Source organism: Cupressus sempervirens, chromosome 5 (assembly GCF_028749045.1).
Source record: "Cupressus sempervirens isolate cs-2001-9-10 chromosome 5, ASM2874904v1, whole genome shotgun sequence".
Taxonomy (NCBI): Eukaryota; Viridiplantae; Streptophyta; class Pinopsida; order Cupressales; family Cupressaceae; genus Cupressus; species Cupressus sempervirens.
In genome coordinates, this window is record NC_143122.1 from 621,532,225 (window position 1) to 621,604,313 (window position 72,089).

Below are 72,089 nucleotides of genomic sequence, written 5' to 3' on the forward strand. Positions count from 1 at the left end.
ATATATATATATATATATATATATATATGCTAAGCTAAATAGGCAATGGCAAGAAGTGGTGCATCATGTAGATCCCAACTAGCAGGTGACTACAACTCCCTTAACCACATCAGAAATGCCATACATAAGAACAAACACACACACCATACACATGCCAATATGGGGTAAGTATCCATAATAAAACACATGTTATAATAAACCATCTAACTACTCATTATCAATAACTGGAAACAATATAATAATCATCATGCATACATGAAATGTAGAGTCTAAATAATCTCATCATATATCAACTGAATCCATAACACAATATTTGATAGTCTCGAAACAATGCTACGAACCATCAACATAAAACTAGTCTAACATAGTCTGACAGTAATAGCAACAATATGTCCAGAAAAATGTAAACGAGGGTAGACACTACATTTAGTGTAGTAGATTGAAGAAGTAGAAGATATTAGATTTCTATAATTTGGTTAGGTAATGATAATAGGTAAGAGTTGAGTGGAAAAAATAAAGTGTATTTAGAATTAATTAATAATAATTGACTATTATTAATTATTAATTAATTTTTTCATTTAGTAATTACTTCATAGATTAGTTATTGTTATTGTTATTTTAATTCATTGATAAATTTATAGCAGACTAATTATTCACATTAAATTTTTTTCTTTAGTCAATACATACACACAATTATTATTTATTTTATAATCAAATAGTCATTCAATTTATTTATTATTTTTAAATTTATTAAAATTAGAATTATTAGTATTTGTGGTAGGCTAAATACTATTGCAATCATTTTCTAGGTGTTGATTGGTTGAAATTGTTGCAGGATCTTATTAGTGAATTCGTAGAAAACATTATGCCTCAATGCTATTTTTTGAGATATCACATCATAATGATTAAATTTAAATTAAAGTAATTAAAAAATATTTTATTTTTTAATTCATTACAATGATTTATCTTTAATTTTACTTAAAAAAATAAAACGTAAATACAAAATGTTACTTAGATATATGATTTTATGTCATTATTAAATTTACTAATAACATTTTGTTTTGAAATTAATTATAATGTATACTTCCCATTTTAAAAAGTAAATATTGAAAACAATAAATTAACACTAATTCTCATAATTATAAATTTTATCAATACAAAAATATTGTATGAGGCTGATTTCATTAGTATATTTCCTATCCTATGCCCTATCACTATATACTTTTATTAATTTAACTTTAAATAAAAAAAAAAAAATTAATTATATATAAAAAGAATATAAGGAACACATTCATTTTAAATACACTAATAGAGATAGCAAACATATTCTCATTGTAATTTTAGTCCTCTTATTGCACATTTAACCCACTTAACCTAGAAAATGTTAGGTCTAGTCTAGATTGTGGATCTAAATAAATTTGGCTTGCTCTGGGATGATGAAGTCTCTTTTCCCATTATTTAATTTAACATAGTTTAATTCAAAAAATTATGCACTAACATCTTTTTTCTGTAATTATCTATTTTGTACAAGTTTGTCATCCACACTTCACTCTACAATTGCTTATGGAAAGATGCCATTCAATAAATTTAATAAAATAATTAACTATAGTTAATATGTATAAATATAGAATTTAAATGTATGTTATACTTATAAACATACAAGTTTTATATTAAGTAATTATACTTTATAAATATAATATTTTGGAAAACTAATACACAAATTAATTATTTAAATTTAAATTTATTATAAGATTTTTAGTAAATTATTTTATGATTAATAAAATTATATTAAATGTTAGAAATACAACCACTCTGTAGCACTTGCCACATCTTGCTAGTTATTACACTCTCTTGAAAACTTTCCAATCGATTTTAACTAGCATACTGAACATAATTTTAAAGCATCTCTTGTAAAAAGATAAATGATATAGTCTTACAAAAGTATTACATTACAAACACAAATACCCATATACTTACTGATTATTCTTGTTGAGTTGGTAGTTAGAGATAAAGAAATGCTACAACGGGATTTTTTCCTCTGCTCAATCTTTCTCATGAAGGTAGAAGGAAAAACTTAAGCTGATTCTACCTTTTTAGAATCATGAAATGCCTTCCATCCCAAATCTATAAGAGATACAATTCAAAATTGAAGAACCAAAATATTTTTAACATCTAGGAATTGATGATCAATGAATATATATGCAACCTCTCCATAGATTTCATGTGATCCTTGAGGTAACAATAACAGGCCTGATCTAGGGAAAGCTATCCTTAGCATGTACAAATGACAAAAGGCCATAACTTGGGTAGATCAGATTTCACTTACCATGTGCTTTTCCTACAATTTCTTGGTTACACTTTGTTGTGGTTTCACAATGCATACCTCATTTCTCCTAGAAATGGGGAACCTCTAGTAATTTTTTTATTTTCCTAGATCGCTAGTTTATGGTCTGAGTTATTTTTAGGGCTTTATATGTTGTCTAAGTCTAGCTTAGCCCTCTACCCGAAAAAACCCATGTGCGAGGAATTGGAGTTTTAAGATGGAAATGTGAATTTTGTATGTAGAGGAGCGCACTAGTGCACCTAGTGCACCCCTCAAGGTGTACTAGTGTGCTAGATGCACTAAGCGAGGGAGTACCTCCCTTTGAAAGTGTGCACCTATGCACATGTAGAGGTGCACACCTCCAAAAGGTGCACTCCATCTTGGGCCTATAAAAGCCCACGATCCCCCCTTATCCCTATTCATTCTTTTCCTCCAATCAACTATGAGTGCACCTCCACACCCTTTGAGGTGTGCTAGTTTCTTTAACCTGCACACACATAAACACAAAACAACATGTTAGGAGGTGCACACTTGCGCACCGGTTCCTTGTGCAGAGTTAGTGTGCACACATGCACGCCCCACAAAGTGTGCAGGTGTGCACCCTTTTTCCAACATTTAGAACTTATTGCATAATATGAGTTTGCACATGCACACCCTTTAGTTTTAAGCTTGCTTTGTGTAAGAGCAAACCTAGTCCAACCTCATGGTGTGCAAGGTGCACTAAAATATTGCATTTCAGAGGCTAAAATAGGGTTTTTTTGGTGTTTTTGCTAGGTTTTGCATTTTGGGTTAAGGTTTCTAGTAATTAGGGCTTGTTTAGGGTTTAAATTTCTAGCTTCTAGACTAGTTTTTTTTCTATTTTAAGAAGACAAAATGGCTTCCTCCTCATCCTTCCTCATAGAAAAGATTGCTACAAAACTAGTTGTCTTTAAGTTTTAAGGTGTACAAATGAAATCACGCTTCCAGGATGCACATTTAGAGATTTGGGACACTGAGTTAGGTGATATTGATTGGAATTCATTATTAGCACTCTATAATAAGCCAAATGAGAGACCCCAATGATTTCTACACTTATCTGATCCTCATTAGTTAATGCAGCCTCACATTCTACTTTAGTGTAGTCTTCAAAACTTGTAATGACATTGGCATAAAAGTATGTGTTAGAAGAAAGAGTGGTGAATAGCATAACATGAGAGATCATCTTAGATCTAAGGCCTAAGAACATAGAGAAAGGCATCCATCTCTGAACGGAAAATGAATACATTAGGTTGACTTATCATCAAGCAGAAAGGTGGTATAGGGACAATGAGCAGAACTTTACTCAAATCATTCAATCATCATATCTAATTGATAAAACACCTATGCGGCAAAGAGAAGGAAAAGTTGACATGACAAGAGATTATATGAAGGATGATATTAGATACTCAATAGTGCTTCTAAGAAAGATCATGGGTTACCAGCAATAGGGCAATTGAATATTTGGATGGTACATTTCATCAAGACCATCAAAAAAGCTAAAAAGCCAATTGATTGGACCACAATTCTCAATGAGAATTTTGATGAATAGTTGGTAGCATTCAAAGCCTATCCAAGGTTTTATGTGACATCTTATTTGGTATAACTGTTAGCAGCAAGGACCATAGATTATCTTGGATTGTTCAAGAGGGGAAGCATGCAAGATGCTAATGTGTGGCCTTATGTAGTATACCCCTAGCTAGTAAAGAAGAAGCTCTCTGATCAGAACAAAGAATACATAATAGTGAATGATGATTTTTTTTTGAAAATCATATGGTTCATTGAGGGAGATTATGCAAAAAGAATGTCAGAAGAGGCAACAACCAGAATTGTAGAAATAAGCACCTACTACATCTAGTTTAAGGCATTCTCCTACTTAAGTGTGGTAGGTACAACTATGAATCCAAATAAACTCTTGGGATATATGTTAGATAGGCTCATTCTACTAGGGACTGTGAGACAATTCTCATATGCATATGATAGAGTGAGGAAACAATATAAGAAGACCTAGGTATGGCCCATCATCATAGGTCTGTTTGGAGTTAAGAAGAAGTAGGATATCATGAATTTTGATTTAGAATAGGATCAATATCCCTAGGAGGACTATAACTCCCCTCGTCCATGTTTTGACAATATTGGTAGAGTTCAATATTTGGCAAGAAAACAATTTCAACATGAACATGCCATAGAGGATCATTGAATGAATGCAATAGATGACTACGATATCTAGATAAGGGATTATTGTAGCATGACTCTTTATTTTGTAGGTAGTGCCTTGAAAATAAAGGTCTCATTAAAGGGTTTTCAACAAGATACTTCAAATGTCTTGGATTCCCTATATAATTGTGATAAGATATGTGATAGACAAATCATGAATGCATAAATTGATAGAGAAGAAAATGCAGATATCAAATATAAGGTGAGGTATATTATCTAGTTGACCAAGGAACGGATTAAGAGGCCATTCAAGTTGGACTTGATTCATCAAACAATAATCTTCTAGGCCATAGCTCACCTAGTAAGAGGAAGAGGGGCGAAAGTTACAATACCAACATTCCTTGCTTAGTCTCCAATTAGACTGGAAAAGATGTATCAACATAATAGAAAAGTTTGATACTTTAAAGAAAAAAAGGGAAAGAAAAAAAGAAAAAGAAATTCTAATCAGCAAGATAAGCCCAAAGTTAAAGGGACTCAAGCATAGGAAGCAAATCAAGCACCTAAGAACCAAGAGCCCAAAAATGTAGAAGCTGCTCAAACTCACAATAATCTACAAGTGCCACTGCCAGAATAGGGACAAGGACTTAAAAGAAGAAGTACAAGAGGTATTCCCACATGTTCAAGAGGAAGAAGCCTCTCCATCAGCTCCTAAGAGAACTAAGACTAAAACTCCAATCAAAAGGACTAGAAGATAGAAAGTACAAATAAAGGTTATATCTATTCCTTTAGTCCCAAAAACTATTCCTAAAGAGGATGAAGAAGATGAAGAGGATGGCCTTCCCTTGAGTTAGAGGACTCATCTAGCTAGGGCTACTAAGGTAGAATTAAAAAGGAGTTCCACTTTAACACCACCATCTATTCCCACACAATCTATTTAGGTTACACCTAAGGAGGATGAGCAAAAATAGTGGATTGATGAACAAGAGAGTCAAAGCGCTGATGTCTTTAGCATGTCAAATTTTGATTTCATGCCTATGGGTACTAAAATAATAGGTGACAAGATAAGGGATACACCAAAAAATCAGCCTTTACAATAAGATTGGAGTCAATTGTCACCTTTTCCACAAGGACCTCTAGGTGCCTCATCATTAGCAAGTCAATATTTATCTTTCTTGGATAAAGGTTCAACCACTACTCTCCCTTCTATTAATAAAGAGCAAGTACAAGCTAGGAAGGAAGAAGAGCCACAAAAAAGACCCATTGATGAAGTATTAGAAGAGGGGGAAATATATGAAGAACCTTAGCACCTTCTCAAGATATAGAGTTGAGGAGGTTGGGCTTAGCAAAAACATGGATGCTTGATGTAGATCTTTCATAGAACGAGAAGACTTTGGAGAGGAGTGATAAGGGAAAGGGTCTAGTAGTACAAACCCCCTCTTCAACTAAGTATATTTCTTCGATGGGAAGTACTCCAAGCTGGTTGAAGAGGGAGGTGATGCTTAGGTAGAAAAAGAAATTGTATTTTAGTGTAGATGAGGGAACAAGAGAATGGGTTGAAGCCCTCGACAAACCTAAAACACCTATAGGTGATGTGCAAACATTAGAATTCATTATGAAGAATCAAAATAAGGACTTTTTTTCTCATATTTTCATCCCTCATCTACATGTAGATATTGAAGATCTGACCTTAAAAGATTGTCAGGTTAAAGAGGTCTTGCTGGGAAAGCCCACTATGGACATTGCTAAATTGTTGGTTACTGTAAGAATTAAAGAAGTGTTTAAACACTTGGAACAAGATGAGTCTGAATTCCTAAGGCTCTAAAAAAAAATGAGCTTCTATGAGGCTATTTTAATGAAGTTTTTGGTCCTTTAGACCTTGATAACCTTGAGATGACTCTAGGTGCGACACTTGATAGGAAGGAGAATGCAGGTGTACAATTGGATCCATTTTTTAATGCATGTCAGTAATAGTGGAAAAGTTTTGAGTAAAAAGGTTTGCAAATAATATAGGTAAACCTTAAACTATTGCTATAAGCTAGTTGCTATACTAAATAAAGATTTTGGATTAATGGAAGAGGTACATTCCTAAGGTAAAGACCTTCAAACATTACAATCAATAAAGGGTTAGAGGTATCATATGCTCATGGATGTATATACAGGGGAATAATTGGATAAGATAGATGATTGCATGGAGAAGATTTCTTTTGGTAATAAAGTAATGGAGACATTACATGTGGATATTTATAAGCTCAAGGATCAAACCCAAGAGCATATTTTGAAAGCTAAGAAGTATTACAGCGATGCTTTCCTTGACATTTTTGAAGATAAGTCAAAGGATAAACTCCTATCTATGCAAATAATTTTTGAACAATTTTGGAAGACCTTTAAAGAAGCTTCAACTGATGAAGACATTACACAAGCATTTAAGATAGAGGAGGCATTGCTAGAATTGAAAATAAAACTGGAAGACTTTGCAAAGACTCGCATAGAAGTGGACAACTACCAAAAAATAGTAAAGGATAAGTATCATGCTTTGAATTTTCTAGATGTAAGCCAAGTGATGGAGATCATAGAAAAATTCAAGAGAAAACATCCAGACATAGCTCTAGTATAAAGGGGAAGAAAACCCAGAAGCTAGAATGAAAGTTTTGACACTTGGAAAATTTTGGATTTTTGGATTTGTCACTAAGGTATGCTTCTCCAAAGGTGCAATAGAATTTTTTGAAGAAGTCAGAGGTGCACTGATAATTAACTATTAGTTCAAAATTTAGATCTTTCCATGCACCAAAAATACATTTTGATGGCAATTTAACTCCTACAAATATCTAGAGAAGGCTAAGCTTCTATTTTAGGCATCTCCAAAGACTCCTACACCATCTTATAGCTTCCTTCTTCTTATCTACTTATTCTTTCATTATTTTTAAGTAATATTAAGACTCATGCACCCATTAATTAATATAAACAAGGGTGGAGTGCTACTTAGCACCTTTTAGAGAGTCACTTTGTACATAATTAGATTTGTTTTATTAGTTTTAAACATATATTTCCATAAAGGAATCTCTCACTCTCAACCCAAATTGAGGAGACAACTGCCTATAAATTGAGGAATTAAATATGTATTTTAGGCCATTATTTTGATGCAATAATATATGTTATTGGTGCTCTCATTATAAGTATAGTTATTCTTACCAGAGTGTGTTATATTTTTTGGATGTATATTCATAGAGTGTAATTGAGCCAATGGTTTTGTTGTGTTATTTTGATTGACCGATCTTTTAATTCTGGTGTTTTTCATGTGTTTACAAATTCCACTAATGTACTTAGTTTGAGAAGAGTTCATCTACTATGCATACATAAATTTTTGTCTCACATGAACTCACTTGTGGCTTTGCGATCTGATGAGAAGTGAAACATCTTATGGTTACTACATTCTCATTGACAATTGCATGAGTGGAATTAAGGAAGCACTGCTCCTATTTTCATTGGTTACTTGTTGATCTTTTCAAAGGCTTAACTCATAAACATGTTGTTCTCATGGCTTATGTTAGTTAGTGATTTATTTTTCAAGTTATTTTCTTTAAACTTCTCGTTACTTTATCTTTGTTATTTTCTTTAAAAAACACTTGGTTAATTTAGAAATTCATATAGTTACATTGTTAAACTACATTTATCATAAACCAAATAATACAAAAAATATATTTCTTTTTGTGATTACTTTTTATAGATAACAAGAAGATTCAACATCTTATTTGAAAATGGTCAAAACCAGAAAAGGTCTCCTTGTGAACACTCACATTTAGCTTCTATTGAGAAGATTCTAATAGGTCACAAGATCACACAAAACCTTGGAGTTGATCCCACAACAACTTTTGAAGAGAGGATTTTGAAAGGGTTCCTCCTATTAAGAATCATGTAAAACAACAACTCAACACATTCCACCAATGAACAAATCCTACAAATATAGGTAGCAAGACTAAATTGCTACACTACTTGATGAAGAAAATACAATTTAATTGAATATTTACTTCATTATGACTATTGAACTTATTACTATGATATTTTTTATTTATTGTTTTTTTCTATTTGAACCTTTTAAAACATTATCAAAGACAATTGAAATATCTAAATATTGGTTTCCAATTGGATTGAGATACTCAAGTTTGGTAGTCAAAGTGTTTTGTATAACTCCTACCCAAGAAAGAAATAAAGAAAAGAAAACATGGTGCAATGAAAGTGACATATAAAAGGGACTGATTTGATATTATCTTTAGTGAAATCCATGCCCAAAGTCTAATTCTTCCACATCAAGAAGCACATTTAAAATATCCATACCCCACTCCAACATCTCTAATTTTAGCAACACAAATTTAATAAGCACATGAGGGACTCCTGTTGCAACTCTTGTTAAGGTTTTGATTTTGAACAATTTTGTGGGGATCTTTTTTAGGAGGTTTACATTTTATTTTTAAGAGCTTAAGCCAATGTAATAAGTAAATGTAATAAAACATATTGGAAAGGCTTTTTTTCTTCTTGTTATAATGAAGACATTTTTTTGAATTCTATCCTCCCCTTTTCAAGGATGTAAAATTCTATCCTCCCCCTTTTCAAGGATGTAACACAAAAGAGAAAGTTTTGATACTAGTTAAGCCTATCATTTTCTATCTACAAGAAGAAATGAATTCAATTTCTAGATTCATAGTACATTAATTTTTCAAATCACTAGAAGACAACTAAGTAAATGAATATCATAATGTGGTAAATGAACTTTATTTTGTAGATGCCAGTTTTATTTTTTGCAAAGCTCAGCTTGAAACCTAAATGTAATTTCATTGTTTGTCCTTTTCTTTAGAAATAGTTGTGATTTGAGTTTCACCAATAACAAGGCACGTGTCAAGGCAATGGATTGTTGTTGGATTTTTCTCACATGTTTGGAATTTGCATTTTCTATTAGTTTTCTATAGAATTTTTCCTTCTTTCTTTTTTATAGATCTCCCATCTTTAATAGGAGAGATAAAGGGAGAAGTGGTAGAGCATCCCATTAGATTAAGGAAATAGATTTGGTTTATTCTAGTAAAGTTAGTAGGCAAACATATTTGAGAAAAATGAGTGTGAATAGAAAATTGAAAGCTATAAAATGATTAGATTATCTATTTTGCACAAAATGGGTGTGAATAGAAAATTGTTAGCTATTAAATGACTATATATCCACTTAACTTTAACCCTATCTTGAACTCTAGAGATGGATATAAAAAGTGAGATAGAAAGGAAAAATAATAAGATATATCACTAAAGTAACCCTATTTACAATACTTATCCCAAACATAACTTTAACTATAACTCTAATTGTCATCTTCAACCTTAGCTCTAACCATGATTGCAACTATAATCATAATCTTAAATTTGATTTCTAACTTTAATCCAAATAAACTCTATCTCTAACTATGATAGTAAACATCATGTAAAAGATATTCTCTCTAAACACAAATCCTAAGCCCTATACTTATACAAACTATTGTTATAGATTAATAGCATGATAAAGCACCATGAATGAGTCATGTCAAAGGATGTACCCATATGAAAAACTAAGCTATGTGTCCCTTACTCGATGACATAAACCTAAACAATAATTCTAACTCTAACTCTAACTCTAATAAAAACTCTAAGTTTACTATAAAACTACATGTATTGTACCTTAACCCTATCCTTATTTCAAAATAAAATATTTAGATCACTACAATCATATACTTCCTCCAATAAATCAAACTAGTGATCTAGAAAGTCACTTATTTGGGACAAAATTTAATAGTATTATGCTTAAAATAAATTCATTTAGCATAATTTATATAATAACATAATATTTATCATATCACATTATTTTGCAATGGGTGGTCGCATCTAGCTTACTTGTCTTTTGTAATGACTACCCCTAGTTTAATTTTTATATTACATTGCTAAATTCTTTTAGGATAGCTTTATGGTTATGTTTAATGATTAGTGCAACTTGATTTCTTGATTTTATTTAGATGTTATTTCATACTCAATTGATTTATGTGATGAGTTACTTGATACTCAATTATTTCATGTATGCATGATTATTCTTTCGATGATGATGCTTGTCTGCAGTGATTTCAATTATTTCATGATGATAGTTAGATGGATGAGTTATATGTAGTTTCTATGGATACTTACCCCATACTTGCCTGTGTATGGTGTACATATATGTTTTACTTTATGTTTGACGTTTCTGATGTGGTTAAGGGAGGGAGTTGTAGTCATTTGCTAGTTAAGACCTACATGATGCATCACTCTCTACCATTTCATGTTTAGTTTAGATTTATATTTATATGTACATGCTCAACTTTTATGTAGATTGTAGGCATGGGCATTGACTTCCCTGAATTGCCAATATAAACATGCCCTATCGTAGTATTTCAATGGTAAAAGAGGGGACATAATTCTTGAGTCTAAATCCTAACCCTAAGCCAATTGTCCTAGAAAGTAGGACAAGTATCTAAGTTATTTACCCTTTCAAATTCATCAAGTGACATGAATTCGTGATTTTGACCCTTTAGTTTGATTTAGTACTTTGTCCTTTATTATGGAATTTCGTATTTAGTTTTGTGGGTCTTTTGTGATTTTTAGTTATAATTAAATCCAATTAAAAGATTATTAAATGATTTAATTCAACAAAAAAATTATTAAATGATTTAATTCAACAAAAAATTTAAATGATTTAAAAGATTATTAAATGATTTAGGAGTTTCATTTTAGTAATAAACTCTAAATATTATTATTAGTTGAATTAATAAATATATTATTAAAGACATCTTGTGATTTAATAGGAGAGAGAGAGAGAGAGAGAGAGAGAGAGAGAGAGAGAGAGAGAGAGAGAGAGAGAGAGAGAGGATTAATTTCATAAATATTATTTTAATTAAAATGTAAAAGAATTGCACATGAAATACAATAAAAATAAAATAAAATATTAAAGAAAAAGGTTTTGCGTGATTGCAAAACTGAAACCCTAAAGGGAGAAGGATATTTATTAAGAAATGAGAGCTTATTTGTCCACACATAGGCTTGGATTAGCCAATTTTTGAGAAAGAGGGTTTTCAAAAGGACAAGAATTTCTTGCGAGCTCTGAGCATCCAATTGGTTAGTATCAAATCAAGGTAGGATCTTGTGAGTTTTGCATAGTAATCTCCTCTTTGAAATTTCTTTGTCTTCTCTATGTTTGAATGGATCTATTTTAAGAACTTAATTTGAATTGAAACCCTTGTGTTGAAATTTACCATTCTTGAAAATATTTGTGAAAGAATTTGAGGTCTGAAACCCTTGTTTGATAAATTTGGGGATTCATAATTTGATTGTTTAGATTCAAGATGGGGTTTAGAAAATAATATTAGAAATAAATTTACAAATTTGATAGTTTCTAATTATCTTCCTTTCAAATTTATTATGTAAAAATTAATATTATATATATATATATATATATATATATATATATATATATATATATATATATATATATATATATATATATATATATATATATATATATATATATATATATATATATATATATATATATATATATATATATATAGAAGATAGTTTAAAGGGCGTTGGACCACCAATTTCCCACTTGCCCTACAGTTGCTCTTAGCAAGCCACATGGTAGCCTGCTACTACTATAGCAGTAGAACTATCATCACAATATCATGTTGGTTAGTGGACCTTAAATGCTTAAAAATGATGCCTTTTTAATTTTTTAATTTTAAAAAAAATAGTTTTTAATTTAATAATTAATATTATTACTAATATTAAATAATGCCTATTAGACTATTAATTTTAGTAGTTATAAATCATTAATAAATAAACAAATATTATTTATTAATAATTAAAAAGTTTTATTATTATAATTTGGTAGTTATTATTTAAATTTAATAATATTTATTAAGATGATTGACTATATATTTTTGAATCAATTTTCATTAGAAGAATTTATTTTAGTAAAGTTTAGAATTTTTTTTGTAATAGTTCATTTTTATATTTAAAAGAAATGGGTTTTATATTTAGATGATTTTAAGGAATTTGTTGAGTCTTTTGAGATTCTTGTGGGCTTGAAATCCTTAGCAATTATAACACTTGAAAACCAAAACTAGAACTCTGATTTTAAATCAAGATCATATGTTTTCAAAACCAAACAAATTATGGTTCTACACTTGCTATGATATATGTTTCACTTTATGTTGGGTTTGGGGTTGACTTACTATGTTGACCAATATTGGATGTTTGCCAGAGGTCTGCAAGTGATTGTTTTATGATGTCATTTAATGTCATGGTTTTGTGATGTGATCTTTCAGTTATTGATAAGTAGTTATATGGTGATTTTATTGTTGAAATCTATGATTTTTAATAAATTATCTTTTGGTGCATTAAGAACTAATCTATGGATTATGATCTTATTGGACTTTCTATTATATTGAGCTTTAGGGTAGGTAGTCTTTATATTTGTTGGGTGTAATGAACCGTACTAATAGGCCACTCAACAAAACCCTAAATTTAATACACTGCTAAAATATATTGCTAAAATAAAAGAAATAATAGTGCCAATGTATTCATTCAATGGAAACCAAATGTTTTTACAAATGATATGGAAAATTTTAGCACCAAAACATTATGACATAGCACATTATAGAGAAACCCTAATTGGAGGTATACAATTGAGAACTTGTTGCAACTATAGATTGAAATGAAGAACCTGGATTGATCAAATGGTGGAGAATGAATGTTGAAGATGATATGGTGAAAGTGTAACTCCGCTAGAAACTCCAAACCAGAAATTAAGCACAAGTGAAAGGACTAAAATATCCTTCCCACAGTTGCAATAATTCAAGTGATCTTTCACACCCTGAAAATTGCGTACCAATTGAGAGTTTTCATTCTCAATGGCCAATTGTGACTACTTGCAGAAACCCTAGGCTCCACAATGCACATTAGAAAAAATTCAATAATAAAACTTGATGATAGGCAATGAGCCCTCAATGCCTATTTATTCTCTTTTCCTTGATAGGTCGGCCTCCTTTTTTTTTTTTTCTCCGCTTCTTCCAGTAACCTCTAGAAGATTTCTTTTTTTAAAATTTATAAAGGTACCTTGTAATATTTTTTTTTTTTTAATTGATAACTTTATAATTAACTCCTCCAAAAAAAGGGACATTATAGGTCCGCCCCTCCTAAAATTGCTTGGCCTCAAGAAATCTTAATGCTAGATGCTGCAAAATCACTTCTCCCTCCTAAGTAGCATCTTCGATAGGTAAATCTTTCCACTTAACTAGACACTCTCTGATTACTCTCCTGCGAAGCTTCTTCTCTCTGCTATCTAGAATGGATTCTGGCACTAAGATCAATTTCCCCTCATCATCCAAGGGAGGTAATACTGCAGAAGGCATTACATTATGAACCAACACCTTTTTGAGGCATGGTACATGAAACACATTGTGCACTCTACTATATGTGGGAAGCTCCAATTCATAAGCCACCTCACCAACTCATTTGATGATCTTGAATGGTCCATAATAACATGACTTGAGTTTCTTTGCACCACTCTTCTTGAGAGTGGACTGCTTATATGGCTGGAACATGAGGTAAACCATATCATTTACCTCAAAAGTATGCTCAGACCTCTTCTTGTCTACATACTATTTTTGCTAGTTTTGAGCTCTAGCAATGTTGTCTTTGAGAGTAGCAACTATATCCTTACTTTCCTATAATAGTTCACTTGCACGAGGTACTCGACTGTCTCCCAACAACAAATCTAAGAAAATAGGTGCCTCATAACCATAAAGTGCCATGAAGGGTGTCATTTGTATAGTCATATGATATGTAGTATTATAAAAATACTCACAGAGATATATCCATCTGACCAAAGCTCACTGTTAATCTATCACATAATTTCTCAAATACCCTTCTACCCATTTGTTTACAATCTCTATTTGACCATCAGTCTATGGGTGATAACTGGTACTAGGTGTAAGCTCAATGCCACACAACTGAAATATCTCCTGCCAAAAGTGACTCATGAAGCGGTTGTCCCTGTCACTCACAATGCTCTGAGGCAAACTGTGTAATCTAAAAATCTCCCTGAAGAAGACCTCTACCACCTGAGTTGTTGAGTATGTAGTAGCGATAGGGAAGAAGTGAGCATATTTTGTCAGCCTATCCACCACCACATAGATACAATCGCGCCCCTGGGCCCTGGGCAAGCCTGTAATAAAATCCATAGAGATGCACTCCCACTTCCTATCAGGAATATGAAGTGGCTGTAGGAGCCCTATTGGATAAGTGTGCTCTTGTTTGTTCTGATGGCAAGCATGACACTCACACACATACTGCAAAACATCAGCCTTAAGTCCCTTCCAAGTGAACCGTTTCCATACTAACCTATAAGTCTTGAAATACCCAGGATGGCCTACTATAGGTGAATTATGGAATGCTCTCAAAATTAATTGCTTCACTTTCGATCCTGGGACTAAGTAAATCTTGTTCTTGTAAATGATCAAATCATCTATGAGAGTGTATCTAGTGTCGATTATTGTCCCCTCCACTATAGCAAAGGCCCACGTGTCTTTGGCATATATTACTACAATCAAGTGTTGTCAATCCTCTGATATCTGAATCATAGAAGTGAGGTGTGGCCTACAGGATAAAGCATCTGCAAGAATATTTTGTGTCCCCTTAACATATGTGATATCAAAATCATATGCACGTAACTTACTCACCCACTTCTACTGACGATCATTCAAGTCTCGCTATCCCAAAAAGTACTTCAAACTATTATGATTAGTTTTAATATAAAATTTTCTGCCCACAAGATACTGTCTAAATTTGGCCAAGGCATGCATGATGGCCAACATCTCCTTATCATATATGCTGAATGATCTTTCAACCCCTCTGAGTTTCCTACTCTCATAAGCTATAGGATGCTTGTCCTGCATGAGTACAAACCAACTCCCTCTCTAGGGGCATCACATTGAAGCTCAAATGGCTTTGTGAAATTGGGTAATGCTAGTACTAGGCATGTAGTCATTATTTCCTTGAACTGCATAAAACACTCCTGTGCCTCCCAAGTCCACACAAATGCCCCTTTCTTCAGCAAATCTATCATGGGAGCTGCATGTCGTGAGTATCCACTAACAAACCTGTGATAGAATCCACATAGACCAAGGAACTCTCTTAACTATGTAAGGTTCTCTAGTGGTGGCCAATCAACAATAGCACATTTTCAGGATCCATTCGCACTCCTTCTGCACTAATGATGTCCAAGATACAACAATTATGTCATCCACAAATCACATTTGGACTCCTTGGCATACAAGGACTCACTCTATAAAATGCTTAATACCGTCTCCAAGTGCTCTAAATGTTCCTGCCATGTCCTACTGTAGATCAAAATATCATCAAAGAACATTAGCACAAATTTTCTAAACTAGTGGTGAAAGACCTTGTTCATAGTGGATTGAAAAGTGGCAGGTGCATTAGTCAAACCAAAAGGCATGACTACAAACTCGAAATGCTCGTAATGACATCTAAAAGTGGTTTTTTCAATATCCTACTCTCGAACTCTAATCTGGTGATAGCCTGATCTCAAATCAATTTTTGTGAAATAACAAGCCCCATGCAATTTGTCTATCAGCTCATCGACACATGGGATGGGATACTTGTTCTTTATAGTTCTCTTATTCAACACCTTGTAATCAATACATATTAGTAGAGTACCATCCTTCTTTTTTACCAAAACAATAGAAGATGCAGAGGGTGACTTACTTGGTCTGATGTGTCCCATTGCTAGTAACTCATTGATGGTCCTCTTGATCTCATCTTTGAGTCATTTTGGGTGCCAGTATGGGGTGATCATGATAGACTTAGCACCTTCCTCCAACTCGATAATGTGCTCAATACCTCTGTCTGGTGGCCTGCCTGGTGGAATCTCACTGAATACCTTCCCATACTTGATTCTCAATTTCTGAATATCTGGATGATATTTAGTCTTATGTTTCCCCTCTTGGGTAGGCATCAAAGCACATATTTCCACCTACTCTATATTATTATGTTTGGCTAATCTCTCCAACTGCCTAAATGAGATAGTCCTGAAATCACCATTATGGATAGCCTTCAGCACATGAGTGTTACCATCCACCATGAATCGTATCTCCATATCCTCCAATCTTAGGGTAACCTCCTTCAAATAATTTATCCATTTCATCCCAAGTACTATGTCCACGTCACCCATGTTGACCACATGATAGTCCACCTTAAACTCATAGTTGTTCAGGTGCAAAGGTAGATCTCGCACCATCCTATCACAATGAAGAGTATATCCATCAACTAATTTAACTCTCAATCCCTCAAACTCCTTAGTAATGAGTCCACGCCTCTCCACAAATTGTGTATCAATGAAATTATGTGTGGCACCTGTATCCAACAGAGTAATAATCTTTTGTCCTGCCAGGACTTCCCAAAATCTAAAAGATCACTCTCTTTGAATACTAGACAGATGTGCCTCTTGTAAATGTATCTCTGGAGCCTCTTTTTTCCCAACACTATCTACCTCTTGTTCACCCTCTGCCTCATCAAGATCCTCATCATGGTGCTCTGAGATGTCTGAATCTAAACCTTCGTAATAAGCCCAAATCACTCGATTAGCCTTCCCCTTAGGCTTCATAGGACAATCATGACCAAAATCATATGGACCTTTGCAAAAGAAGCATAGCTTCTTCCTACGCAAGTCATTAAGTGTTTCCTTATCCCAAGGTGCAACTAGCTTGTCTTTTGAGTCACTAACCTTCTCTTTACCCTTGCTGAATTCCCCTTTGTTATCTCTAAATGATGAAGAATTCTTTGAACCAAACCGGTTTGCTAGAGCTACAAGTTCCATACTACAGGCTTTCTTCATGTCTTCCTGTAATGTAGGAGGATCAAAAGCCTTTACCCACCCCTTGAGTGGTTCAGTTAATCCCTCTATGAATAAAATAACTAGCCTCCTTTCTGAAATGTCAAGCACCATCACTGCAAGCTTCTGGAAGTCATTGATAAATTGTTCTAAGCCTCCTGACTATCAAAACTAGGCTAACTCCCAGAAATAAATTTCAAGATTTTTTTCATCAAACCTTTCTATCAATATATCCACAAACTCTTGATAAGTGGTTACCTGATTGTGTTGCAATGTGATCATGCCATGTGTCCACCAATCATGTGTTGCCCCATCTAAGTGTAAAGTGGCATACTTGAGTGCTTCAATTTCTATCATCCTTTTCAAAGATAGCAAAGTATCCACCTTATGAATCCAAGCACGAGCAGTCATTTTTCCACTACCATCAAATGTGGGTAATACCAACTTGTTGTTGACGTGTTACAACTCACTGTGTTTATCTACTTGCTTCTACTTGGTGGCTCTATAGTTCAGGTACCTATCAAATGTCCATCCATCCTGTACATATTCTGGTAATGAATCCAACTCATTCCTCACTTGTCGAAGTCCATCTACAATATCTGTTACCATAGCATCAGGTGTGCATGTTGGAGTTTCTTCTCTGAATGTAGGATGTGTGGGTCTTTCAACTATTCTAGACCATGTCCTATGTTGTGATCCTGCTATGCTCCTATCATCCTGGTCATTATTATGATTATTCCTCCTATTTTCCCCAATCAAATGTTGCATCATAACCATCATAGCCTGTGTACTTGCCTCTATTGACTGTAGAAGCCTCTCCTATTGCTATAAAGTCTCATCATATCACACACTTTTGGATGGGCTTTGAGAATGTCTCTCAGCCATATTCTCAGTTATGTTGGTTCTTTTGTAAACTAAATTAAATGGTGGCTGGGTAACCCTATCAGGCTGGCAGGAAATCGCTTTGATACCACTGTAATGACCCATACCAATAGGCCACTAAACAAAACCCTAAATTTAATACATTGCTAAAATATATTGCTGAAATAAAAGAAATAATAGTGCCAATGTCTTCATTCAATGAAAACCAAATGTTTTTAGAAATGATATGGAAAATTTCAGCACCAAAACATTATGAAATAGCACATTATAGAGAAATCCTAACTAGTTGTATACAATTGAGAACTTGTTGCAACTATAGATTGAAATGAAGAACCTGGATTGATCAAATGGTGGAAACTGAATGTTGGAGATGATATGGTGAAAGTGAAACTCCACTGGAAACTCCAAACCAGCAAATAAGCACAAGTGAAAGGACTGAAATATCCTTCCCATAGTTGCAATAATTCAGGTGATCTTTCACACCCTCAAAATTGCGTACCAATTGAGAGTTTTCATTCTCAATGGCCAATTGTGACTACTTGCAGAAACCCTAGGCTCCACAATTCACATTAGCAAAAATTCAATAATAAAACTTGATGATAGGAAATGAGTCCTCAATGCCTATTTATTCCTTTTTCCTTGATAGGTCGGCCTCCTTTTTAATTTTTTCTCCGCTTCCTCCAATAACCTCTAGAAGATTTTTTAAAATTTTTTTATAAAGTTACCTTGTAATAAATATATTTTTTAATTGATAACTTTATAATTAACTCCTCCAAAAAAATGGGACATTACATTGGGAAGTGGCTTACAATGGTGGTTGTTACTCTAAAGAGACTGCCTAGGTAACCCATTGTAGGTTATCTTAATAAGTGATAACATTTCATTAAATGGGTTTAAAATTAATTAAAAATTGTTAGTGGATTTTCCTTGCCCATGCCTCAAGTGCTAGTATAGGATAGAATGGGAGTAGAGAGAACACTTGGTTGCAACCTTGCTTTGTTAGTATGTCATGTCTCTACAAAAGGATACTAATGTCACATAGATTCACTAGGGGGCTAGAGTCCAAAGAGGTTGCTACGGTAACATTAGAGTTGAGTCATGCAATTACACTTGCCCACTTATCTATTAGATTCCCTATGTGTCTTTATTGCCTCTTGGTTTAGATGTCATTTGTGTCTTAGTACCTTTGAGATAGACTGCTATCAGGTTTTCCTTGACCTAGGTGTTGGTTATGACTTTTGGGATTGATATTTGTAAGGTACTTAATAGTATCTCCTCAGCATAGTAGGAGTGGGCCATTTAGGTTCCATGAGGTTGGGTCATAGTATTTCTTATAGTATTGAGATCTGATAGCTAGATGTCATTGTTGGATATACTCCTTTCATTCTGATCTTGTATTTTTGATGGATGGTTATATTCTGTTATACTGTACTTGATTATAAAAAATCTTATTAGATGATGTATTTTATTGATGATGTATATTCTTGGATTTTTTTTTATACCCTATGACTTGTATAGAAAATGATTATGCATTCTAGTTATGCCAAAAGGCATTTTATGTAATTTTATATTATTGAATTGGATTCCTACTTGTGATTATTCTACGATGTGGGTTTATTATTGATAGGATTAAACCACAAATAGAAATAAAAATTACATGAAAATATAATCAATAACAAAAAATAATAGAACACATAGAAAAGAACACAAGACACCAAGATTTAATGTGATTCACGTAATCCCTAGGCTACATCCACCAAATAGCAAGTCTGATATTATTATGATCTAGTGATTACAACATGATTACAATCCATAATCCCTTATAGCTCAATACCACCACAAGAACCATTTTTTTATCACCACAATGAAATGGTCCCTAACCCTAAGACCTTTTACACAAGTATTTTTATGCTACTTTAGAGATACAACATGCCAGCCATTTGTTGGCCATACATCAGCCACAACGTCAACCATGGCCCAAATTTTTTTTTACCCCAAAGAATTTATGAAGTATTTACAATACTTCCCTAATCAGTCACCACAAACTAACAATCTCTCACTTGGAGACTGGTCAAACTCCACATTAGACAAGAATCTCCCACTTTATGACTAATCTTGTAACAATACTACTACCACATGGGGCTCCCACTAGATCAAACCACCTTGGACTTTGTTGTTTTTTTATTCATGTTCGGTCTAGAAGACCAACCAAAGTTAAAGAGGAATTCAACTTCTTCCTTATCACAACCTTTTTAAACATACCTACTAGATTGTCATCTATATGCATCTTGTCTAGCTTTAACTGTCCATCCTCCAAAACTAACCAAATGAAATGGTAGCGCAATTGTATGTGTTTTGTCTTGGAATGCAGAGCTGAATTATTTGCAAGATGAATGGAACTCTAACTATCTATAAAAAAATAATTATCCCTCTAAGGGTTTCCCAATTCTTCCAAGAAGAACTAAAACCATATCATCTCCTTTGCTACCTCTATAGTAGCAACATACTCTGCTTCTGTAGTGGATAAATCATTGATCTTCTGTAATCTAGAAACCTAGCTCATGGCTGCCCCACCAAGAGTAAAGACATAACCTATAGTACTTCACCCGGTATCAATATCTCCATCTAAGTCAATATAGCCTTGTAAATTAGTAGTAGAGCCCCCAAAGTGTAAACACTTATTGGATGTTCCTCTCAAACATCTGAGAATCAATTTGACTGCATTACAATGCTCAATTCCTAGATAACTCATATACTTGCTAACAACTCCAACTGTATGGCCAATATCTGGCCTAGTACATACCATAGTATACATCAAGCTTCTTATAGCTAAAGCATAGTGTAGCTTGGACATCTTATCCTCCACTTCTTGTGTCTTGGGACATATCTCCTTAGTCAACTTCAAATGACTAGGTAAAGGTGTGCTGACAGCTTTAGCATTCTACATAGAGAAATGTTGCAACACCTTCTCAACATAATCAACCTGAGATAGCATCAATTTATTGTTCTTCCTATCTCTACAAAACTTCATACCAAGGATTTTTTTTTCTGCCCCTAAATCCTTCATAGAAAATGCATGTGCTAATTGACATTTTAGCCCCTTAATGTGATCCATGTTAGACCCAGCTACAAGCATATCATCAACATATAAACATAAAATAATGTAGCTATCATCATCCAACCTCTTAAAGTAGACATAATGATTTGAATGAAACCTACTGTAACTATGCTCATGCATAAAACTATCAAATTTTAGATACCATTGCCGAGGTGCTTGCTTCAAGCCATATAAACCTTTCTTCAATTTGCGAACTAAGTTCTCCTTACCTTTGACCTCAAATCCATGTGACTGGGCCATCTATATCTCTTCATCCAAATCACCATGAAGGAAGGTTGTTTTAACAACAAGCTGCTCTAAATGCAAATCTTCAATAGCTACAACACTTAAAATAGTATGAATAGAAGTCATTTTAACAAAAAGAGAAAATATCTCATCAAAATTAATACCTTTTTTTTGTGAAAATCCTTTTACAACTAACTTGGCTTTAAATCTTTTCGTACTTCCCTCTTCATTCAACCTGTAAACCCACTTATTTTATAAAGCCCATTTACCTATAGGTAGCTTGCATAAATATCATGTCTTATTTTTTAGCAAAGAGTCCATTTCATCTTTCATTGTAGACTCCCACTGAATCTTAGTATCCACCTCCACAATTTCATCATAACATTTAGGTTCACAAGCATTTGTTAATAAAATAAAATACAAAGATGGAGAAAATCTTTCTACAGGTCTAATTTTCCTTGTTGATTGTCTAACATTCATTGGTGTGTGTGGTATTTGTTGTTGTAGTTGTTGCACATCATGAGGAATGATTGGAACATTATCTTTTGGAGTATCATCCAACACTACATAATCATCTTCTTTCTTCTCATGTTGCCGCAATAGATCTTTGAACAACACTTTCTCATTGAATATGACATCCCTGCTTCTTACAATTTTATAATTTTTAAAATCCCAAAACCTATAAGAAAATTCATTAATTCCATATCCAACAAATACACATTTTTTTGACTTAGCTTCTACCTTGGTTTTATTTTTAGAATCTATGTGAGCAAATGCTTCACAACCCAATTTTTTTAGAGAAGAATAATTAACCTTCTTACGAGTCCATGCTTCCTTTGGAATACCACAACCCAAAGGAGTAGAGGGACCTCTATTAATCAAATATATGGCAGTATTAACAGCCTCCACCCACATCTATAAGGGCAACCCAACATGCAACCTCATGCTCTTTGCACACTCCATTATAGTCTGGTTCATACATTCAACCACTCCATTTTCTTGTGGAGTCCTTGGAACAATTATTTGTCTACAAATACCATTAGTGGATCAATTATCTACAAATTCATGACTACAATACTCACCACCATTATCAGATCTAAGACATTTTAATTTCTTACCAGTCTCATTTTCAACTAAGCATTTCTATTTCTTTAAAGTTTGAAATAGATCAGATTTATATCTAAGGAAATAAATCCATACTTTTCTAGTTGCATCATCAATAAATGTAACATAATAATGAGAACCTCCAAGTGAAGATACCTACGCTAGTCCCCATACATCGATATGCACAAGCTCTAATTTCTTCCTTTTGTTTTCCTTCCTAGTCTTTACAAAACTCACTCTCTTTTGTTTTCCATACACAAAAATTTCATGGAAATCCATATGAACACATTTCAGACACGGTAGAACTTTCTTTGAAAGAAGTACTTTCATACCTTTCTCACTCATGTGCCCAAGTTTGTTGTAACACAGTGCTATATCAAAATTTACAGTAGCTATTTTTTTTCTCTGCTCAACTGCAGCAATTGTTTCTAAACATTCATTTTTCTCTAAAACAATTAAAGTAGAAGGAATAATATAACTTGTACAAATATATAAGGTACCTACTTTCACACCTTGTGCTACTACAAGGGAACCTTTAGTAACCTTCCAATTTTTATCATTAAAAGTAATTACACAACCCTCATCATTGAGTTGCCCTACTAAAATTAAATTCCTACTTAGCCTTGGAACATGTCTTACCTCATCTAGTAGCCAATGATTCTCATTCTGCAACTTAATCTTAACTTTTCCCTTTCCAACAATCTGACAAGGTTCATTATCCCCCAAATAAACAAGCCCAAAATCCCCTTGGACATGATCAATGAAATATCCTCTATGAGGTATAGCATGTAATGAAGCACTAAATCTAAAACCTATGAATCATCAACACTTTCTAAAGACAAAAGAAAAGCATCATCTTTTGATTTTTTACTTACCACATTCACCTCCCTGTCTCCATCTCTTTTATCTCCTTCATTTTTCTTTCAAGTCTAATAATCTTTATTTTTATACCTAGTTTCCTACAGTACCTACAGTCATTCAGTCCTCTCAATTGAGACCTCCTCCCCTTTAACTTTCCTCTTGATTTCCCATGATTTCTATAATTATTTCCTCTCTGATTTTTTTTGTCTTGACTTTGAGTGTTTAAAGCACTTCCTGATGTGGATCCACCTAATGATTTCTTATGAGTTTCCTCACTCAAAATAACATCGATCACATCATCATATTCTAGCTTTCAAGCAAAGAACACAAAATCAAGAGAGCCCTAATTTCTTCATCAAAATTGATACCCATAAAAGATTACTGACTAGTAATAGTATTAAACTCATTTAATTGATTTGCAATAGATCTACCTTCAACCATTTTTATATTAAATAAACTCTCCATGAGAAATACCTTGTTTGAAGCGAAGGGCTTTTCATATAGTGTAACTAAGGTTTTCATCAACTCTTTTGTTATCCTTGCTTTTAATATTAAATTCCACCAATAGTGTCAAGCATACTTGAATGATTCCAAGTGCCTTTCTATCTAAAAGATCCCATTTTTCATTTGACATAGATCCTTGATTCTTAGTTTTTCCTTCCAACAGCTTCCATAAATCCTTTTGATAAAGATACTCTTCCACTTGCATCTTCCATAACTCAAAGTTCTACCCATTAAACTTGTAAACCCTCAACTTACCCTCATCTATCATCACTCCCACTTGACAATGAAACTCTAACTCAACCGTGAGACTTTCCTATAGAGGATAACTGGAAAAACACAACCTTTCTCTGATACCACTTGATAGGATTAAACTATGGATAGATATAAAAATTACGTGCAAATATAACCAATAACATAAAATGATAGAACACACAGAAAAAATTACAAGACACCAAGATTTAATGTGTTTCACCTAATCCTTGGGCTACGTCCACCAAATGGAAAGTTTGATATTATTATGATCCAATGATTACAACCTTATTACAATGTGTAATGCCTTACAGCTCAATACTATCACAAGAACCAATTTCGCATCACCATAATGAAACAATCCCTAAACCTAATTATTTTTATGCAATTATTTTTATGTCACTTTATGGTTACAACATCTCAGCCATACGTCAACCATGGACAAAAAAATTTTTACCCCAAAGAATTTATGAAGTATGTACAATACTTCTTTGATCAATCACCACAAACTAATAGATATGTTTTAGATTTAGTATTAAAAAAATTTATATATATGTGATTCAATGTAATGAGACCATTAGGATGTGTAATCTATTGATGGATGATTGGTATGTATGTGAGTTATTGCTTCCACTATGTTATATGTTGTTTATTATCTTTCAAACAAAAAAATTTGTTTAGAAAAGTAAGTGAAACTTTAGGTTAATTTCTTTTGGGTTCCCTAGTGGAGTGTTACATCTGGTATCAGAGCTAGGTTTCTATAGTGGGAGCTCTAGATATATTGGAATGTCACTAGATAACAACTAGTTAAATTGAAATGAAACTTAAATATTTTAAGTATCTATTAAAACTTGAACACTTTGAACCTCAAACTCAATTAATTGAGACATAGGAGAAGACAACTTAAATAACTCTTGACTTGGATTTCAAACATATTTTCTTGTGATTGTGCTTTATAGTGGTATTCCTTTGTTGAAGTTGTGAGCATTTATGTTGTTCTTGCTTTCATGTTTGTAGTTGAGTCTTATCCTCCTACAATGGGAAAAGGGTCTAATGGGACCCACACATCGAATGCTTGAGTTTTATCTTGTTTGTAGGCTTCCAAGAGTAAACCTAAGTCTAAGAGGGGTGGATGTAATGCCTACCCCTAGTTTACTTCTCATATTATATTTCCAAATTCTTTTAGGCAAACTTTATGGTTATGTTTGATGATTAGTGGTACTTGATTTCTCGATTTGATTTCATGTTATTTCATACTTAGTTGATTTATGCAATGAGCTACTTGATACTCAGTTATTTCATGTGTGCATCACTATTCTTTTGATGATGATGTTTGTATACAATGATTTTGATTATTTCATGATGATAGTTAGGTGGATGAGTTATATGCAGTTTCTATGAATACTTAGCCCATACTTGCATGTGCATGGTGTACATGTATGTTTTACCTTATGTTTGACATTTCTCATGTGGTTGAGGGAGGCAGTCGTAGTCAATTACTAGTTGAGATCTACATGATGCACCACTCCTTGTGATTGCTTATTTAGTTTAGATTTATATGTATATGTAGATGCTCAACTTTTATGCATATTGCAGATATCAAACATTGACTTCCTTCAATTTTCAAGATGAGCATGCCTTGTCACAACTTATCTCAATGGAAAAAGAGGGGAGATAGTTATTGATTCCAAATCTTAACCCTAAGCCAATTGTCCTAGAAAGTAGGACAAGTATCTGAGTTATTTACTCTTTTGAATTTGTCAAGTAATTTGAATTCATGATTTTGACCCTTAAGTTTGATTTAGTACCCTATCCTTTATTATGGATTTTCATATTTAGTTTTGTGGGTCTATTGTGATTTTTTACTATAATTAAATCAAATTAAATGATTATTAAATGATTCAATTTAACAAAATTTTATAAAGAAAAATCAAATTTTAATTATATTTAATTAATGGAAAAATTAATTAAAGAAAATAATCAGTTTAAATTTTTTTAATAAATGTTCTCACTTTGGCGTAATTATATTTATTTAATTTAATAATAATGTATGTAGAAGTTTCATTTTAGTAATAAAGTCTAAATATTATTAGTAGATGGATTAATAAATATATCATTAAAGATGTCTTGTGATTTAATAAAAGAGAGAGAAAATTAGTTTAATAAAGATCAATTAAAATGCTAAAAGTTTTCACATCAAATTAAAATAAAATAAAATATTAAAGAAAAAGGTTTCTCATGATTGCAAAAACAAAACCTTAAAGGAAGAAGAATCTTTAGTAAGAAATGAGAGTTCATTTCTCCACACACAAGTTTGGAGGGGCCACTTTTCAAGGAAGAGGGTTTTCGAAGGGATGGGAATTTCTTATAAGCTCTGAGCATCCAAGCATTTAGCATCACATCAAGGTAAGATCTTATGTGTTTTGCATAGAAATTTTCTCTTTGAAATGTCTATGTCTTCTCTGTGTTTGAGTGGATCTGTATTCATAACTTAATTCATGTTGAAACCCTTGTGTTGAAAGATACCATTCTTGAAAACATCTATGAAAGAATTTGAAATTTGAAACCCTTGTTTGATAGATTTGGGGACTCATAATTTGATTGTGTGGATTCAAGATGGGGTTTGGAAAAGAATATCAGAGAATAAATTTACAAATTTGATAGTTTCTAATTGTCTTCCTATTGTAATCACGTAAAAATGGTTGTCTAGACCATTAGCCCCCTTCTTAGCATTCTGGCTAAATTAATTAATCATTTGCCTAGGCTAAATTGCTAAATATCAATTAAAATGATTATAACCTATAGTTTTGACTATACTATCCTATGTTCATTATTTGATTAAAAGAACATGTCCCCTTTTAATTAAATAAAAGCCCTATTACTTCTAACCCACTTAATGTGCACACATAAAATATTATTTCTATTTTTCAAATTAAAGGAAAAGACTCTTTTTGTCTCACATGCAAAGTCAACTTTTTATTTATTGGTTGACTTGAGTGTGCACATGGATCAATCTCATTTTCAAACTCCACCCTTGATATTCAGGCATCTTGATTTTGATCTCCACTGTCTATATGACTTTAAAAGAAAGAGCTTTCCCCCTCTCAAAGGATCCACACTCTTGAGTACTATTATAGGTTTATTATTCAAATTCTTGAGAGCTTTTGTGGAGAACTTCCATTTTCTTGTCTACATTCTCTCATATCATGGCATTTTAGTGTAATTTCATGTAGCTTAGTTTCTCTTTTGCTATATTCTAGATCACATAGCATAAGTAAGCTGATTTTGTAATACTCTCATCTTGATTACTATAGCTGCATTTTGCATTTCATATTAGGTTCATATTTGCATCACATATTTGAGGAACAAAATGTAGACACTTGCATTATTGCTCTTGTCTCAAAGAACCTCCCATTGGATGATTTACTAGCAAGAAAAGTATCTCTAAAGCTTCGTTGAGAGTCCTCATATACTTGAAACATACTTTTTTGCACTCCATGGATAGGGAGATCTAAGCTGACATCCAAGCATTTTGATTCATGGAATCACTTGGATATAAGGTTTTAGAGAGTGACAACTTTTGAGTGTACACCTATCAGATCTATTATGGAAATTTATCGAAAAAATATATAAAAATATAATTACCATAGTAATTGGTAATTATTATGATAACTATATATATATATATATATATATATATATATATATATATATATATATATATATATATATATATATATATATATATATATATATATATATATATATATATATATATATATATATATATATATGGTAAATTATATTGGAGGAGCATCATATATATACATAAAAAGATGGTTTGAAGAGGGGAGGGGCCACCAATTCCCCACCTACTTATGACTACTCTCAGCAAGCCACATTGTAGCCTACTATTGTTGTAGTAGCAGTTACTTTCATAAGGCAATATGTTATTGTTGTTGTAGCAAAGACACTCCCACGAGAATATCATGTCAGTAGACAACCCTTAAATGTTAAAAAAATGTGTGTCGATTTTTTTCAATTTATTAAAATTTTTAAGTTAATAATTATTTTTAAATATAGTTTTTAATTTAATAATTAATGTTATTAATATTAAAAATTATTTATTAGATTGTTATTTTTAGTAAGTATAAATTATTAATAAATAAATAAATATTATTAATAATTAAATCATCATTATTATTATTTAATAATATTTATTATATAGTTTTAGTAAATATGCAATATGAATCACTTTTAATTAAAGAATTTATTTTAGTAAAGTTTGTAATTTTTTTTTTTGTAATAGTTCATTTTTATATTAAAAAAAATGGATTTTATATTTAGATGATTTTAAGCAAGTTGTTGAGTTATTTGAGATTCTTGTGGGCTAGAAAACCTTAGCAAATCTGACACTTGAAAATGGAAACTAGAAGTTTGTTTCTAAATAAAAATCATATGTTTTCAAAACTAAACTAATTATGAAACTACACTTTATGTGATGTACATTTTACTTTGTGGTGGATATGGGGTTGACTTAGTGTATTGACTAGTTTTGGATGTTTGTTAGAGTTCTAGGAGTTATTGTTTTATGATGTCAAATGATGTCATGATTTTGTGATCTAATCATTGAGTTATGGATCAATAGTTATATGGTGATTTTATTGGTGAAATCTATGATTTTCAATCAGTTATCTTTTGATTCTTTCTAGTTGATTGTATAAGAAATGATATGCATATTGTGATCTTATGAGACTTTCTATTATTTTGACTTAGGGTAGGTTGTTTGTATGTTTGTTAGGAAATTTCTTACAATGAATGTCGGACTTGTAAGGAGGCTGCCTCGGTAACCTATTGTAGGTTATTTTAATAAGTGATAAAATTTAATTAAATGGGTTTAAAATAAATTTAAAAGAGTTAGTTGATTTTCCTCACCCATGTCTTGAGTGCTAGTATAGGCTAGGATGAGAGTAAAGAGGATGCTCGGTTGTGACCTTGCCTCATTAGTATGTCTTGTCTATATGAAATGATACTAATGTCACATAGATTCACTAGGGGGATAGAGTCTAGAGAGGCTTCTAGAGTAACCTTAGAGTTGACTCTGCAATGACACTTGCCCACTTACATTGTAGATTTCTTCTGTCTTTGTTGCCTCTAGGTTTGGATGTTATTTGTGTCTTGGTGCCTTTGAGATAGATTGCTATCTAGTTTTCCTTGACCCAGATGTTGGTTATGATTTTTGGGATTGATATCCATATGGGACTTGAGAGTATCTCCTCAGCATGGTGGGAGTGGGCCATTTAGATTCCACAAGGTCAAGTTGTTATGTTTTTTGTACCATTGAGATCTGACAACTAGATGTCATTACTAGATGTACTTGTGCAACTATTCCTTTCATTCTGATCTTGTGTTTCTAATGGATGGTTATACTCTGTTATATGGTACTTGATTATCAGAGATCTTATGAGATGATGTATTTTATTCATTAGGTATATTCATGGAGCTTTTCATACCCTATGACTTGTATAGTGGATGATTATGCATTCTGGTTATACTAAGTGGCATCTTATGTAATTGTATATTATTGAATTGGATTCGTACTTGTGATTATTTTATGATGTGGGTTTGTTATTTTTCAGATTTAGTAATAAGATTTAACTTCTATGTGTGTGATTCCACATCATGGGACCCTTGGGAGATGTAATATGTTTATGGATGATTAGTATTTGTGAGTTATTGCTTCTGCTATGTTATCTCTTGTTTACTATCTTTCAAAAAAAAAATTGTTTGACAAACTTAGTGAAACTTTAGGTTAATTTCCTTTGGGTTCCCTTGCAGGGCATTACATCTTCATCTTCTTTTTCTAATTTGTGTTTTCCTTCTCAATCTCCTCCCCCACGCCCCTCCCCCTCCTCCTCCTTCTCCTCCTACTCTAACTCCAATTTCTTTTCTTTTTTTGTTTGAACTCCATATGCTTCTCCTTTGTAATCTTCTTCCTCCACTCTATTTTTCCCTTCTTCTCAGTCTCCTCCTTCTATTGATGTATCTTATTATTCTCCTCCTCTTCCTATAGCCACCACCACCACATTCTCCTACTTCTCCTCATCATATATCTTCTTCTCTTTCTTCTTCTTTTTATTCTCTTCCTTTTTTGCCTCCTCCTCCTCTTTGTTCTTCTCATTTTAGTTTTCCTTCTCCTTCTCTCCATCCTCCTTGCCCCACTTCTGCATGTTCTTCTTCCTCTCAACCCCTCCTCCTCATGTTCTTCTTTCACTTCTTCTTCTTCTTGCTTCCTCCCTTTTAGTTTGACAACCTTCATGAGAAAGAAAGTTCATATTATGTCTATGTGTCCATTAGTCTAAGTTCTCAATTTTCCACATGTCCATTAGTCTAAAGTTCTCTATTTGGTATTAGAGTGAGGTTAGCTCTTTGTAAAGCCATTTTCATAATATCAATCTCTTGTTCATTCATGTTGCCCAATTTCTCATCTTGTTATATTAGTTATGAATGTCCTAAGAATATCCTTACATGCTATTAATTCTATTGTAAGTCCTATATGAGTAGGGACATGCATTAGTAAGGTAGATTTGTGAATTTAAGCATATTGGATCACTATCATGGACATACTATCAGCTGTTGGACAAGTTGAGGGGAATTTCAGCAATGAGCAAAATGAATAAGTGAGTTTTACAGATTACCTTGCTCAAATTGATATTACTTTTGCTATTGCATGCTCTTTAGATGGTTCATCTTCTATTTCTTCAATGCATGATGTAGATAGAAATCCATATAGTTGATTTAAAGTTGAAATAGAGAACTTTCGACTTATGGACAAATGGCAAATAGAGAACTTTAGACTAATGGACACATGGACATAATATAAACATAAATAACATGAACAACATGATGGACTTAAATTTTTTTGTTTTGATTTGTAGTGATGCTCACACGTGTCTGCAGAATATACACAAAGTTTAAGTATTTTCAAGAGTTTCACTTGTATGAGCATCACTTAGATCGAATGAATGTTAAGTATTCAATTCATTCTCATAAAAAAATAGGTTCAGTGATAAAATATTATTGTCTTCCAATTCATACATTTTATATTTTAGTACATTACGCACTAAATCAAATGTAAGATTTATTTGTCTTGCCAAAATAGATCATGCATCTGACTTTTGTCAGTGAAACTTGCTGCTCAATGCAATAGATGTTTGAGTTTTGGCATACTATTTTTTGTTGCATCAGTTTCGTTGCTCATAAGGGGAGTACAACACCGGAATGTACCCGTGAAAGGGAAGGTTTGCGGTTACACCAAAACCTACATGTAATAGCAAAATTTCAAGCCTGGCTTCCAATTGTCAAGATCCTATGTGGCAATTAGTCTACTACTGCAGGCATTTTGTTAAAGAAATTGTAGAATGTTGAAAATTCAGAGACAAATACACGCCCGGTGGGACTCGAACCCACAATCGCCTGATTAGAAGTCAGACGCCTTATCCATTAGGCCACGGGCGCAGTAAAAGTCCCTTTCCATGGTACTCTGTGAAAGCCGACAATTCATCGCATCCAGACAACATTTAGCTCAACAAATTTCACTTGGTATTAAAATTGTAATTATATTTAATGTCAAATGCAGCTTTTCCATTTCTTAAATTGTGAACAGCTGCAGACCATTTTACAGAGGTAAAGACATAATAAATGAATGAATTTGTTGAAAAAACTTATCAGAGTACAATAAACTGGTATATTTAGTTGCAGTAAATGAACCTTAGTAAGCTCTTGTTTGAGCGAAGAAGTTTTTGAAAAAATTTCAATTTTGGGACTATTTGAAAAAAAATTCAATTTGGGACCTATGAATGAACTGCTAATGAAGCCCTTGAAGAAGCTTCAAATGAAGTCTCTCCGGTTATGTGGGTGGAAAATGTGGAAATTTTATTTATAAGAGGCTTTGAATGAAGGCTTATCTTTTAATAAGGCTTCATTCAAAGTCGTTAGTGAAGCGTGACCTTCAAATGAAGTCCCATTCGAAGCCCCTTAAACATAAAATTCCCACTTTTCATCTAATTCCTTCATGATGAAAAGTGGGAACCATTATTATGACCTCACTTGTCATTGCATTTAATCCATCTCTATTTTTAGCATCTTACAAGCATAACTTTCGTTTCAGTCTTTCCATATATATTTGAATTCCTTATTTTATGTTCAGGAGCCATTATGACCTTTATACTAGTTCATTGGGGTTCATCCTTTAAAGTGATTATAATGTGGTTAAGTTCTTCCCAAGGTATACACTAATATTTAGCTTAAATTCTTATATAATAGTTCATAATTAAAGGAAGTTATGTGAAGAAAATATCTTTGTTATTTTTTTCAATGTCTTGGTGCATTTTTGGTTACATGAGTTGCATTGATTGCAATACTATTTTGAATTTTAAAAAGGTACTGAGGTTGTGTCATCTTATATACCATTCTTATTGTTAGGGCACTCAAGATGGACCAACAATAATATTACCTCTTTTTTGTTAGTGTATCGAAAATAGGCCAACACTTCTACCAATTTTTCACTGTGAGGATATTAGATTTATTTGAAGTTTAATGTCATACATGTTTTAGTTAGGGTATCAAATTGGGTCAACTTTGATAGTAAATCTTTTCTATTCATGGTATCATGATTGAGCCAATTCTATTTTTTATTGCTGATATCTTAGATATCAAAATTTGACTAACTATAGTACAATATTTTTTGGATATTGAAGTTGGGTGAATATTAAAGCTAGGCCAAATTTGAATATGGTGTGCATAATAATGTATAGTGTGTTATGCATTTGACTTGATTATGTTGTTAGTATAATTATTGTTTAAACAACATTCCCTTGTATAATGCTCTAGGCATTTTACCTGGGTATAAAAATAATACTTACTATGCTACTAAAAGTTACCAATGTGAAACACTAAATTTTATGTTTGTCAAGTCTACATTGTGCAAGATTGAACTAGAGCTTCATAGAATTTATCTAAGGTGTTGACTGTTGGATACAATCATTCAATTGTATGTTGTCTTTGATGTTACACAAATGTCAAGTATATACTGAGCAATAAAAGTGTGCCTTGTTAGAGGACTTAAACTTACATTAAAAAAAGAACTTAGTTAAGAGAATTACACAAGCCTATTAAGACTACTCTGTCAAGAGATTCACTCGGCATCACTTGTTAGAGTGATTCAACACCATGATCCTTTAGTTAGCACTTTGTTGCTGGATGTCAAATCTTCTCTTTTTTGGTGTGTACTTGATCCTTCTAATCAGATATGTCTCCTTTGTCCTCTCTCTTCTTTTCCCATGTTCTCTCTAACTGATTATGCGATTCATAACATTATCACTCCATAGCCACTGTGAATGCTCTTTGACTTAGCATTTGACTCTCTTGCATCTTCTTCTCTTCCTTCACATACTTGCAAACTATTTAGGGTTTGTCTCCTTAAGTAAACACAAGTTGGTTAGGGTTAGGTTAGAATCAACAGCTTAGGTTGATCCTTTTTTCCACTTAGAACATCCCTCAATTTAATTGGTTGCATGTAATACACAGGGATTCATAATATACATATGTATACATCTTCTAAAATCATAAAATAATTGTTAAGTCCACCAAAAAATGTTCACATAGAAGTTTGTACCATTACAAACAACTATGTTCAAAAATGTTCACTCGACAATTGAAGTCTCTGATGCTTAGCATTTACTATATCTTCAATGTTGTAACTTGGTTCCTAAATTACTTGACATACTCTCTTAAATACTCGAATCATGAGTGACTCAACACTAACTATCTGCTTGGCACATACTAGTGCTCGACACTAGTTCTACGTATATTACTTGACATGTATTGTCTAGCAACTTATGCTTGACATGCTTTGATCACTCAGCTCACACTAATTTCTTAGCTTTCTCTGATCACTCAATTTGCACTATATAATTGTGCTAAATAATGACTAAGTTTTTTGTCACTACCTTGTCAAAACTAATCTAAGATTAATAATCTCCCCCTTTGACATGAGTGACACAAACACGTTGTCATGCATATACAATCCTTATTATGAGCATAACTCAAACAATATATATTTATGAATTGGTTCTCATACAAAATTTCAAAACTTCAATATTTTGGAAAATGGATGACTAACAATCATACCTCATTTCTCCATTACTCCCCTTTAGTAAATGTTTCCTTTCTGCATCTGAATTTGACACAACTATTGAGTATATTTGTTGTACCCTATTGCTACATTACTCACCTTCACTTCACTATATCCCCTTATAATCATTATCCCCCTTTTTTGACACTTATGTCATGGGTGGTATACTAATATTGTGTTTATCCAAAAATGATTTATGGATCTCCATTATGATTTTCAATGCTACATCCCAATTGTTGCACACTACTTCTAGAGATTGATATTGAATTTCTAGCTCAGCAACAAGGTTAACACACCATCATGAGTGGAAAGATGAGAATCTTTCTTCATCAATGTCTCAGCATAGGCTAGTTCCTTGTGCAAGACTTTCATATGTGGGATCAACATAGATTGGATGTTGATCAAAGTAGCTTGAATGTTAGCATCTTGTGCTTTCAGCTCGGCAAGCCTACCTTGAGTGAATAACAGTTATTGAAAATGTGACTGGTATTAACCAGGAGATAGCTTTAAGGTATTACCTATAGTCTTTAGATCTCCCTCCAGTTGGTCAACATGCTTTTGAATCTCATGTGTGAAAATATTCACATCACATAACTTGGTGTAAAGAGAGAAAATGTTCTCCAACACCTTCTTCACACTCTCCATCTTGGTTGCTAGATCAACCTATCATAGTGCAAGGGTAAAAGATATCTTTTCATGTACCTAAGTGTGAAATTTTCTTTTAGACCATTCTAATAGTTTAGTATTTGCATCTAGTTCTTCATCACCAATCTTATCCATAGTATGTACTAGTTTCTCAATAATTGGTTTGTCTTCATTAGTAGTTGGAAGACCGAAAGCATCAAGAAATATATCTTTGATGTCATGAAGCACTTGCTACTACTTATGTTCCCTTCTTAGAAACTCTTGTTTCTTTCTTTGTAGAGATTTCCTCTAGAATGCTCATCTTCTTAGTGGTGATTGTATTAAGATCAAACTTGGGTAGTTATATCACATCATCTAGGCTCACATCTCCATAAGATATTTCTTCTAAACTCCTTGATATTTATGCACTAGGTCTTGATATCTACAATTGTGTGGCATGAGTGATTCGCCTTTGAAGAACTTGACTACTAATAGGAGTCATAGAAACTAGTAAGGTAACTAGAGTTCGGATGGTAATTTGTATCTCTGGAGTAGTAGTCACCTTAAATTCTTCAAACTTGTCATCTTGTCTCACTTTTTTTTGTACTTCACCTTGAATTAGTGAAGTAGGTACATGATTGGATTCTTGACCTAGTTTGACTTATGTTCCATCTTTCTCGACTATAACTAAGGCTTTCTTAGTTGAAATGAGTGGCACTAGAGACAATGCTACTTGTGTTGTATTAATAACACTTAGATGTTTAGTGCTCACACTTTGGTATTCTATCTCTGTAGTTGTAAGGGGCACAGTGGATGTATCAATTTTTTTTTCCCCTATTGTTGCCACTTCTTCCTTTTCAATTTCATTTGTTCTCACCAATACAGGGTTTGTGCATAACTATTCTACCATGGTAGAATCCTTCAATATCTTCTTCAAGTCATCATTAGTCAAAGGATTGATGTTTTGAGTAGAATTGTCAAGAACATCCTTGATTTGTATTGAGTCTTATTGACTCACTTGGTCTACATGTGTGGGACTGTCATTTGGCACTTTTACATCTTGTGCATTCTGTTTGAACATCTTGTCACTCTTCTTGAGTTGTAGCCTCTTTTGTTGTTGTTTTTTCCTCAATTCCTTGCACAATACCATCCTTTACTAATAACGATTGTGTTGCATATATTTTCTCTTTTCCAACTTTCTTAGGATCTTGCATTTCTTGCTCACTTTGTCTTTTACTATAGGAGAGGATCACCAATAGATTGTTTTCTAGATTTTTGTACTCTTGATCACCATATCCTCAATATTCTTATTTAATATATAGAAAGCTCTATATTTTGGGGAAAATTTAAACTTGTTCTTTTCCATAGCCTTGGTAATCTTCCTCTTATCCAATACTAGTATTACTTGGGCTAGAGTGGATTCCCTAATTTGTCTCTCTGTTTGTAAACCCTATTTCAGTTTCTACTCAACTCGATCATAGAGACTCTTAGGTAGGGAGTTGGAAATCTCAATAGGATTTGATATGAATATAGCTATCATCACATATATATGGCTCCCTTAACAATACTTTGTTCAACCTTTCCTAAGTTATCAAAATCTATGTGTGCAAAAGTAGATAAATCTACATTTGATTTAATATTGTCACACAAATTATCTAAGTTAGAGGAGAGACTATGGCTTACCACCTTTAATTGACTCATGTCATCAAATTATTTTTTCTCCTCAGATATGTGTTCTTTATTGGTTAGCTTGGCTCTGCTAGGGTAATTGTCATCTTTCCTTTTGGTTTCTCAACAACCTTCACTTGTTTGGTGACTTCCCTTGTGCTCAACCTGGTAGCAAGTACTATTGGCTTCTATTGTGAAATTTTCACATGCTTCTTCTTTGGTTTCTCCATTTTAGGCTTCTTATCATTTCACTTCTTTTTCTTAGTAGGTTTAGATACTTCCTCATCTTCTTCTCCCTTGGTAGCTTCTTCATTTACTTCCTCATCTTCTCATGTTCCTTAAGTGAGGGCCAAATGGGCTTGGACTTATTACCACAAAAGAAATTTTCAAGTCAATTTTATTTCTGGACTTGGCTTCATCATAGTTCCCAAATGAGGTGGCACTTTTATCTATTTCTTGTACCATAGAGTTGTGATAGCTATAGATGCCTCATGTACATTGATCTCATATGAAAAGGGCTTAAGCCATCTACCCCTAGGAACAACTACCTACACATACGTATAATTTGCATAAACTAAGAAGAAAACATCATTGTAATGTTTCTCCACTAGTGTCACAAGAATCCTTAGTCTCTATTTCATGGATTTCTTAAAATCCTCAAAATAACTAGTCATTATTGACTCAAAGTTATCTCCAAGTTGCTCTATGAATTCAACAATCTGAATTGTAATAGACCTATTGGTCTTCCAAGCAACATTTTCAGATATAGGAAATTATGTGTTCTACACATAAAAGAATATACATACTAGTAAAGAGCCAAATTTACAAGATGCACTCTTTGTTTTGCTTATGACCTCCAAGTTTTCATATAGTTGTTGAAGTTGTAGCTCAGTAAGGTTATAGGTTTGGTCTCTCTTCACTATTTTGTATCTCAAATCTACAACCATGCAAGACACACTATTTGGTTAGCTAGATTGAAAGAACTTGTGAGCTATTAATCTCACAACAAAGGCAATAAGGAGGTCTAAGGTAGAATCTATAGACATTCCCCTCTTGTTCCATACTGCACCTGTGTTCTCAATAATCTCCTTGGAATCACTCTACATGCTCTTAGGTCTATGTAGGGTATGATACCCTACCACTTAGTTGATGATCCTTTTACTGATATTAATTGGTCCATTTTACAACCATATAAAGTCATCATGTATTCTATTAAGCACAATCTTTATCCATTCAATCTTGAATACATTAGGGAAATCTAGGGCACAGGTTAACCCTTTCTTTTCTATTTTTTTATTCTCTTCCATTAAGACTCCATCATCACAAAGTTGACTATACAAATCCCTTATTTCCAAAACTCCTATACTTCCAACTTTGCATGTAAAACAACACATAATATCCTAAACCATAAGAACTTTTGGTGGTATCATCAATAATGCACCAAACAGGTCTCCTTTATATATAGTTTTAGGTATTGCTTGAAAATGTGGCTATCTTACATAATTACTAATTAATTGCACATTAAATACTTCCTCCTTCTCTCCTAACACATGCAGAAGACTTAGCTACCATACTTGATGCTTAGGGTTCACAAAAATTAAAACAAAAAAACTCAAAACTAGTAAAATATGTTTCCATTCTTATGAATATGTTGAGTTATAGTTGAATTCAGCTCACAAATGCAAGAATCTCTTGTTGCAATTTGCCTTCATTCTCTTCATGCTCTCTTTGATCATTGATGAATGCAAATGAGTTGAGAAACAACTATATAACCCTTAAAATTATGCAATAAATACTTAATGCTCACACAACTATAAGCTTGGTCATCATAGGGTTTCCAACTCACTCAACATACACATTATTTTCACTATACTTGGATCACATAGAAAACTTGGCCAATACTACCATACCTTTATATCTCGATAACAACTGAAATTCCATTTATGATTGGTAGTAATTGTGAAACCTTTCATGCTCAAAAAAAACATGAAAACTAATAAAACTATAGATTTATTCCAAGTTCTAACCAACACATTGCATCTTAATTCATGCATATATAATATTTTTCAAAACTTAGGTTCTTGGAACTAATGTAAAATATAACTTTGAAATATTAGTCCGACACATATCTTTTGATTGCCTAGTTGGAGGTGATGTGATCACCTGATCCATTGGATGAAGTGGCCTCATCTAAGCTTGATGTGATACAATCTTCATTTTTCTTCCATGTCTTGTTCATTTTCACTTTGATCTTTTCAACATTGACCTTTTCTTTACCTTTATTATTTTAATTGGTTAGTGTTAGTGATCTAGTTGGACAATTTCTACTAATATAACTAGACTTCAACCAACTAAAGCATGTAGTCTCACTCAACCACCTGTTGTAGTTTCCTCTAAAATGCGTTCTAATGCAATTCTTACGAACATTTCCATATTCTTGACAATATTGACAACTTTACCTTGTATTGTAATCCCAATTGTAGGATTTTCTATTTTGTTGTACTATTGTCTACTTGTTTGATGTCCACTTGGCATTAGATCTACATTCATATGCTTTATGTCCATACTTTTGATGATTATGGAAATATCCTTCAAATATATGTGTGCTTATGGTCTTGGTTCTTCATTCATGTGCTTGATGTCCTTTTTTGTTGCACTTATGATAGTAACCTTTGAATTTTTGCTTAGGGTTCTAATTTACATTGTTTCTCCTGCAAACATTTACTATATGAACTCATTAGTGTATCCCAATCTAGTAGTATCATTTTTAGATCTAGGATATCTCATTAGTTTTTCATAGTATTTGATGGCTTCACTATGTTTGTTGAAACTTTCAGAAAATTCCTTTTATTTTCATAGTTCACTTCGTAGTTTTTCACTCTACAATTTTAGGGTTGTAATCTCAATGTCTTTTCCATTAAATTCACAATTTGCAATCATCAATTGATTCATTGTATCCATTGCATGTTGGCAATCTTCTAATTCTCAATAGTCTTTCCCAACTTGTAGACTTCCATCTTTAAGATCTTTCCTCAAAGCTGTAAAGCTTTCCTTTCTAGAGAACAAGGCTCTGATAGCAATTTTTGGAAATAACAATGAGAAATTAAACTCTAAGAGTCAGGGGGTGTGAATAAGTTCTTCAAAAATTTAAAAATAAAACATTCACCACACATCCATCTCAAAATATTACATGTAAAATGAAATAGCTAACTACACATTTCATCCATAGCATAAAACAAATTACACATAACACAATAAAATTGTTGACCAGAAACCCTCCAATGAGACGGTAAAATTGGGGTGGGGACAACACCTGTAAATCTTCACTACTGTAGCTGTAAATTGTAGCCAATTAAAGTTATAAGAAGTTTCACTATAAACTATGATCTATCCATGAAAGCTCTACCATGTAAAAGGCTTAAAAAGACTATTAAGTCTCACCCTTTTAAAGGATTTAAGCACCCTGCTAAAAGTGTACCTTGTTAGAGGACTTAAACTTGCAACAAAATAAGCATTTGGTTAAGAGATTTACACAAGCCTATTGAGACTACTCTATTAGGAGATTTTCTCTACATCACTTGTTAGAATGATTCAACACCATGATCTTTCAGTTAGCACTCTATCGCTAGATGTTAGATCTTCTCTTTCCTTGTGTGTACTTGATCATTTTGATCAAATATGTCTCCTCCATCCTCTCTCTATTTTTCTCTATTCTCTCTAATCGATTGTGTGATTCATAACATTATCACAACCTCCATAGCCACTATGAATGATATATGCACTTAGCATTCAACTCTCTTGTGTCTCCTTCTCTTCCTTCACACACTTGCAAACTATTTAGGGTTTTTCTCCTTAAGTAAGCACAAGTTAGATAGTGTTAGGTTGAAATCAATGACTTAGGTTGATCCATTTTTCTACTTAGAATATCCCTCAATTTGATTGGTTGCATATACTACATATGGATTCATAATATACATCTTCTATAATCATAAAACCATCGTTAAGTTAGCCCAAAAATGTTTTACATTGAAGTTTGTCCCATTATAAAACAATATGTCCAAAGTGTTCACTCAAGAGTTGAAGTCTCTGATGCTCATCATTCACTATATCTTCAATTTAGTAACTTGGTTCCTGAATGACCTAACATACTCTATTTACTCAACTCATAAGTGACTTGACACTAACTATCTACTCAACACATATTGGTGCTCGGTACTAACTATGTATATTATTTGACATGTATTGTCTGGAAATTTATACTCGACATGATTTGATCACTTGGCTTGTACTAATTGCTTGACTTTCTTTGATCACTTGGCTTTCACTATAATCCTATTGAATAATGACTAAGTCTTTTTTCACTACCTTGTCAAAACCAATCTAAGATTAGCATTGGAGGCTCAGGCCTGAAATATATGAGCACCAAGTATGTGGCATCTACTAGAACTATGACTTTGGAAGAAATTACAAAAAATAAGAATCATAACATTATGATGATTGACATTTCTTCCACTCTCAATTATGTTGAATTTGATGAAGGCAAAGATTGTACTACTTCTTATGAGATGTGGATCAAGTTGAAAACTATTTATGGAGGAGATGAAAATGTGATCAGAGCTATAGAAAAAAATTTTTGATGTCCATTTGATCAAAGAAAGATGAGAGAAGATGAGAACATTGCATAGTGTAGTGAAAGAATCAAAGCTAGTAGTTGTGCAATCATAGCCTCGGGTGGGGAAATTGATGATGTAATAGTGGTAAGAAAGGTACTTAGAACTCTTCTTCCTATCCTTGCAATTAGAGTGTTAGTTATTCAATAAATAAGATGTGATCATAAGAATGGTATAACCTTGGATGCACTAGTGGGAATGTTGAGAGGATTTGAGTTAGATAATTTTGATAATTATGTTCATAACTCTAGTAACCTTGAGTCTGCATTCCAAGCCAAGCTATCACTCAAGAAGAAAGCTATAAAGTCTAAAAGAAAGAAGTTTGATGTTAAAGATGAAGATGGTTTTGATGATATTCTTGAAGTCATTGAAATATTTCTTGCAAGAAGATTTACCAAAGGAAAAGGAAATTACAAAGGCAAGATTCCTTTGATCTACTTTTCTTGTGAAGAAGTTGGTAACATTACTGCAAGGTGTCCAAATACAGAAGACAAAGAAGAAAATAAGCATGACAAGTACAAAGGCAAGGATTTTGAAAGCTACAAAGACTACAAGTACAAAGGTAAGAAATCTTGTTACATGACTAATGATTTCAATAGTAGTGAAGAAGATGAAATGGTTTACATTGCTATTAAGGATAAATCAAATGATGAGAATGATAAGATGGCCCTTATTTCTCATGTTAGTAAAAATGATACATGAATTGTTGAGAGTGATTGTTCTCACCACATGACTAGTGATAAATCTAAATTTGAGCACTTGGAACACTATGATGGTGAGAGTGTCAGATCTAGAAATGATGAACCTTGTTATATGAAGGGACAATGTTGTATTGTACTACCAATGAACTCAAATGTGACAATTCTTAGTGGGTTGAAGGACTGAAGCATAATCTTCTCAGTGTGGCACAATTTAATAAAATTGCATTCAAGGTAGAATTCATGAATAGGAAAGTCAAGTTGTTAGATGGAAATGGAGATCTAATTGGGACTGGTAATCAAACAAGAGATAATCTATTCTACCTAGATCTAACTGTAAATTCATGTTTCATAGCTCAACTAGAATAAAGTTGGTTATGGCATAAAATGTTGTGTCATGTGAATTTTGATAACCTAGTCAACATAAGAAAGAATAAAAGAGTTAGACAAATTCCAAGCTTGGGGAAAATTGACATGGGCATGTGCAAGAATTGTCAAATTGGAAAGATGGGAAATACAAGCTTTAAAAGAAAGAAAGTTATCATTCTGAAGAAGTCTTGGAGCTTGTTCATATAGACCTTTGTGGACCTATTAGCATACAAAAGCTACATTGTAGATAAGTACTTTATTTTGTTTGTTGATGTTTATTCTAGGATGATGATAGTTATGTATTGAAAGGATAAATCAAAAGCTTTTCAAAATTTCAAATGGTATCTGGCTAGAGTTGAGAAAGAAATAGGAAAGAAATAGAAATGTTTAAGATTAGATAGAGGAGGCGAGTTCATCTCAAAAAAATTCAATGAATTCTGTAATAAAATAGGAATCAAAAGACATGTATTTGCACCTAGTACACCTCAAAAAAATCACATTTCTTAGAGAACGAATAGATCAATCATGGATTGTGCAAAGACATTGATGATAGAGAAGAACACTGCTATCAAATAATGGAAGGAAGCAATAAGCACTATATTTCATACCTTGAACCAAGTTTAGCTGAAGAAGGACTCAAATCAAACACATTTTGAATTATGGTATGGCTATAAACCTAATGTTTGTTATTTCAAAGTATTTGAAAGAAAATGTTAAACTATGAAGGAGTCAAGAAAAGGAAATTTTGATGTGAAAAGTGATAAAGGCATATTCTTGGGATACTCCAAAAAGAGAAAAGCATACAAATGTTTGAATCTATCTACTCACAAAGTTATAGAAAGTGCACATGTAAAGATTGATTAGTTTGTAGAAGAGTCTAAAGAACAAAGTAGAAAAGAACTCGAAAACTATGAGTAAAAGCACAAACCTGTGTCACCCTTTTGTAAAGGAAAACGCTCACAAAAATTTAATTGTTCACCTCCAATGACATAATTTAACTAGTATTATTATTTAGAATTTGAAAATGAAATAAACTAATGAAATGTGTAAAAATTGTTGAAGTTTAGGAATTATATTTTTTAATAATTATTTGGAATAAGAAATGATATATTTTCCTAATTTTTATAGATAATTTTTTAGTTATTGAAAAACACTAAAAATTAGGGGTTTAGTTCCCACCACAAAACTATATAGAAATAAAATTATTTCTATTTGAACTCAGACTATGTTATAGATAACACATATAGCTAGAAAAATCAAAAATAAAAATTGACTTTAGACCTATATTTTCTCTCTTATAGTGATTCAAATTTCAACTCACCTAAAATCAATAGTTTTCATCTCCCACCACATTTTTTAAAACAAATCTATTCTAACTAGAAGAAAAATTATACACTCTGGAAGAGGACTCTCTCTTCTAGAACATCATATAATTTTTAATTTTTTTTGGTATGGTTTAATATTTTTGTCTTTCTCAAAATTAGCATCTTTTTGAGTGTTAAAATATGCGCTTGTAGTGTTTTTTAATTACAATATAATATACCTAATTAAAACACTATAAACTCTATATGGAAATATTATTGACTTTGACCTCTATAAAATGGTATTTTTATTTTACTAAAAAAATTATAAAAAATAGTAAGAGTTATTGAAATCTTAGTTTTCTAAAATAATATTATTTGTTTAGTAATTGGATACTCGAACTAGTATAAAACATGCATTTCATAGACATTTTCAATTGGAAAAGTGTGAGACCATATATAACTTAGATAGAATGAATTTATCTAGATGATATGTTTGAGAAAAAATGAATTTTGGATATAAATACTCAAATTCAGTCATTCTGATAAGTCAACCTGAAAGGTGACACATCTTTGTACCTTTACTTGTACAGAAAATTTCTTGACTATGAGCTTGATACTTTACCTATTTAGTTCAAGAAAATGGAAGTCAATAGTATTCACCACTTGAGTCCCCAAAATCCCTAGTTCAACTTCAGTTGCAACTAGTACAACTTGAGTCATAGTCATAAGGACCTAAGTTATAGTCAAAAGGACCCAAGTTTCAACAAGTGCAAACCAAGTCCTCTGATGGACTTGAGTCATAGACAATGGGACTTGAGCATGATTTAGAAGATAGTGGTAAACCTAGTGAATTCAGAAAGGAGCCCAAACTTGCTAGATATGTCAGAATCATGCACCTAATAAAATCATTAGAGATCAGTCAGATGGTATAATGAGAAGGAAAAAATTAAAAGGTACATGTTTTGTTACTGTGTTTGAACCTAGAAATGTCAAATATGCATTAGAAAATGAAAGCTAGATTGAGGAAATGAATGAAGAGATTGATCAGATTGAAAGGAAAAAAACTTGGACTCTTGTTCCTAGAGCCAAGGAAAAGAATGTAATTGGCACAAAATGGGTGTTTAGCAATAAGATGAATGAGAATGAAGAAGTTTTAAGGAACAAGTAAAGATTAGTTTGCAAGATTTATTCTCAAGAAGAAGGTATTGGTTATGGAGAGACATTTTCTCTATTGCTAGACTAGAAGGTGTTAGAACACTCCTTGCATATGCATTAGAAAAAGGATTCAAAGTATATAAGATGGATGTGAAATCAACATTCTTGAATGGAATCTTAGAAGAGGAAGTCTACATTGAGCAACTAGAAGGTTTCATTGATCCTAGCAAAAGGGACATGGTTTCACGACTACAGAAAGTCTTGTATGGTCTCAAACAAGCCCCCAGAGCATGGTATGAAAGGTTACATAATTATCTCATAAAGATTGGTTTACAAAGAACTAATGATAACAATAGACTATACATCAAAGAAGGACCAAATAAGAAGACTATGTTAGCATAAATATCTGTGGATGATACATTATTTACTGGAAATGATGATTTGTGCAAATATTTTTCTATGGAAATGAGTAAGGAATTTCGAATGTAAATGTCTGGAGTAATTAAATTCTTTGTTCACTTACAAATTCAATAGATGAAGGATGGTATCTATATTACTCAATCAAAATACATCAAGGATATACTGAAGAAATTTGGAATGGAGGATTCTAGACTAGTTGGAACACCTATGTCTACTAGACATATGATTTTCAAAAATGATGATTCCAAAGAGGTAGATCAAACTACATACTGATCAATAATTGGAAAACTTTAGTATTTAGTGCACACAAGACCTGATACAATATTAGCAGTTAGTATGGTAACTAGATTATATGCTAATCCTAAAGAAAATGATATGATGGCAATCAAAAGAATCATGAGGTATATGAAAGCTACTGAAGATTATGGTTTGTGGTATAAGAAAGGAAGAAACTTTAAATTGAAAGAATTTAGTAATGAAGATTGGGCAAGAAGTGTTGAACACAGGAAGAACACTAGTGGTGGAGAAATTTTTCTTGGAAAAAGGCTAGTATCTTGGACAAGCAAGAAGAAGAATTGTATCTCTCAGTATAAAATAGAAGCAGAATATATTGCTACAATACTCAATTGTTCCAATATTGTGTGGTTCATACAACTGTTGTTAAGTATGAAGGAGGAGATCAAGGACCCAGTTGTTATCTTCTGTGATAACACTTGTGTAATCAAGATATCCAAGAATCTAGTGATGCATACCAAGACCAAACACATTGCAATAAAATATAATTTTTTGAGAGAATTGGTACAAGACAAAGAGGTGAGATTGGAATATGTGAATACAAAATAACAGATTGTGAACATATTCACCAAGCCATTACCTAAGGATGCATTTTTGTATCCAAGAGGTAAGCTAGGGGTCATTCCCTTATTTGAAGCTCATTTATCAGATTTTAGTGATGCATCAACCAAGCATGTTGAAGATCAGACAAGTTGATGAAGTATTGTTAGAGCTGATTACATATGAATCTATACATCAGGTAGATTAAAACAACTTGATTTTTGTCTTTGGTATAGGATGTCAAAGAGGGAGAGTTTGTTATCAATCATATATCAAAGAAATTTGTTTTTATATTGATGTCAAAGAAGGAGAATTTTTCATATCAAAAAATTTAAGTTGATATCAAAGAGGGAGAGTTTCCCCTATTGTAGTCATTACAATCAAAGATTGATGACTGAGGGAGTTCACACCGATAGAAGGAGTTCTCATGAATTAGAATGAAACTAAGGATATTATCCTTACCTCTATTTTTCTCTAAAATTTCTATGTATCATGACATATTGTGTTGCCATCAATGCCAATGAGGAACATTGTTTGATACTATCATTCAATTGTATGTTGTCTTTGATGTTACACAAATGTCAAGTGTATACTAAGCAATCAGTATATGTTGAGCTCACTTGATTACCAAAGGGATTTTGCAAGAAGATAGTCTTTACCAATCTCACTTGGTTACCAAAGAAAAGTTGGCATGGAATGAGTGTTAACCGAGCTCACTCAGTTACCAAAGGAAGTCTAAAGGAAATTTGTTTCTGAGTTAGTGTTGACCGAGTTGGGTTGGCTAACAAAGAATTTTTTTGTATTAGTTTTTTTGGTTAGTTCTAGGTGACTCATGGGATGAATTTAATTTTTTTAAAATTGTACTCAAGCCTACATGACATGGTAAAACATATAAGTATAAGGTCAAATTGAGGATTGAATTGGAGGAAAAACATGAGAATGAAAAGATAAATCAAGGAAGTGAATTGAAAGGATATTAGAGTATCTGAGTTGACTGAGCTACAAAGAACATTCTAATCAAAGAGGATCAAGTATTCAAGCCAGAATAGATATTTCAAATCAAGAAATATAGTTGCATCAGCAATTAGGTCATACCATTGTTACTCTCTAATAATTGTAGTAGTGAATCAAATCTCCTAATAGATTTAGCTTAACATCTATTTGCCAAATCCTCTAACAAGGTGGGATTTTTAGATTGAAGTGTCTAAAGAAATATAACAAGGAAAATCCTAACAGGTGAACTAAATCTTTTAATAGGTTAATACCTAATAGTGCATTTTGTAACCTTTAACAGGGTTGGCTCCTAATAGGGCTCACTTCAGAAGAGTGAAAAATAGTAACTAGTTACAATTGGTGGCTTTTTCCAAATTGGGTTTCCACATTAAATCATGGTGTCTCTTGTGTTCATGTTATTTTCTTTATGATTTTGCAACTATGTTAATTAAGGTAAATCACACTTAATATCATAAGATCTGCATGTTCAATGTTAACAAAGTAACAATGCATTTATTCAATATTTAATCTAGTGAAAATCATTCTTAGTGTAAATCAAGTTACTATGTTAACTAAATGTTTTAGTGCTAATTGAGTTACAATAGTATTTTAGTTTAACAAATTTTGATTTGAATTATATTGACATCTTAAGGGGATGGGATTTGTTTTTGTAGTAAATGATTAACCCCTCCCCTCTTAGTTACTCCTCTTACATTTACAACAATTTCAACATCAACATGTTCTATAATTCTCATAATTAATAAAATAGAGAATACGGTTTCTTTATTTGTTTCCTTCCTCTATCATATTTGTTTCTCATAAGTAAATTGATAGTATTGGAAAATGGACAAAGTTATCCTCCCTACAAAAAGGCATATGGTACAAAGCAAATACATGAGCCATAGATAAAATGGCACATCATGCATCCAATTTGGACATGCCATCCATGTGTCTTGTGGGGAGATTAGTTACTAGCTTGAAAAATGTATTGAGATATTGTAACTTTTCAATTGATCCCTTCATTATAACACATCATATTCATCATTCTCAAAGACAACAATTGGGCTTGCGACAGTAGCTAATGATTTTGATGCAAGTTTAGATTTCCCCCAAACAATTTCAAAAATGTTGTCTCTCTTTAATTCATATGATTTTTAATGATTTCTAAATAATTGATTTATGGTGAAGAAAAGATCTATTAACATAGAAATAGTGGTCACAAAAACACATCAAATTGGGTTCCAATGTCAGGTAGAAATGAAAAAGGTGTAACAATTTTATCTTTAAAATTTGAAGTTAGATCTATTATTTATTTAGATTGCCTATATTATTCCAAAGTTATGACCACAACCTTTTTAGTATTATATATATCAGTAATTTGAAATTAGCCAAGAATAAAAAATTCCCTAGCATAACTTGTGTTCCAAATCATTTTTTGTCACTTTTAAGTGTCGTAAAAATTCTCTTATTCCAATTTTTTAGGGCCATAGGTTCTTTGTGCAGGATAAATTCTCACTAGCTGCATGGGATCCTTTTCAAATTTTTTGACTTCTCAATTTTTAGGGATGTAACATCACCCTCAACTGATTTTGCAAGGGATGCAACAATTTTTGCAAATACTCAAGTCGATTGGAAGGAAACCCCTGATGCACACATTTTCAAGGAAAATCTTCTTCATATTTATTAAATTCTCACTTTTCTATATCATACATTTTGTACAAAATGACTATATTATCTACTTTGCACAAAATGACAATATTTTCTATTTTGCACAAAATGGGCATGAATAGAAAATTGATAGCTATAAAATGACTATATGTCCATTTAACTTTAACCTATGTTAACCTCTAGAGATAGATAGGAAATGTGAGGTAGAAAGGAAAAATAATTAGATATATCAGTAAAGAAACCCTAATCATAGTCCTAACCCCAAAGTTAACCTTAACTATAATTCTAATTGTCATCTTGAACCTTATTCTTAATATTAATGATAAGACTAATAATGTTGCCAACCTTACCCCTAACCATGATTGTAACTACAATCATAATGTTAAATTTGATTTCTAATTTTAATCCAAATAAACTCTAAACATCATGTAAAATATATTCCTAAATCATGTCAAAGGAATACCATAAACCTAAACAATTATTTTAACTCTAACTCTAATAAAAACTCTAAATTTACTACAAAAATAAATGCATTCTACCTTAACCCTATCTTTATTTCGGAATAAAATATTTCAATCAATGCAATTATATACCTCAAATAAATCAAACCATTGATCTAGAAAGTTACTAATTTAGAATAGAATATAATAATATTATGTTTCAAACAAACTAAGTTATCATATTTTATATAATAACATAATATTTGACATATATTATTTCACAATGGGTGGTTACACCTAGCTTAGTTGTGTTCATCTTCTTTTTCCTCTCTACTTTTCCCTTCTACATGTTCTCCTCCTTTTTTTCATATGAACTCCTTATGCTTCTTTTTTTCATCTTCTTCTTCCACTCTATTTTTCCCTTCTTCCTCGTCTCCTCCTCTTTCTGTTGATGCTACTTCTCCTTCTCCTCCTCTTCCTATCTCCACCACCACCACCTCCTTATTCTCCTCATCCTCCTTGCCCCTCTTCCTCATGTTCTTCTTCCTCTCAAACCACCCTCCTCATGTCCATCTTTTTCTTCTCATTCTTCCTCTTCCCTCCTCCTTTATCCTCCTCCAATATAATAAATTTATCATATCACTATGCTTAGAATTTTTTTTTAACTTACTATGTTTTCTAAAATATATTATTATTTATATCTGATTAAATTTATGCAACCATGTAGATAATACTTTTCAAAAATTATCATTTGTGACTGGTATAGAGAACAATCATTTTTTAAAATAATCTTTATTGTTTATATTTTTTTAGGTAATGGGCTAAGGTCTATAGAATTTATTATTATTATTATTATTATTATTATTACTATTATTATTTGATCGGTAAATAGCTAAAGCCTTTTATATTTTTATTTTTTTGTAAATTACAAATATTAAGTATCTCTATTCAAATGGGCACCGGTAAGAAAGAATGGAGAAGAAAACCTTCAGTCTTACTTAGGATTTTCATCCTATACACTTTTACATATTAAAAGGGGAATATTCTAGTTTGTTTGTATCAAGATCTATATTTTAGGATTATAAGTTTGGCTTCTTTTCAATGTTGTAGATATTGGGTAGAGTTATTAAGGTTCCATATGTAAATTGAATGATGAATTGCCTCCCACCCTATCTTTATCATAGAATTATTTTTATTATTATTTATTATTATGTGTTAAGTTATACTATTTTATTTAAGAATATTAATATTTTTTGACTTTACAATATTGAACAAGTAATATTTTATTTTAATCATAAATATGTAAGAAGAATATGTTAAAGATTATAATTATATTAATTTTTCTAGAGATATTATTATTTTGTTTTGTGATTTTACATTTAATTGTAACTAATATTAAAAATGAATTTATTTTTTGAATTTATTTTAATAATTAAGACATGTATGTTCCTATGGATGTCTTCCATTTAAAATAGATGTAACCATTGTAATATAAACATTTATTTATATATTTCTAGAATAGTTAATCCAATGATTCACGAGCCTTTGGTAATGATGAATATGACTTTAATATTCATTATGTTCCTATGGACGTCTTCCATTCATTTCCAAAATACTTCTAAAATGCTTTATGTATCTTTATGTCACCTACTTTCAAATTGTCACCTTACAAGTATCAATATATAAACTTTATTATGCACCATTTTATAATACCAAAAATGTATCTAAAATATAATATATATTACAATTTTGTTTTTACTTAAAGATATTTTCTCCAATCTACATCCTCAATGTAGCGTAATATGTGGTGTTTTATGAGAACATATCTCCTAGTTTTAAATATTAATGCAATTGTAATTTTTCCCTGTTTCATATATAAAATATAATAAGTTGGTCTCTTAATAAATCAAACATAAGAAATGTCATTTTTAGGAGCAAAATAAAAAGAAATGGTATTGTAAGAAAAGCATCCACCACGAATAAAGTTATTTTGTAGTTAAAATAGAAAGCCCACACATTCAACAAGTTCAGTGTCTACATTACATTGGAATTTATCCACATTGCATTAGCATTTTGTCAAACAGTTTATGTACATTGTATATGTTTCTACATTCAATTGGAAGAAATTATGCAGTGTGTTGTCATGGAATAAGTATTTTGAGAATAATTTTATGAAAATGAAGCTGTGAATGAATGTTAGAAATACTTTGTAGTTGTGTCCATTCCTAACTACTCAATATAATGTGAAATTGTAATATATATATTTTACATGCATTCCTTTGATAAAAATAAAGTTTAGGTTCAGAGACCTACCAATCTGCACAAGAATAAGAAAAGATTGTTTATAGGTAGCAATCTTCCCACAAATGCACCAAAAACTTCCTTAGTAAAATGAAATTTTATTCATTATACATTTCCTTTGGGAAGAGTTTGACGACATTAATTCAATGACTTCTTTAATTAATATGTCGATGTTGGCAACAGACGAGCCATTGATGTTAATATCGTTATGTCATAACCCGTTTATCACAATACAAATAAAATGAGAAGATTAGTGCCCTGTGGATTTTGCTAAGAAAACAAATTAAGGAATAAGTTTATGGCTTCAATAATGAGGAAGATTTAAACTAGCTTATATATATATATATATATATATAAAATAAGTCGAGAGATATCATTCTGAGGTGCTTATTACACTGATTTAGATTATGAAAATAGGTGCCTCGAGAAGGATATCTCTTGACTTATTTTATATATATAATGTATATAAGCTAGTAGCACTTGTGATGCAAAATGAAGACATTATTATAGTTAATATACAAACATAAATTATAATTATTAAAACTATATATATTTTATATGTTCACATAGAAAATATGTATAATACAAAAGTTTCTATTTGAAAATTAAAAAACTTGTGTGACCTAATAATAAATGTGATCTTAAAAATATAATTTTTAAAGAAGTAATTATAAGTAAATTTAGTATTGAAATTAGAGTTTTGGTTTTCATTAGCATTATCATAAGTTTCATGCTGAATAAAGTAGATTATAATTTGAAATAGAGAAAATGTTGTATTGGGGCTCATTTATTCTATAATATATAGGGAAGTCATATTGGGGACTCTCTATGTCTATGTCCATCTATTTCATGCGCTAATTATTATCTCTCTCTACTTCATTAGTCTTCTCTCTATCTATGTCCATCTATTCCATGCTCTAATTATTACATCTCTCTACTTAATCAATCTCTCTTTGTTGAGCTCTCTCTCTCTCCCAAAATCATAATCCTCTCACCATCTTTTCCCCCTAATTACAATATATATCTAGCCCATATTTATCACCCTCTCCCTCTTCTCTCTCTTTATCTCTCTCATATGTCTCATACGCTAATTACTCTCTCTCTTTCTCTTCATGCCCATCACCATCCCATCCATTTGATTCCCTAATTATTATCTCTCATTACCTCATCTCTCTCTCTCCCTTTCTCCCTCCTCCCTCCCTCCCTCCTGCCCTATATCACCTTTTCTTAGTTTCTAGCACACATTAGAGTTTTCATTTGCATTAGTGTTTGATTAAGTTTTATCCTTAAAGCTAGATTATTGTTTGCAATAGATAAAAGGTCCTAGTGGGACTTCTTTAAGGAAATCAAGAGTTAGAGAGTTATTAAGGCTTCAACTTTTATAATACATGGTTTGTGTATTATTCATTAAATTAAAGTCTCAAAAAATCTCTTATGTTTCCTTTTCTCTCATCCTTCACACTATGTCAACCTCATGCCTTACCCTCATCGCCCCCTCTCTCTCTCTCTCTCTCTCTCTCTCTCTCTCTCTCTCTCTCAGGCCTAAATTATCCTCTTTCTATATTAACCTCTATCTCTCCCCACTCCCCCTTCTATTACTTCCCCATAAATACCTTATATATCTTTAGATCATGTCCCTTACTCTCTCACACACATCTCTCTTTCCCAAACATATAATATATATATCTCCCCCCATAATTACTCTCTTTCCCTCTCTCCCCACCCTCCTCTCAACATATCTTCTCCTATTTAAGCCCCCCACCCTACTCCACCCACTTGTCACTATTATCCGCTCTTCCTTCCTTCATTACAATGTCCATATATCATATTTCATAATTATTACATTTACCCTATCTCTCCCCTATTCCCTCTCCCATTCCCTCTTTCTCTTATATCTCTCACCCTCTCACCATCTATTCTTCTTGATTACCATATAGCCCTAGCCCATGTCTCTCAACCTCTAGGCACTCTTCTCTCTCTCTCTCTCTCTCTCTCTCTCTCTCTCTCATCATGGCTCCATCTCTTTTGGACCCTAACTATCATCCATCCCCTAATTACCACATCTCTCTCTCTCTCTCTCTCTCTCTCTCTCTCTCTCTCTCTCTATCTCTCTCTCTTCCAAATTCCTCCCCCCATCACCATTTCCATCCATTCAATGCCCTAATTATTCTCTTTCTCTCTACCTAATTTCTCTCCCCTTTGACATTGTCTCTTTCTACCTCATACCTTCCTACATTTCTCCCTTTGTCCTATTTCCACCCATAGTCACCACATCCTCTCCTTTATTACCATTTATTTGTACATCATCTCTCTTCCTCCCTGCCTTCTTAATCTCTTTAAGTCTCCTCTCCCTCCTCTCACAATATCTTCCCCCATTTACCCTCTATATCTACCCCATATCTCTCACTCATGTATCTTTATCTCTACACATGTCTCTTACCATATTTCCTCTTATCTCATTGTCATCTCCCATCCTCATATCTATTTATCTCTCAAATTCTCTCTCTCTATATACCTTGTGTTTCTCATGCTGCCCCCCCCCCCCCCCCCAATAGCCTCTATCATGTCCCCTACTACCTGCTCTCTTTGTGTCATGAATCTTTATCTCTCAATCACTCTCTCATAGTGTTTACTTCTTTTTCACCCTCATCCCCTCGTCACACTCTCTCTCACAAGTCCCCTTTATAATTTACCTGCACTTCCTTCTCTACACAATCCACCCCCTCCTCACATGTAGACCCTTCCCACTCCCCCTATCTCCCCCTCCCCCAACCCCCCCCCCCCCCTCTCTCTCTCTCTATCACACACACACACACACACACACAAACCTACATCCACAAATCCCTTTTGAAATTCGACTATATGTATATATTTTGAATTAATTTATAAAGCTTGATTTTATTTGTAAAATTAAACTTTCTTTTAAAGCTAACTTTATAACAATTTCTCATAAAAAAATTGTGTTAGCTTAGACCATTCTTTTAATTTTAACTTCATTAATTTAATATTTTTTCAAATTTACAAATTTCAACCGTATTTCAAAATTTGATATAATATCTAATATTTTGTTCTAAATTTCATCCATCCCCTAATTACCACATCTCTCTCTCTCTCTCTATCTCTCTCCTACCCCTACCCCCCCCCCCCCCCTCCCTCCCTCCCAAATCCCTCACCCATCACAATTTTCATCCATTTGATGCCCTAATTATTCTCTTTCTCTCTACCTAATCTCTCTCCCCTTTGACGTTGTCTCTTTCTACCTCACACCATCCTACATTTCTCCCTTTGTCCTATTTCCACCCCTAGTTACCATATCCTCTCCTTTATTACCATTTATCTCTACATCATCTCTCTGCCTCCTTGCCTCCTTAATCTCTATAAGTCTCTCCTTTCCTTTCTCTCTAAATCTCTTCCCTCTATTTACCGTCTATATCTACGCCATGTCTCTCACAATCTCTCTTGCACATGTCTCTCACCATATTTCCTCTTATCTCACTCTTATGTCCCCTCCTCATATCTCTTTATCTCACAAATTCTTTCTTCATGTCTACCTTGTGTTTCTCATCCCCCCCACCCCCCAACCGCTCCCCCATAGCCTCTATCATGTGCCCTACTACTTTCTCTCTTTATCACATGTATCTTTATCTCTCACTCTCTCTCATAGTGTTTACTTCATGCCTCACCCTCATCCCCTTGTCATACTCTCTCGCACATGTCCCATTCTATCATTTACCCACACGTCCTTCTCTAGACACTCTCTCCCCCTCCACCCCACTCCTCATAATGTAGACCCTCCCCACTCCCCCTCCCCATCCCCACCCCTTCTGACACCCACACCCACACCCACAACTATATGCATATATTTTGAATTAATTTATAAAGCTTGATTTTATTTGTAAACTTAAACTTTATTTAAAAGCTAACTTTATAACACTTTCTCATAACAAATTTAACATTACTTTAGAACATTCTTTTAATTTTAGTTTTATATGTTTAACTTCATTAATTTAATATTTTCCTAAATTTTATAAATTTCAACCTTATATTGAAATTTGATATAATCTCTAACATTTTGTTCTGACCCCACTCCCAAATTTCTGCCTCCATCACCATTTCCATCCATTCAATGCCCTAATTATTGTCTTTCTCTCTACCTAATCTATCTCCCCTTCAACATTGTCTTTTTCTACCTCATACCTTCCTACATTTCTCCCTTTGTCCTATTTCCACTCCTACTTACCATATCCTCTCCTTTATTACCATTTATCTCTACATCATGTCTCTCCCTCAGTGTCTCCTTAATCTCTTTAAGTCTCTCATCTCCATCCTCTCACAATCTCTTCCTCCTATTTAGCCTCTATATCTACCCCATATCTCTCACTCATGTATCTTTATCTCTCACAATCTCTCTTGCACATGTCTCTCACCATATTTCCTCTTATCTCACTCTCATGTCCCCTCCTCATATCTCTTTATTTCTCAAATTCTTTCTATACGTCTGCCCTTTACTACTTGCTCTCTTGTCTCATGTATCTTTATCTCTCACTCTCTCAAAAAGTGTTTACTTCATGCCTCAACCTCATCCCCTTGTCACACTCGCTCTCACATGTCCCCTTCTATAATGTACAATATAAAAATATAGATATTAACAGTATTTCTATTAAACAACTTTTACTCAAACAATTTTAGGTAACCGTATCCTTTTAGTATGCTAAACATAACTCTCTCGGAGCTTCTACTATTTATTGTAGCCTTATGATTATGATTTTATCCCAAAACTTATTTTATTTTAATATATCTTACCTTTATAAAAAAAAAATTCTTTAAAATCTAAAATATCACTGTAAAGTTAATAATATTTCCAAAAAAATCAAAAGCGCAAGCAATTTCATAAATCGCTATAAAATTGCAATTGTAACCTACCTTTCTATAATCTGGGATTCTATGTCTAATAATGGTTGATGACAAAATCTACAGGACGGATTATCTAATCTTATAACTATAGCTGTGCACATGATTTGACAGTTAAGATGATTGAATGGAGAGAAACAAGTGCCCATTTTAGATGATCATTACTGAAAGTCAGTACGAATCTTCCACAAATTTATGTCAAAGGATCGAATCACCAATACTGTTAGAATGGATTTGATATGTTTCATTTCTTCTATTGGCTAATTCTGGCTGTTAAAGTTCTTGGTTGAGCCATTTTATATTGCTGCATATGTGTAGATATTTTTTTATTTTTTTGTATTCCATATGAGTAGATATGCTTTCATTTATATCACTATATATATGAGTACATATAATGTTTTTTTATATTTTCTTTCACATTTTGTGATTAGCCTACTTAAGTCATATGTACAAAGTAGTATGCTTCATGGCTGCACTGGATCCATTCAATACTCTTGTTTTGAGGTGCTAGACTTTTTGTGCTAGGGTTGGGGCATTCTCCCTCTTAGGAAGAAGCCAGAGGAGATAAAGACTCTATGGTTGGTGTGGTAAAAGCCTGGGCCTCACACTCATCTCTGATAGCAAATAAATGATGTATGATGGCTTTGGAGATTGAGACTCATGATAGATGGAAAATGTTCGAGACATCTTGTTTAACCTACTTTGAAGAAATGTAAGCAATGGAAAGGACAAAAAAGATTGGGAGGAAAGTTTGGAATAAGGAATTTGAGTAAGTGAAGTTGGCACCATCAGTTTTGGACACCAAATTCCCCTTTTTCTTCTTTGGTGCAAATTACTAATATTTTGTTCTCATTTCAGACCTTATGCAATCTTGTTAATTGTGGATGATTCCTTTTTCCTTCAATGTGGATGTATATCTGAATTAAATTAATGTAAAGAAGATTCGTGTGAATATTTTTGTGTGAACTTGGTTGAACATATAATTTATGTCTGGCAACAATTTCCTCTATTTAGTTACATGAGGGAGATGGCATCCCTTCCACCTATATGTCATCAATCAACTTCCCTATAAATTTGATTTCCATGAGGTTTAAAAAGGGAAAATAAATTTATATGAGCGATCATTCTGAGCTGTGCTTGGCATAGTCATTTCATTGAGAATGACCATTCAATTTAGGGTCGAAGTATTTTTCCTTCACTAATATTTGATCATTTTTCTCTGAAGGTTCCAATTCAAGAACCGTGTAGAGATTTCAGATATTGTTTGAGAATCACTGATTCTCGCCATCTAACCACTCAAATCGTGGCCATTGGTTTAGAACTCAACCTGCCAAGGGGGTTAGTTCCTCATTTTCTTATCAAGGTTTCTAATTAAAAATTGATTAAGTTTTTTTTATTGTGTTGACCTCAACTTCATGTACACATTGGACAATGATGTTAATGACCTCTTCTAGGTTACAGTCCTCACAGATGAGTTTGCAAAACATTGTGAACTGCCTACTGGCTTGATGGAGGCATGGTGAGAGGATGTTATAAATTGATAAATGGAGATTGATTAGCATTGATAGCCTAGAGTTTTAGACATAAACCTTGCAACTCTGTGTGGATCAATTTGTAATTTCTTTTGCAAATCTGGATTGTAATCCTTAATATAAACTCTTAAATTGTAATGGACCATAACTGGTGGTTAGAGTTTCACTCTGATGTGAATATAGAGGGGAACGTGTTGTCTGGAATGACAAACTATATTCTCTGATTCATTTATGTATAAAAACGAATCTGCTAAGTGCTTAATGTACATACATGTGTCCCTTACTTGAAGCTAATCCATGTGGACTATCTTCTCTTAAAATTATGATATGCAAGTGAATAAATAGGTTATTCTCTACCGAGTTCAAGATTGAGTCTTTCACATTCCATCCAAGTGTTGTGGTAATATCATAATGATCTGCTCCCTGGTGATTATTTAAATCTTCCCCATTATTTCCGTCGGTGAAAGGTGAACACAAAATCAATTCTCCTTTTGTATTAAAATAGCACCACCCAAACTCCAGAATGGAACATTCTAATGCACTCAAAAACTCATAGCTCTACAGACAATGTGAAGTATTAAAACTTATCGTCACATAATTGTCTCCTTGCGTTCAGATATATATGTCTGAGGATGTAAACAAACTTCACAATTGATCATTAGAATCACTTCTATCGTGTGGAAAACCCTGACTACTTCCATAATAATGTAGACAGACTTTGCAGAAAAATCAAGATATTGTACTTGTAAATTAATCTTGAGGCAAATTGTGGATTCCTATAGTTTCATCGTTTAATATTGCACAAGAATTTTGGATGTAATTAAAAGCACTACTAAGTAATATAGAGGATTAGATAACATGTGTAGTTTCATCTACTTGCGAATGCATGCATATCCAATTTTGCTTATGGGAACATTGATATGAGTAATTTTGAATGTTTATTAACTCCTTTGAAAATGCATGAACTTGTAGGTAGAAAATTGTGGGTATGCTAGTTGAGCTGCCAAGTAAATTATAACAATTCTTTGATAAATAGGAATGGTAAACTTTAGGGAGAACTTCCTTATTTAGATGTACAATTGTGACATCAAACCAACTGTCATAATTCTAGTATGAATGCTAGAACCAACAAGATTGACCCAGCAGAAATCTTATTATGTTTAATCATGGATTGAATGTGTGTTTCATCAATGTATTAAGTTTAACAAATACGTGTGCATGCAAAGGCACCGTGAACAATTTGGTAACATTACATATTGAAATAGACTAACCACAGAGATCCAAAATGCAAGCACTAAGGATAAATTCACAAATTTTAACGATTATTTGTCTAAATCTCCAATTATGCCAAGATGGAGTAATATAATTTCTTTAAATTTTGAACTGAAAATTCTCCTTGAGTTATGGCAATCATTAGCTGTAGAGGGATGTTGTGTGTGTTTAAACTTCCTTATGGTTGGGTGTAATTTGGCTTGAAATGGGAGGGTTAGAGATGTTTACAATATGTTTTCTTTCTCTTTAACTGCTAGTATTGTTAGGATGGATTTAGTATGTTTTATTTCTTCTGTCAGCTAATTCTGACTATTAAAGTTCTTGGCCAAGTAATTTTATATTATTGTATATGTGTAGATATTTCATTATTTTCTTGTATGGCATATGAGAAACAACTGGAGAGTTGGAAATGATAGACAATATTGGAAGGAGAGTTTGGAATAAGGAATTTCAGTGAGGGAAGTTGGCAACATCAGTTTCGTACACTAGGTTCCCTTTTTCTTTCTTTGGTACAAATTACTACTACTATGTTCTCATTTTAGATGTTGTGCAATGTGTGGAAAATCTTGTTAATTGTGAGGGATTCCTTTTTCCTTCAATGTGGATGTATATGTGTATTAAATTATTGTAAAGAAGATTTGTGTTTGAATATTTCTATGTGAGCTTAATTGAACATATCCTTTATGTCCAGCAATAATTTCCTCTATTTAGTTACATGAGGGATATGAAAACCCTTCCACCTATATTGCATCAATCAACTCCTCTGAAATTTTTATTTCCTTGAGGTTTGAAAAGGGAATATAAATGTATATGGGTGGTCATTCTCAGCTTGGCATGGTCATCACTATTATTCAACTTAGTCATCATTGTGTTCTTTAGCTCAGTCAACATTGGGTACTAGTGACTTCTCCTTAATGTTAACTCCTTTCTTCTTTCTTCTTTAGGTTCATCTTGCATATTTACTTTAGGTAGTACTTAATGAATCTCTTCTTGTGCTTCTAGTTCCTTAGCACTAGCTTCTTGTTGCTTGGTAGTCTCTTCTTGTATCTTGACATCATTTTCTTGTCACTCACACCTACATTTTGTTGCTCAACATCTTGTTGGTACAACTTGACAACTTGACATTCATAGTTTGTTGTTGCTTAGTATTCTCTAGCTCAATTAAGGTGTAGGGCACACCTTTATTGACATATATGAATGTTTTGTAATCTTTAGGTCTTGTCTTGCATTCAAATTCCTTAATTTCAGCATACTCATATACTCTTATATTTTAACTTTTGAAAACTTTATTAATGTTAGAATTCGAACACTTATAAGCTTTCCTCTTAGTGGAATATCATAGGAATATGCCTTTATCACTTTTAGCATTAAGTTTTCCATTTCTTTTGCCCTTCAGTATATAAAATTTACTTCTAAAAAATTTAAAGTATTTCACATTAGGTGGATACCCATACCATAACTCAAAGAGTGTAACATTTGTACCTTTCTTGACTTATACTCAATTCAAAGTATAAACTGTTGTTCTTACAACTTCTCTTCATTATTTCTATGATACTTTCTTCTCCATCATTAGTGTTCTAACACAACCTATGATTGATCTATTCCTTCTTTCAACTATACCATATTGTGGAGTGGTCTTGGGGTGCTGACATCTGTCTCTTGATGCCTCTACCATTGCAGAATATGTTAAATTCATTAGAGATAAACTCTCCTCCTCTTTTAGGTCTCAAAAAATTAAGACTTTTACCTATTTCTTTTTTAGTTCTTGCCAAATACCACTTAAATAATTGAAAATCATCAAATTTTTCTTTTAGAAACATCACAATCATCATTCTAGAATAGTCGTCAACAAATTGAGTGAACTATTTACCACCACAGTAGGTTTGCACTTCAGGTCAAAAAAAGTAGTATGAACCAATTCCAAAATATCATTACATGAGTATTTCTTTCACTTGAAACTAGACTTTTTCATTTTACTCAACTAACACTATTTACCCATAGCATTACTAGGTTTCTTCAATTTTGGTAATCCTTTTATACTTTTCATCTGACTGATGCTTACCAAATTATCAAAATTCACATGACATAAACTCTTATACCATAGCCATATATCATCAAATTGTGCAACCAAATATGTCTCATTAGACAAATATTGATAGAACAATTTAGCTCTTGTATGTCCTCCACTTCCAATTAGTTCACCTTTAGCATCAAATATCCTTCTTATGACATAATTTAACTCTATATCATAATCTATTCAACCTCACAACACTCAACAAGTTACAGTTAAGTCCTTCAACCCAATAAACATTGGCACACCTAATTTTATTAGTTGTTATTGATCCTTTACAATTCACAATATATTGTGCATCATTATCAAACTTGACACAACTACCTTCATATTGTTCCAAGGTTTCAAACTTACTTTTAACACCAATCATGTGATGTGAGAAACCACAATCAATTATTGATTTATTGCCTTTACTCACATATGAAATTAATGCAATTTTCTCATCTTCATTAGATCTTCTTTTAAAGAAACATAGACAAATTATTTATCATTACTATTAGACTTGTTGTCAATTTCCTCTTCACAAATATAAAAAGATTTATTACCTCTATCTTGTAATCCTTATTTTTTCTATTGTCTCTTTCATCTTTCCTACTTTTATACATGTTTTCCCTCCTTTTATCCTTACCTTCTCTATCAAGACACCTTGAAATAATGTGACCAAATGTGTTACATGAAAAGTATATTATAGAAAGTTTACCTTTGAATTCTTCATTGCCTCTTGGAAGTCTCGTAGCTATTAATGCTACAAGATTGTCAAGATCATCAACAGAGATATCACTAGCACTATTCACATAGTTTCCTTTTCCTTTCTTATTAAGAACCAATTGAGATTTGAAAGTTGATTTAGTAGTAGTAGGAGTAAAATTATTGAAGTTTGACAATTCAAAAGTACTAAGTCTACCAACTAATCCATCCAAAGTCAGATTATTTATTACAAGGAGTTCATCTTAGTTCTTGTATTATAGAAACTCTACTAGCATAAATATGAAGTTGGGTTCCCAGTACCTTCCTAATCACAATTTCATCATCAGTATTTCCATTCAATCCTCTTATAGAATTTACCACCTCTTTGACTCGTCCATATATTGAGAAATGGTTTCTCCTTATGTCATTCTCATATAATAAAACTTGCCTCTCAAGCTTTCTAATTTTTCTCTTAAAACATTTGTGTCTCCTCCATAGATAATTTGTAGTTTATCCCACATTTTTTTCCATAGTAGTACTCTCCCTTATGTCATCAAACTCAGTATAGCTTAGGGCTGATGCAATTTCTAACATTGCCTAATTGTGTTCTTGCTTCTCTTTCATTTGTTGGGTTGTCAAAGGTCTTGGTATCTCTATATATGCATGTTCCACATAGTGTATTGCTCGTCCAATTCCTTCCATATGAAACTTCATTAGAATATGCCATGTAGGGAAGTTCTCCTCCTTCAGTCTTGATACCTCCTTTTTATACATCTTGATCTTTAGCTTTAAGTACCCTCAAAAAAATTCTTTACAAGCACAAATCTCTAGTACCAATTATTACAATGATTTAGAATAAATGAGAGGGGCAGGGGTGAATCTGTTAGATACAATAATTTAATTGTATATTATCTTTGATGTTACACAAATGTCAAGTATATACCAAGCAATCAATGTATGTTGAGCTCACTGAGGAGTCAAAAGAAGTTGTAGTATGTGACGAGCATCTTAGTGTTTACCAAGTTCAAAGTGAGTGTTAACTAAGATCACTTGACTATCAAAGGGAATTTGTAGGAGGACAGTGTCTACAAAATTTACTTAGAAGCTTGAGAAGATTTATCATGGAACCAATGTTAACTAAACTCACTTAGTTACCAAAGGAAGTCTGAAGGAAAATCATTTTTGTGTTAGTGTTGACTGAGTTGGGTCAGCTAATGAAGGATTTTCTTGTGTCAATTTTTTTGGTTAGTTCTAGATAACTCATGGGATGAATTTCATTTATTTGAAATTGTATTCAAGCCAAATTGACAACGTAAAATATATAATTATAAGGTCATGTTGAGGATTGAATTGAGCAACAACTAGAAGAGAAGAAGAATCATGGGATTGGAAAGATAATCAAGGAAGTGAGTTGACCAAGCTACAAAGAACATTATGATCAAGGAGGATCAAGTATTCAAGCCATAATAGATATCTAAAATTTAAAAAAAAAAAATTCATCAGTAATTAGGTCATATCATTTTTACTCTCTAATAATTGAAGTAGTGAATCAAATCTCCTAACAGAGTTAGCTTAACAACTATTTCCCATTTATCCTGTAACAAGGTGGCATTTCTAGATTTAAGTGTCCAAAGACATATAGTAAGGCCACTCCTAATAGGGTGAATTAAATCTTTTAATAGGGTCACACCTAATAGTTTGTTTTGTAATCTTTGACAAGGTTGGCTCCTAAATAGGGCTCACTTTAGAATAATGAAAAGCAATAACTAGTTGTAATTGGTGCTTTTTCTCAAATTGGGTTTCCACGTTAAATCCTAATGTTTCTTGTGTTCATGTTATTTTCTTTATGATTCTACAACTAATTTAATTAAGGTTAATCATACTTAATATCATAAGATTTACATATTCAATGTTAATCAGAAATAGTACATATTTTCAGTATTAACCTAGTGTTTACTGAGTGACAATGATTGTTAGTGTAAACTAAGTTACTGTGTTAATCGAGTGTTTCAGTGATAACCGATTTATAGTAGTATATTCAAAAAAGTTTAATTTTGTTTTGTTCTGACATCTTAAGGGATCTAGGATTTATTTTTGTGGTAACTATTTCACCCCTCCCCTGTAATGGGAACCCCTGGATGTCCCAAAAAACTAAACCAAATTGCTGAAAGGAATTATGTCAAACAGTTTGCATTCAACTTCTTATTTCTCCGTTTAATGTTTTAAACCCCTTATAATTCCGGAAATCAAACATTTATTGTTTGTTGTGTTTCGTGCATGGAATTGGTATCATACAACATAAACAAGAAAGCAACTACAATGATATGCAAAGTGGAAATGAACTGCTGCTAATAAAATGTTATTTTCAGAATTCATAAAATCAAATACATAGCAGATTTATCAACTCACTAATTACTTCAGCAATATTGTCATAATACTCCAGCCCATGCTTACGAACTTGCTGCTACAATACTTTGTCCTCCAATCAGTCCACTACCTTCATAATACCATTCCCTCCAAGCGGCATAAGCGTCGGACAAGTAGTGAAGAAGATATGAGCAAAATATCAAATCTGCCTGTAGCCGAAAATGCAACTAAACTGCCTGATAATGAAGCCAATAAGAAAGAATTCCAAAGGCCAAACCCCAAGGGAATGACATCTAGAATGTTACAAGAGAGGATAGACGTCCTCAAATGCCGAAAACAAAGCTGCAACTCACACACCAATTTCTTCTCATATTCAACCTGTCTAATGAAGCCACAAATGCTTCCTTTTATTCTATTCCCACGGGTCCCCTAAACTCGTATGGGCAATGTGGGATAAAATATGTGTAATATAAAACATATATTAAAATACCCCTTATGTCTCCCTTGGGTACACATCACCATAAAATATATATTAAAGTAACACTTTAATATTTTACAATTAAATTAGATGTTACTTTAATAAAAATTCAGGCATTAAAATGTATTAGCAATCGGACTTCGAATAATGCGAGTGATAGCTCATCGGAAAGCTCTCACCGAGGAGTATCGAGTCCAATCACCAAAATTGACCTGCACTGTGTCCTGCCGACTTACTAAAAATAGTAAGTATGCCTAAAACTATGTAAATCAACTTCGTTTTGGCCCAAACTGGAAATGACTAGGCCAAAACACTCCAAGATCCCATTAAACTCTTCGTTAGCCCTTGAGACCATGTAGAACAAGGCTAACGCGCACACACTTGGTCAACTGCTAAAATGGGGACATTACAGTCCGCCCCCCTTGAAATTGCTTGTCCTCAAGCAACCTCAGTCCAGCCTGCTGAATAACCTGCTCACTCTCCCATGTAGAATCTTCCTCCGGCAGGTCTTTCCATTTGACCAAATACTCCTTCACTATCCTGTTTCTAAGCTTCCTCTCTCTGGTATCCACAATAGCCTCAGGTACTAACACAAGCTTCCCCTCCTCATCCAAAGGGGGTAAATCTACAGAAGGCACTACACTCTGACCAATGGCTTTCTTAAGCCTAGACACATGAAACACATTGTGCACTCGATTGCCCTCTGGAAGCTCAAGCTCATAGGCGACTTTGCCCACTTTGCGAATCACCCTGTAGGGACCATAAAATCTAGGTTTCAACTTTTCAGCTCCGCTCTTCTTGAGCGATGACTGTCTATATGGTTGTAGCCTCAAGTAAACCATATCCCCTACCTCGAAGCTACGCTCTATTCGGTGCTGATCAGCATACAATTTCTGTTGATTTTGGGCCTGTTGTATATTCTCTTTGAGCACTTTCAGGATGTTCTGACTATCCTGCAATAAGTTTTTGGCTTTGGGCACTCTACTGTCCCCCAAAACTAAATCCATGAAGCTAGGTGCTTCATAACCATAGAGTGCCATGAAAGGAGTCATCTTGATGGACATATGATAAGTGGTGTTATAACAATACTCTCCCATATGCAACCATCTAATCTAAGCCTTTTGTTGTGTAGTTACATAGTTCCTCAAATATCCTTCCGCCCATTTATTCACAATCTCTGTTTGCCCATCTGTTTGCGGATGATAACTAGTGCTAGGTGTAAGATCTGTACCACACAACCTAAACAACTCTTGCCAAAAAACACTCATAAACTTACTATCCTGGTCGCTGACAATGAATCTGGGCAGCCCATGTAACCTGAATATCTCTTTAAAGAAAAGATCTGCCACCTGTGCTACTGTGTAAGTGGACGGAATAGCAAAGAAGTGAGCAAACTTCGTCAAGCAGTCCACCACCACATAGATGCAATCCCTTCCCTGCACTCATGGTAAACCAGTGATGAAGTCCATCGAAATACTTTCCCATTTCCTATCAAGAATGGGCAAGGGCTGTAATAAACCTGCAGGAAATGTGTGTTCTCCCTTATTCTGTTGACAAACCATACACTCCCTGACATACCTCTGAACATCATCCTTGAGCCCTTTCCATGAAAACCGCTCTCGGATCTGCCTGTAGGTCTTGAAGACCCCCGGATGTCCTGCTGTGGGTGCATCATGAAATGCCTTCAATATCGCCTCTCTCAAATGTGATGACGGAATCAAATAAACCCTGTCCTGAACTCTGATCAATCCATCTATCACCTCATAGCGATCATCCTGTATGGTACCTGAAATCAATCCAGAAGCCCAAGCATCTCCGACATACTCTGCTATAATCTGATCTCTCCAATCTCCTGAAATCTCTGCCAGAGCACATAAGTGAGGTCTCCGAGATAAGGCATCAGCCACCACATTTTTCTTACCTTTGACAAACTCTATGTCAAAGTCATAAGCCTGCAATTTAGTCACCCATTTTTGTTGCCGGTCATTAAGATCATGCTGGCTCATGAAGTATTTAATACTGTTGTGATCAGTCTTGATCACAAAACGTCCACCTACCAAATATGATCAAAATTTGGCCAATGCATGCATTATGGCCAACATCTCCTTGTCATAGACAGAATAACTTTTCTCAACTCCTCGGAGCTTCCTACTCTCGAATGCAATGGGATGCTTCTCCTGCATCAATACTGCTCCAATCCCATCACCCGATGCATCACAATGAAGCTCAAAAGGCTTTGTGAAATACGGTAGAGCTAGAACTGGACATGAAGACATTACCTGCTTGAAATGCTCAAAACACCTTTGTGCTACCCCTGTCCACACGAAGGCTCCTTTCCTGGTAAGATCTGTCAAGGGTGTAGCAATCTGTGAGAATCCCTTAACAAACCTTCTATAAAAACCACATAAACCAAAGAATCCCTTAAGCTGTGTAAGGTTTGTGGGAGTAGGCCACTCTACAATAGCTCTAATCTTTTCGGGATCAACCCGAACGCCATCTGCACTAATGATATGCCCCAGGTAAAGGAGCTCAGTCATGCCAAACTCTCATTTAGATTCCTTGGCATACAATGACTCTCTCTCCAGAATAGATAACACCTCCTCCAGATGATGTAAGTGCTCCTCCCAGGTCTTACTGAAGACCAAGATGTCATCAAAGAAGATCAAGACAAATCTCCTCAGCTGCTTCCTGAATACCTGGTTCATACAACTTTGAAATGTAGCAGGTGCATTGGTTAGACCAAATGGCATAACCATGAACTCAAAGTGGCCATAGTGACATCGGAAGGCTGTTTTCTCAATGTCCTTTGCTCTCATCCTGATCTGATGGTATCCGAATCGCAAATCAATTTTGGTGAAGAAGCATGCCCCATGCAACTCATCAATCAGCTCATCAATCCTAGGAATGGGATACCTGTTTTTAATTGTTTTCTTATTCAGTGCCCTGTAATCGATGCACATGCACATTGTCCCATCCTTCTTCTTTACCAATACTACTGCTGAAGCAAAAGGGCTCTTACTGGGCCTGATATGCCCCATCTCCAACAAATCCTTAATCGCCTTCTCTATCTCATCCTTGTGTTTCTTAGGATGACGATAGGGAGTAATCATAACTGGTTTGGCTCCCTCCTCGAGCTCAATAACATGTTCCATCCCTCTGTCAGGAGGAACCCCATGAGGAATATCGCTAAATACTTTAGCGTGTCTATCAAGTATCTTCTGGAAATCTAGTGGATGACTCTTTTCTTGTGGCTCTGGTGAAGTTGGCATAATGTGGCACTCTGCCGCCCACTCTATGTCATCATGACAAAAAAGTCTCTGCATTCTCCTCAAGGACACTATTCTGCAACCTCCATCTGAAAGCCCTCTAAGTACCACAGTTCTCCCCTCATGCTGGAATCTCATCTCCAATTTCGCTAGATTGAGTGTGAACTCAACTAGTGAAGCCATCCATGTCATGCCGAGGATGACATCATAATCTCCCATGTCCACAACATAGAACTCATCCTCCAACTCGTAGCCATCTCCAAACCTGATGCGAAGATTAGATATCTTCCGAGTGCATAATAACTTATCACCGTTAGCCACCATGACTCTAAACCCATCATGCTCCTCTGTCTGTAACCCTCTCCTGGCTACCAACTGTGCATCTATGAAGTTATGTGTAGCCGTAGTGTCAATAAGAGATATCACTTTCTGCCCCTGGATAGTACCCCTGACCTTAAATGTGATTGCCTTTTGGGCCCCTGTCAAGCGTGCCAACGATCTATCATCCTTTGGAATGTTGCTCTCCTCTATAGTGTTACCCTCATCTGAATCGGAGTGTTGATCCTCCCCTTCTGACTCTGACTCTTTTGCTGAAAAATACTCCATTTGATTTTCCTTAGCCTTGAGAGAACATTTATGAGATAAGTCCCAAGGCTCTCTACAATGGAAGCACAGCTTCTTCTTTCGAAGTTCATTCAAGGTTTCATTGTCTAGTCCTTTTGATCCTTCTTTGGGTTTGCTATACTCTTTCTGAAATGATTTCTTGTCTTTGTCCTTGCGGTAGGAATAATCTGTTGAATGGTTTTTTCCTTTGTATACCGAAGGGGCTAAATCTCGTGCCTTTTTAGTTGCTTCAGCTAACGTGAGTGGATCATGTCCCTTCACCCAACCTCGTAATGGATCAGCAAGACCATCACAAAATAACACCACCAATCTCCTAGGAGAGATATCAGTAACAAGTACAGACAAGCGCTGAAACTCGACAATGTAAGCATCCACAGAACTTGACTGTTTTAACTGTGCTAGCTCCTTGAAATGTAACTCAGGATCCTTAGTGTCAAATCTCCCAATCAATGTTTCGGTGAATTCCTCATAGGATGTAATCTGATTATGCCCCAAAGTCACCATGCCATGATGCCACCATTCATGTGCAACGCCATCCAAGTGCATAGCCGCATACTTGATAGCCTCCTCCTCAGGCATAGGATTTAGCTGCAAGTATGTATCTACCTTCTGCACCCAAGCTTGTGCAGTCATCTTCCCTGAAGCATCATAATAATGTAAAGAAATTTTTCCAACTTTCTTCCTCAGCTCAAAGTTTTGATTCCTCCCTCCTGCTTTAGGCATGTGTCTCATCCTCAAGTCCATATAATCTCTAAGAGAAATATTTGCCTGAAACTCTGGTCCACTAGCCTCCCAGTCCCTCCTGAACTGATCCTATAACTCGGTAATCTGCGGTTCGTTTACTGGTTGAACCGGATCTCTGGGTGGAAACGTGGGTAGAAGAGGTCTTGAGCTCGTAGTCTGTGCTGGGCGTGCAACGTGTCTAAAGTTATCAGCCTCATTCCCATTGTTGCCGTGTCCATTATTACCATTAATGTTATTCTCAGGACCATTGTTTTTGCCTTGGCCTTCATGGTTATTATTTCTCTCGTTGTTATTGTTTCTATTGTTGGCATCATCTGGATTAATATTGACACCCATCTGTCTAGCCATGAGTTGCAACATCATGTCCATTCGCCTATTCTGCTCCTGCTGCATACGCTGCCCCTGCTCTAATGTATCCAGTAACTGTCAGAACGGTACCTCCCCCTAATCTAGACTAGCATTTCTGCCTCCGCCTAATCCTGTATTCCTGTCATCTCGATCACCCATATTATTGTCCTGATCACAGAATATCTCCTCTGTGTCTGTATGGTTGAATTCAATGTCCCCCTGCAAGGATGTACTAGACTGTTTGCTTTGCAAGTCTGAAATCCTATTTTGTCTTGCTCTGGTATCGCGGAAATTATAAGACCCCTGTCGCATGCTCAAACATAAATGCTTAGCCTGTGTTTTTTACTTACTTTTTCCCTCTATCCGGCTGTTCCAAATTCCCTATAAGACCTCCACAGGATGGCAGGACTTATAGCTCTGATACCACTGTAATGGGCACCCCTGGATGTCCCAAAAAACTAAACCAAATTGCTGAAAGGAATTATGTCAAACAGTTTGCATTCAACTTCTTATTTCTCCGTTTAATGTTTTAAACCCCTTATAATTCCAAAAATCAAACATTTATTGTTTGTTGTGTTTCGTGCATGGAATTGGTATCATACAACATAAACAAGAAAGCAACTACAATGATATGCAAAGTGGAAATGAACTGCTGCTAATAAAATGTTATTTTCAGAATTCATAAAATCAAATACATAGCAGATTTATCAACTCACTAATTACTTCAGCAATATTGTCATAATACTCCAGCCCATGCTTACGAACTTGCTGCTACAATACTTTGTCCTCCAATCAGTCCACTACCTTCATAATACCATTCCCTCCAAGCGGCATAAGCGTCGGACAAGTAGTGAAGAAGATATGAGCAAAATATCAAATCTGCCTGTAGCCGGAAATGCAACTAAACTGCCTGATAATGAAGCCAATAAGAAAGAATTCCAAAGGCCAAACCCCAAGAGAATGATGTCTAGAATGTTACAAGAGAGGATAGACGTCCTCAAATGCTGAAAACAAAGCTGCAACTCACACACCAATTTCTTCTCATATTCAACCTGTCTAATGAAGCCACAAATGCTTCCTTTTATTCTATTCCCACGGGTCCCCTCAACTCGTATGGGCAATTTGGGATAAAAGATGTGTAATATAAAACATATATTAAAATACCCCTTATGTCTCCCTTGGGTACACATCACCATAAAATATATATTAAAGTAACACTTTAATATTTTACAATTAAATTAGACGTTACTTTAATAAAACTTCAGGCATTAAAATGTATTAGCAATCAGACTCCGAATAATGCGAGTGATAGCTCATCGGAAAGCTCTCACCAAGGAGTATCGAGTCCAATCACCAAAATTGACCTGCACTGTGTCCTGCCAACTTACTAAAAATAGTAAGTATGCCTAAAACTAAGTAAATCAACTTCGTTTTGGCCCAAACTGGAAATGACTAGGCCCAAACACTCCAAGATCCCATTAAACCCTTCGTTAGCCCTCGGGATCATGTAGAACAAGGCTAACACGCACACACTTGGTCAACTGCTAAAATGGGGACATTACATCCCCTCCTAGTTACTCTTCTTACATTTCCAACATAATTAGTTATCCTCATGTCTAGATGTACCAATTCAAATGTTAATCACTTCAAATACTTTAGATATAATCATTAAGTAGCTCAATCTCTATATAAACTAATCAACAACATACAACTTGCAGTCCACTATTAGAGTAGTAACAAACTTTGCAAAATATAAACATTAACAATGAAACATCTCAAATAATATCCACACAAGTATTCCACTAAGATTTAATGTAGAAAACCAATTTAGGAAAAACCACCATTAACATGCTATCCATTTCTACTCTTCTGAAGTGACCTTTGTGAGGAGCCAACCCTATTAAAGGTTACAAAATACAATATTAAATGTGACCTCGTTAAAGGACTTAATTACCCTATTAGAAGTGGCCTAATTAGAGGGATTTAGAACATTCGATTAGAATGTCACCTTGATTAGAGGATTTACAAGCGATTGTTAGATCAACCTTGATTAAAGGATGGCT

At 33.5% G+C, this 72,089-nt stretch overlaps 1 non-coding gene across 1 annotated transcript; it reads right to left on the minus strand.

Annotated features, from left to right (window-relative positions):
• Nucleotides 1-31,832: 31,832 nt before the first annotated feature.
• TRNAR-UCU (transfer RNA arginine (anticodon UCU)) lies at nucleotides 31,833-31,905 on the minus strand. The gene has a single exon. It is a non-coding gene; the product is annotated as a tRNA-Arg (tRNA).
• Between the last annotated feature and the right edge of the window lie 40,184 nt (nucleotides 31,906-72,089).